This window comes from Buteo buteo, chromosome 14 (assembly GCF_964188355.1).
Source record: "Buteo buteo chromosome 14, bButBut1.hap1.1, whole genome shotgun sequence".
Lineage (NCBI taxonomy): Eukaryota > Metazoa > Chordata > Aves > Accipitriformes > Accipitridae > Buteo > Buteo buteo.
In genome coordinates, this window is record NC_134184.1 from 25,820,289 (window position 1) to 25,892,377 (window position 72,089).

Below are 72,089 nucleotides of genomic sequence, written 5' to 3' on the forward strand. Positions count from 1 at the left end.
GCCTGTGGCTGTAAAGTGATTCTCGGTCACCGGCATGAATGCAAATGTCTCATTGCAAATGCCTAAAGTTCCATGAGATGAAAAAAGCGCACCTCCAGTCTACTTGAGTTAGGTATAAGCCTTATGTGCAAAACATAGGGAATCAGTAGAAAATAGTGGGTCTTCCTTGCACTCAGAATTTCATTTGCTAAGCTTTTTCCTGAGTGCCTGATGGGGTTTCAGTATCAAATTTTGCTGTGTATTCTAGTGGATAGAGTTGTCATTCAGAAAGCAGGAAACTGGTGTTGGAAGTCCCACTCAGTGGAGGGGAGACTGATCTCACCATACAGAGGAGGAGAAGGCAGCAGTGGGAACCTAGGGTTATTGCCTCTGTTTACAGGAATGTTTTGTTTGAGTTTTTTCAACAATGGAAGTCTGGTGAAAGACGTTAAGAAGCCGAGTATGATTCTGCTGCTTCTTATAAGACTGGAGGCAGCTCCCTTTTCACCCTCTCTCTGACTCCATGACTCAGAGAGCATCTGCAGAGAAGTCCAGGAAACAAACCCAAGCACTACACCCCTGCTGACCCGCACCGTTGAGCTGTCAGCTCCCTCCTGGCTCTGTCGTGGTCCCCTGAAACCAGCTTTCTCTCCAGAATGAACCTTCAGTGCGGAGCACGAGCCTTGACCTGGTACAAGTCACTTGGCCTTATGGACAGGGACTGATATCCATCCCTTTCTTATTTATCTGTATGGGCACAGCAGCAGGGGCTCGAACTTTAGGGCAGAGACTAGAAGCCTGCCTTAGCTAAGAACACCATGTTTGCCTGCAACACCAAAACATGACTCATACAGCCTTGTGAAACTGAATATGCTTCAGTTCACCTTTTGTAGAACTGGAAAAAAACCAAGGGACTCTGTCCAAATTTACAATGAGTCTGACTTCATGCCATCCCATGGTTTTGCAAAGGAAAAGCCCAGTTGACAAAATATAGGAAAAATAAATGTACAGCCTGGCTTTCTGAGCCAGTCACTAGTATACCTATAATTAATTACTGGTTGAGATTTTAGTGTCCTGTGGCAACATTAAATCATTCATTATTTGCTTTCCTGATTTATGACTGACGGAGGTACAGTGCTATTGTACACATTTGGATTTATACTTATTTTATTATATTAATATTATTTTAATTTCAGAGCAGCTTTTCCAATGTTGTTTTGTTGGCATATGTTTCTAGCTCTCTGGGATTAGTAATTTTAGATAGGCACTATATCATACATGTCTTTTCTGAACTCACTTTAAGTTTTGATAGGGGAGAAGGGATGAAGTCAGGTATCAGAAAACAGAGATTACTCCAGATCATCTGCAGAATTTGTAAAACTCCATGTGATTATGCATTCCAAGAAAACAAAGGTTATAAAATGAGAAATGTTAAGGTAAAACAAAGGTTGGTTTCATTATATGAGGAGTGCCACAAATACTTCTTTTTGGCTCTGTCCTCATGTTCATGTGAGGTACATAACTGATGGAATCAAAGTTGAATAGGTGTAAATCAGTCCATTTTTTGTGTTAATCATTTAAATAACATGATTTAAAGCTAAACTGAATGAGTATTTTTCTATAATTATACATATATACAAGCCACATTGAAACTGTTACAATGAACAATAACAATTAATAATGACTATCTGCATATTGTAAAACTCTGCCCACAAATCTTTCAATTGGAAAAAAAACGGCTAAAAGAAGGAAAAAAAACCCCAAAAGGATTAAGAGCTTCCCAAAGTTCATTGAATGGACTCCTAAGCTTTGAAGTATGCTATTCAAAGAGGAGAGGCTTTTACACTAAAATCCACATTGTATGGGAGCTTGTGACACTGTAATTGTTTTAATTATGTATCCACAGTAACATTTTTTCACTGTAACAGGGTTTTGTGTTAATGCTCCTCAAAAGCCACATGTGCAATGTTGTTTAACTGTTTAAGGCATAACTGCATTAATTTATAATATTAAGATGCAGTTTATATAAAACTGATGTAAAGACTTTCCCTGCAACCTTATAGTGCTTTCTTCTTTCATTTGAATTTCTCTAATTATCACTACTGCTGTGTAAAATACTATCCTGAGAGTGAATCTGATAAAAAAAAATAAAAAAATCTTGAGAATAGAATTTGCTGTCGCAATGGAAACGCAGCTAGCTGTTTAGCTCAGTACACAAGTGGGAATAGAACCCAGCTTAAGCTCCCATTGATGCTTTTATACCTAAGAACTACTAGCATCGCTGTTGAACCTCGCTAAAACTTTAGTACAATGTACATGGTTAAACTCTCATCTTCTTTACAAAGTGCAATGTTCTTTTAACCATGTCAGGGGAAAAACAATAACTGGAGCTCCAGATGTACTTGCTCTTGAAGGATAAACATCCTCTTGGTAGAAATGATTGTGTACACACAAGGTAGAGATTTCTGGAGTATGAATGTTTTTGTACAGAGTCACTTTTCAGAATAGAATGAAACTCTGAAGTCCCATTACAGAATAGTTTGTAGAGAGATAATATCTCTTATAAAAACAATTGATACAGTTAGACAAAGCAGATAATCTTTCAGAGTTGTTTCCAAAGCAGAGGAGGCTTCTGTATCAAAAGACTGATTTTTCTCAATTGTATCAGGTATTATCTCTCCCTGAAAACCTTGCTTCATTCATATGCCTCAATCTTCAGGGCTGTAACAACACCCATTAGATGAAAATACTCTTATTTAGGAATGACTTTGAAATATGCACTTGTTAAATATGCACATGCATCAATTACAGTCAATGACACTCAAGCACTGCTAAATGTCAAGTACAGGTTTAAGTACTTTCCTCATCATTTCCTAAGGAATGGTTTGGGTCTTTGTACTTGTGTCTGGCTTTCTGATTCCCTTGCTGTTCCTTTAGCTGTCCGCTGTGGCATGCCAGAGCCGTGATCCCAGATGCTTGGGTTTTCCTCTTTCTCTGAAGTAGCACCTTGTACTTCTAGCCAGAGGAAAGTTACTGTATGGTGAAACAACCATGCAAACAAACAATAGTGCTTTTTTTTTTTTTTTTAAGATGAAGATTTCTGTATGGAAGAGCAATAACTTATTTTGCTCCTTTCTTGTGGTTAGGCTGTCAAACTGGATAGAACAGTGTTTTTAAATATTACCAATAGATTAAGGCAGTTCAAGTTAAGTCTCCTCACAGTGCTCATTCCCTAGTCCAACAACATAGTTTTTTTGTTGGTATTTCATATATTATGCAACACAGTGGCATTCCTCATTAACTTAAGAAGACTGAGAAGTTTACAGAGGTGCACTTATACCTGTGAGATTACAAAAGCCACTTATTTGATATATCTACCTTGCAGTTATTTACGTATCAGAAAAGAAAAGCCATTCCAAAACAAGAGAAGAGATGTGTGATAGCTTAGTGACTGATTGCAGTCTCATTGAATGCAAGTAAGTGCCTGTAACCAAAACCGCAACTGAGTTGTCTATTTTCTTTGTCTGTGCTGAGGGTAAGGCAGAAAATCAACAAGCAACTTAAATAACATTGTGTCAACTTCAATATCCTAATATACTGGTAACACAGGGAAGGCATTTTTAATATCTACACACCATATATCATATATATAATCGTTTACTTTTCCAAATTGTTTTTCTGGCATCTGCTTCTTCCAAAACCTTCCTCAGTTTACTGAGCCTGGTTTTCAAAATGTGAACACAGGCATGTTTATTCATCAGGCAAAAATGGATCTACAGTATATGCCTTGACGCGCTCCAAGGTAATTTTGACTTGGGTAACAATGAACCTGCGATGACATAGGCCCGCTGTGTTTGTCTTGCTCACCATCATCGCCTGTGTTGCTGAGCTTTTTGTGTTACTGGTGGCTAACTAAGCCCGGCTCTGCCATGTCTACATGCAATGCAATTGTCTGTCCGAGGTAGTGTGTGGTCAGAGCTCATGAAATGTAAATCTTCATAGTGGCCCTGTCAAGTCATGGAAAGGCCAGCAGCCCTTTACAAATTTTCAGTCTATTTGTAGCCTTATTAGCCATGTCTTTAAGATAGACTTTTCTATGGACTGGTATATGTCTCCATAAGGAAATTCCTAAGGAAAGGCCTGCATAGGTGGGTGCATCATCCCAAGAGCAAACAGGGCCAAGGTAAAAGCCTAAGATAGAGATTGATGTCACAAATTGTAAGTTAGAAGGAAATAGCAGTTCAGATTATATGTTACTATAAGCCTTGTGGTAGTGATGCTTTTCTAAAGTTTCTATGCACTTGGCCCTACTGTGCTTCTTTCATTGCTTATTGTAAAACACTTCTGTTCAGATAACTGCTCTATTTTTTACCAGAGGTAGGCAGTAAAATTCAACATTAAGAAATTTTATGGCCCAAGTGGCTAAAGAGCTATGGCTGATAGTATTATTGACCTAGAATTTATTTCTGAACTGGGGTCAGAAGAGATCTCCGCAGCTCCACCCAACCTTGTTTTGCTATGAGTATTACGACCATGTACTTGTACATTCATTATCATAAAGCTGGATCCAGTACTGACTTTCTGCCTTTCCTAAATAGAAGACTAAATTGAGTATTCTTCCTATTGTGCTAGGTCTCAATTCTCACAGTATTAAGCAGAAAACTTCCAGTAATATATATTTTTTTTTTAGTCAGGTTTTATACTTAATGATTTGGAAATACCCATTCAAAGAAGAAATGGGCTAGAGAAAATCTATGCTCAAGGCCTTAGGCATATAACTATTTGGACATATGTGCCATATTTTTTGTTGCTAAATTTGTCTTTTTCATGTGTGTTTATGTGTGTGCCCACATCTGAGACCGAGCCTAAGATAGGAAAGCTAAAAAAAAAAAAAAAATCCCTTCTCTCTCAGTGAATTAATTTACTGCAGAAATCAAAGCTCTTTCCTCACCAAATGGATTGGTTATTGACAGATTTGCTTTTGGCCTTCAGATACCATGGTAAGAATCAAGGTCTTCTGTGTAGATGGATTGAGCTTCACAACTCAGAAGACATGGGAAAGACAGACAGGTTTTCTGAATTCCCCTTGCTCTGAGAACTAATTAAAACCTGTCCATCTTGATGTGGCTTACTATCGTGTAAATTCTTATTGTTTGGAGAGTTAGCTGTATTGTATTTGGTGCCAAATCCTGTTCTGGGCACAGATGGGATCCATAAAATGCATAACAACTTGAAAATGGTGTACCTGATAGTGAAAATTATATGCAGTTGTGTGAAAGAAACAAGAAATAGGAATAAGTGCCTGCTGATGTTGTTTTTTGTTCTGGTTTTTTTTTGTGGATTTTTGTTATTTTCTTTCCCTGTGGTTTTGCTGTGACTATGGTTCTTAGGTGTTATAGTAGTACCTGTAGATAATAAGAAAAAATATGCTTCTCATTGACATGGTGTTGGCTTTCCAAACTTGGGTATTCTATTGCTCTTGAACTGACTTCTATTTTTGCTGTGGTGACACTTCAAAACGAACATCACATCCCTGATTTCCATAAGCACAGATGGAATTCATCAGGGAGTCATAATTCCAATTCTTTCCCTCCTCTTCTCATTTTGAATGACAAGTGTAATAATAATGAGATCAGAAGAAGACATAATCTTTAAAATTAGAGAAGGAATGGCTAAAGTGAATGGTTGTATTAGTGAACTAAGAAATTACATTTCCATCAAGACAAAATTAGACACTTTCAGAAAATGCTTGGACAAAGCTGAAAATCACATGAGCTTTTCAGAAGATTAGATGCAGCAAATGAGACAGGACATCGTCTATGCACTGCGAAAAAGATGTGCCGTGAGGCTGTGATATTTAAGACAGGGAGGAGGGGAAAGTGCAGCCTTTTCTGTCTTGGAGGAAAATGGGAATATTTTGTCTCCAGTTGTTATCACGGATGCAGAAAAATTTCAGAAAAGTCTTCTCATGAATAGATGTTTGAGGTACTGCATCTACCTCTGGCAGACACTAAGGTCTTCAGGTTTGTTTGTTCTTTATTATTACACTTTAGCACAAGTGGCAGAGCTTGTCACAGTGATAAGTACATATGAACTGAAATGAGCTACTTAGGAATCAACATCCGATTTTATATTCTTTGCTAAAGCCAGGGCTAAACAGTTTCTACTTCAGAAGCCAAGGGCTATTCAGTTTGATGTTCCTCTAACAATTATGGATGATGCTGGTTGCTTCCCTGAAGTTAGAAACACCTAAAAAAAGGCAAACAGACTCACCCTCTGGGGAGATGCCTTCAAATGCATCCTTTTTCCCATATGGACATTGTCAGCATTTACTTCAGAAGGATGGCTTAATGTAATGGGAGATAATACACTAAAATGAGGCGGGATGGAGGCCATTTGTACAGCTTCAATCTACGCTCTCTCTACCAATCTTTGGAGATCATAATCAGTGCATTACATCTGCTACTTATTGTCAATGTGAAAAGAAGGTTGGAAAGCAAAATGATGCTTTCCATGCTGTGTTTTACTTCAGGAGTAGCTCTTTCTATGCCTAAATTTGGAATGCAAATAAAATTTGAACTTCTAAAATGTCCTATTGAACTCACCGTCAGCAGTTCCTGTTTCAAACACACTGAAATGTTTACAGTCTGGATAACAGAGGGAATCCAGTCAATTAATTTAAAATAAAATGGGATTTACGTTATTTACCTACCTATTAAAAAGTAAAATTGAGCCTAAGAAGGTCATCTTGGTTTCCTCAGTTGTCAATGGGAAGACAGAAATCTTTTAAATGGTCATCCACTTTATTCTGTGAGAGTGCTTAAGGTAAGGGAGGAAACTCACACTCTGGAGCTGGTTTTGTCCATCCATCACCTCGGCTGTTTTTGTCTCTTCTGTTGTAACAAACTCCATGCATTATACATGTCTAGTTGAGACTACGAGTTGCAGCTGCTGGTCTGCTTTAGGTCTCTGGTACTGTGGTTTCCTTTCCATGCCCATGGTTTTAAGGTGTTATTGAGCTTCCTCTGTCTGTCCTCCACACTGTGGAAAACACACTTCAAGCATGTGCTTTTTGTTTAGTATTTATTTCAAATGGCGTGAAATAAAAAAATTCCAATTTTATTTTAATTAAAAAAAACCCCAAACCAACAAACACCTTCCTGTTAACAAATAATTAGAGTGACTCTGATACTATGAACAAAGAAAGAAATAGGTTCATTTTAATCATAGCAAGGTAAACGCAGCACTTCTATGTAAGAGGCAGCTGATAAATGTTGCTTTGCGTTCAGTAGTCCAGGACTATTACTGGATGAATACGGAAATACAGTACTTTATTATTCAACCTTAAGGATGCCTAGACTCAGAATCCAAAACTTTCAACATACCAGTTCTATTCGAGTCTTAATGAAATTTGAGTTCTCAGCTGTCTGGTACTCATGGATCTTTTCTTCTTTTTTTTTTTTTTCCTTTGTTTCTTTTAAAATTTTATTCCCCTGGTAATCATAAAAGCAGGGCAAGAATTACTTTCAAGGTAGAATCATTATTATTTGCATAGCATAGGCTTTCATTTAGTTAGAAATGCACATTTTTTATTACAATTCCCTTGAAAAATCAGTGGCTTAAATTGAGGAGAAACAGAAAGTCTTATGAAATTCCCAGTAGTTTTGTTAAGTCCAAAACTAAAATAAAACAAAACAAAAGAAAGATGTAAAGGTTTCATAAAACTCAAACACGTCACCACGGTATTGCCATCCCGCTGCTTAACCTATGAGGAGAATATTGCAGAACTGCACTCCATGCTGTGCCTGTGCTTTTGACCGTGTTTTCCCTCCTGTTTCATTTAAGTGTTTAGGGTTAAAACTCTGTTGGGGAAATGGATGCCTCAGGGGTCAGATACCACTCAGACAAAACTTTCATTCCTGGGTCTGCAAACCAAGAGTACTCCTAAACCCCCTCTACCGCACAGGCTCACCTGCTGAAGTGCACTGTGCTCCACACAAAAAATGAAGGCTGTGAAAGACATGTTTCCAAACAGAACACGAAAAGTCAAGTCTGCAACCAAAGGGCAATCTTCCTACTGGTTACTAAGCAGACATCTTCTCAGCCAAGTCCCTAAGCGCTAAAATGCAAGGCCATATCCCTGTCTCAGTCTTTCCCCTGGTTTCACGTCTCGAGTGATTCAGTTGGCACAGCGATAAAGGAGCATCACCCTTGCCCCAAAACGCAGGGCTGAGATAAAAAGTGAGGGAATCTTATGGGTTTCGGAGAGAGGGATTGGCAAAATGGGAGCTTTGTCTAGGAAGAGATGAGAATATGATGTGTGGAGCAGGAGGTGTTTGTCTGAGAGTGAAAGCTGTGGGAGAGGTTGTTGGCACTGCCAGGCACCTCCCCTTCATTGGGCATCTTTGTTGCGGGGCAAGGAGCACTTCTACCACACAGTTCATGCGGCTACACAAGCTATGTCTGTGTCACTCGTAAAAGAAAGCCAGGCATTGACCTGCGACTTTGAAGACAGGTAGCGTAACAACCTATTCACACGGTTTAACATTAGCATCCTCTGGAGCAAACCGGCCGTGTGCAAACTGTGCAGGCTATATCACGCCTAATACTGGGGTTCCCTGAGACTTCCATGAATGATAACAGATGTAATTATTTCAATTTTTTTGAAGTAACGTGTGGGTCTGTTGCAGCGTGGAGATGTTATAGTATGTAACTGAGGATTAGTACTCCATGTGATATAGCATATGGGTGCTTGAGAATACAGTCTTTTGAGTAGGTGTTTAACATGGTAGGGTAGAGAAGCTAACGTCAGTGTACCTTATCCCCACTGCCTTTTGGGGGTGGGATCCGATAGGAACAGCCTCCCAAGACAGTGGGGAGAAGGCTGCTCCTGTTTGGTAGGGGAATAGAAACTAGTCCCAGTGAAAAGCAGGTGGAGGATGAAAGGTCACAGCAGAAATAAAAATTCAGTGTGAGCTTCTAATATGGTGCTGTGATAAAATCATGCTAATGTGGTTGTGAGGTAATGTTTGCTGGTAGGTGAGTTTGAAAACAATGTACCCTTTATTCATATTCTCTTGCCTAGTATAAACCAAGTCCAGGCTAGACCCTTCCCACTGTATATAAACACAGATATCCATGGGTGGTATTTGAATTTCTGGAGAGCACATCATAGAAATGCTACTGTTATTTGTATATTTTCCATCCCATAAATCACTTCTTATTATCTTTTGATCAGGAACCATGAATAATAACCCCCTGAGACCAAATTCTCATTGTCTTCTTTGAAAGTAGGATTTCATCAGAGGTTTTTACTATTTGTGTAAAGCATCATTTATGCCTATGGACTATTACTACCAAAGGTAGAGAAGGTTCCAGCATTAAAACTAAAAAATGTTTTCTGATTGTTTGAACAGTTTATCAGCAAAAATTTATCATTTTACTTTACATGTTGTCTTCTCATTTTACTTCACAGGTTTTAAATCCTTTTTTTTTTTCCTGACTCCCTGATTCTGACAATAGCAGAGTTTGATTTTTGGTTTTGTTGTGGGTTTTTTTTTAATGGGGAAAGCAGGGAATTAGTAAAAAATTTTCCATCCTGAACTGACTGACCATCTGTAAATTCCACATTTATTTATTTTTGAGAATGTAAATGAGGAAAAAGAGAAAGAGAATCCCACAACTATTTCTTTCTCACAAGATATAACCATTTATCTGTCTTCTCCCGTCTGCAGCTGTAGGATAACATTTAAATGTACCTATGATATTCTTTTAGTTTAATAGCTGTTGTTAGAAAAGAGAAATGCCTCATTTTTATGCATAGCAATAAGCAATAGTCTTTGAAAGGTAAAGAATAATGTGTTAGAACCATTTGGATATCTTAGCAAGATCATGTATTTCTCTTCTTTTTCTTGTGAAGTAGAAGTTCCATGGCTTTCCTTAAGTCCAAGGGCAGAAAGATTTCACTCTCAGTGGGGTTGAGCAAACACGTCTAGAGAACAGATAAATCCAGGAAGGAGTAAATCAACTTAGTGACAAGGAAGAAATGGGAGCAGAGAGAAGTATGTCTCTTAACCTCACAGCATGGGAAAGGCATCTGTCTGAAGGACACAACAAAAATTAGTAGGATACAATCATAGGGATAAGTAAATTATTGCTTAGTGCTACAAGGTCTCTTATAACGTCACATTCTTAATTTGACAACTGAGTTATAATTTACAGCAGGAATGAATTTGCCAATGGCAGATTTGGCTTGGGAAGAGGGAATGCTTACTATATCACTACAAAATATCAAACCATCTGTTTCATATAAGGAGGCACAGATTGAGAAGAATGGATAGTTATCAATGTGAACCAATATTCTCGATCCTCATACTTTGAATCAGAATTGTGCTAGCACTGTGCATCTTAAAGTACATATACAGACACATATATATAACATACATATACTGTGCCTTTAAATCTCTTCTTCTTTGCCAGTCTCTGTATCACTCACAAATGCATACAGACACATACAAACACTCAGCTGAAAATACAGAGTCCACATGCAGTCATTTTCATATCAGAAATAGAAGAAATTCCATCTTTGAGCTTAAGGCAGGCACCAGGATCAGATGGATTTTCAGCCAAATATTATAAAATATTTAAAGACATTTTATATCTCATCTTACTGAGTACTTCTAACCATGATTCAAGAATGAAGCTCTTCCAAATTGCGTAGGATTTGTTGTTATTTCTTTATTAATAAAAAAATAGTCATTTCTGACATGTGGTTCGTAAATATCCAGTTACTGAATAAGATTTTAATATGCTTTGCGGGGAAAAAAAAATATCAAAAGCTTTGTGCCTTAATGAAAACCACGTATTGTATCTCAGGAGGTTGCCCCAACAAGCAAAATGCAAAATACCAGATTAGGGAAAGTGGTTTAATTCATCCATATCAAGGTGGCTTTACTCGCAGCTGACACACTGCCAGGAATATTCACAGGCTGATAGAGGTAGTAAATTTTAGCAAGGTTTTATATAGCCAGATATATAGGTAGGTGGAAAAACATAGTTCTTCTTGACTTAGAGATCCTCACCTACATGGAGTAAGATTATGCTGGCACCTGGCAATAGGGAAGCTAAAACCAAGGCCATCTCTGCTGAATAAGGTAAAACAAAATCAGAAACCTCTAATTCTTGGACCACTTGGCAGCTTAATACAAGTAAAATGAATTTGTCCCTGCTCACTGCAGGGGGATTGGACTAGATGACCTTTAAAGGTCCCTTCCAACCCAAATTATTCTATGATTCTATGATTAAGGATGAACTGGGAAAAGACCCTAAGACCCTGGGTCTGGGAACAAGTTTAGAAAAGAAACTGTCAGGAATTATTTGTATTTGGCTAGTTTGTAGAAACGCCAGTGAGGACTGCACTCTGATAATGTGAGGAATCCAGATATGCAGATATATGGGTATATCTAGAACTTGCAATCTGACTAGACAAGGCAAACAAGGAAATACAGGCACAGAAAGATGAAGTGACTTGTCCAAAGTTACCCTGTATGTCTTGGGGTGCCTAGTTCAGTTAACAGAACAGTGATATCCAATTTACCCGGCCTGAAAATACCCGTGAATCATCAGAGAAGTCAAGCCTTAGTCCAGCACTGCTAAAACGTTTTCATTCTAAAGGGACAGATGCTCATAGCTTTCAACAGTGGGAATTGTCTTTCAGAAATCTTCAGATCCCAGTGTGTTTTCCCACTTTGGGTACCAAGAACCAAGAACCTCCCCACAGCAGGTGGACCTTCACCCTCTCCTCCTCACCCCCTGTGCTGTTTCTCTTTCCTCTCTGCACGCACCAGCCGTGAGCCCTCACCAGCAGCTCATCTTCCAAAGAGACTAACCGAGCGTGCAAGGACTAGCCGAGGACGGGGAGGGATGGGCCAAGAGGGGGGTGCAGAAAGCCTTGCCCCGCTGCTCGTCTCACACGAGAAGAATACGAATTGCGTCCATGGTGTGTGCTCCTGGATTTTTTTTTTTGTGAACTACACTTGAGAGGGGTGGAAGAGAGCACCAGGTGCACTGACAGAGGCTGACTAAGCTGTCTACGGGATGATGTACATTGCATTTGTCTCTCATTTACCAGGAACCTAATGAAAGATTTTCCTTCCCGAACCACAACATTATCCAAGCTGCCCTTGATTTGATGTTACTGTGTTCTACCATCTAGACAAAACTGTGTCAGAAAAACATAGTGTGGCACAGAGCTTGTCAATATTTGTCACTGAAGGAGATTCAGGAAGCCTATTTTCCCCAGAGGCAAAGATTTCTGGCTGTGAGTAATTATAGCCTCTTAACATGTTCTGTCTATTCCTAAGGTATTTTTGGAAGCATATGTTCCATCTCTTCACTGCTCTCAGAGAATATTTGTGCCAAGGCTTAAAACTCCAATCAGATAATCCTGAGAAAGCTACAGTAAGATAAAATTTTGAATACCAAATCTGCAAAGCAAGTTTGGATTTGGAATGGGAAAAGTTAGTATCACCGGTTTACCTTGCACCAACTGGCACTGAATTAAAACAGACCAACTAATGTTCTGGAAAACAAGTTTCCAACACATTTGTTCTAAAACAGCAACATAAGATTAATCCCAAATGTCTTGGCTATCTTTAAAGGAAAATCTACAGATTTTTGAATCTCCTGTATTTGCAGGATCCAGCTTTTAGAAATCAAATTGTCAATATTTTATGTTTATATAAAACACTGTTAATCTCTCTCTCATCCATCTTATGACATCTTATCTTAAGATGTGTATATATATTTAGTCTGGAATAATGTACTAATTATAATTTTGACCAATACTCTCAAAGATGACTGGCAAATCCAGGTTTGCCAACACTGGAATTGCCCCCAGCTGTCCTCCCTAGTGCTCTCTGCCCTGACACATCAACTGTTTCAGTTTTTGATCTAGTATTCAAGCTTGATTTATCAGTGAAAATGGGTTTGTTTTAACATGCCATTCAGCAAACTGCAGAAACAGAGGCTTAGGCACAGGTACCTAGGCATGCAGGGTGGAAATCTCTATAAGTGTGGATGAGCCATGTTTAGTGCTTATCTGACCGAGCCCTGAAAGTTAAGCCAAATATCTTTGCTACCAATGATTTCCACAGAAGAAAAAAATGGAGATCCAAATGCTTGGTAAGGAAAAATAGTTTTTGGATGCTTTAAAGGCAAAGATGAGATTGATTTTGCTTTGTTTACCAGTAAGGAAGCAAAGCCTAATGGAGAGCGAGCTAAAATGAGTCATTCTTCTTTCTACTCTGCTTTAGTCCGTGCTCTTCACTGACAGGGACTTGCAGTAAGACGGTGTTGTCTGTTTTTGAAACTTATACACAGGGAAGTAGGGAATTAGCAGAAAAACACAGTAAAGATTCTGACAGCTTAGTCTTTTTGAATTCATTCAGATAGTTCAGGCTTTTCTTTCAACTGTTATTTTGAAATAGTGTTGAAACAATATAATATTGTTTCACCACTAGATTGCCCCTAGGACCTTGAGATTGTTACAGCCAAAAATCTCAACCATTACTTCTTTATCTATCATGAATGGTCCAGAAAGAGCATAATTGTTGACTGCAATGGGAAGTAATGGTTTCAGCATAGTACAGGAGGGCGCCCACACTGAAGTGTAGAGTAATCTTTAATTTATTATCTCTGGCCTCAAAAATATTTGAAGCACAGTATCTATGAGTTGTCAGGTGTTTCCTGTATTAAGTTAGATTCAGAAGAGATTTAAAACCTGTTGTAATTTTGGAAAAGCAAAGCTTCTTGCTCTTTAGTCTATTCCACACACCTTGGAAATGAATGCAGTTGATTCTAGTTTAGCCTGAGCAAATAGTGCAATAGGTCACTTTTTGAATTTCAGTTTCCCTGCTTACTTTTGGGGCAATTAAAACAGCTGGTTTTGGAGCTGTTCGAGTAGCAGTTGTTACCTCTTTGAATAAACTGCCTATGATGTACATAGATTGCTATTGGGTCTCAGCAGATATTATAATATCAGAAGATATTATAATGATAAATGAGACCTGATTACATTGCTTTTCAATGGCATTAATTTACATGTTTGTAGAAGTCTGTTGGGATTGGGTTTTATAGCTACTGTAATTTGTAGGCTTTTGACATTGCTTTGGGATAACTTGTCTAATTGGCTTTTTCCTCTCATCAGAATGGAGGATGTTTTGAAGCTGACATCACTGTGGACATTATGCTACAAGGGGTTTCTTTGGATTGTTATATGCAGGATTTTTTCCTCTTGTTAGTCTTTTGTACTTGTCATTGAAAGTTTTCTCTGAGCTGTAAAAGCCTTTCTCTTTACACAGTAAGAACATGATGGAAAAATGGAAAATGTGTTAAATAAAAATTCATGAAAGGACCACCTATACGGCGATCAGCTGGGGGGGGGAGGATTGCTTCCCCTGATAATTCTGAGGCAGATCATTCTAAAAAGATACATCAACCATGACAAAATGTGCTAAAAGAACAAAGTGCTCAATAATCTCTTCCTAATGCAATTTTTTCTAACAGCAATTTGTTTTCAGAAATTAACTTTTGGCACATCCGAGATTACAATAGTGATATAGTCTGAGTTAAGGAGTTTTTGAATAATTAGAAAACTAACCAACCAGTGAGTCTAATCTCGTATTTCTTGTGTGTTGAAGATTTCCATTGACTTGAAGTGGAGGATGCTTGAATATACATAGATCAGAAGTCCAGGGGTAATATTAACTTTTCCCAAATGTAAAAAAAGGGAGATACCATAGTAATCCTGCAGAGGAATTTAAAGGTAAGTGGTGTATTTATTTAAGGAAGCTTATTTAATAATGTGCTACTCATTAGGGAACATACAGCTGCTTTTCTTTTTTTGTCTGAGGAGCAAAGAGCTTGTTTCGGAAACCATGGGAAGGGAATCCTGCCTCCCTGTGCACTCCCTTTGAAAGACAGTCAGTGGGAGATTTCCTTCTTCCTGCAGGGACTGTCTGGAAGCTGAGTTCACGGTGGATATTATAGCTAGGGTTTCTTTGACAAGTTAAGATTGGATTTTTGCTCTTGTGAGTTTCTTTACATTTGCTATTCAAACTCTTTTTTTTTCTGTGCAATTTCTGTGCAGCAATTGCCTTTAATGCTGCTTCTTTTGCCCCATTTCCTGCCTGATAGAAGTATTAGCTATTGAGTGTTTGTCTCCAGCCTTATCCTGATTTACTACAGGAAATAAAACCCAGTCCTTGTCATTGCCTAAAATCTTTTTTCTTTTCTTCTTCTCCCTAAAGGTAATCAATAGAACATTGCTAAAAGGATGTCAAACTATAGGCATTCACTAGGTCCTACTGGATAAAATTCCTCTTTTGTCTGCACGTGTGTAGATCTGTTGCCACACAGATAAAAATGAAGGTAGGATTTGGTCCAAAGACAGTAAGAAATGGCAAAGGATTGCCTGCAGAAGTGAATATTGATTCAGCAAGATCAGTCACTAGAAAGCCAATGAGGGAAGTGTACTAAGAAAGCCTTTCATAATACATTTTCTTTTGTTGTCTGATCTGTGTTAGTACCAGATAGATTTTATATAACTACAGGAAACTCAGTCATTTCATATCAGCCCTTGAGAAGGGAGTTCATTGCTCTCCCAAAATTTAAATGTGGCCATCATTTCAGGCAAAAGAAGAAGAACCACAAAAGTTTAACCATACAGGTGACTTGGGTGCCTTACTTTTTTTCCAGGATATTTATTTCAGGAAATGAGGGAATATGAATATGTGTCATGTGTCCTAATAACTGAGATAACTTCTTTGCTCTAATCATATTGAATGTTTTCAAAGAAAATGCTTATTTTCAGATTTCTTCCAATATTAATTCTAACCCAGAGGGAATGGATTATTCAGTTATCCAAGGGTCACATACTAGAAAGTTAAAATGAAGTTCTGACATATTTTTAACAAAATAAAAGAGTCTGAATCTAGAGTTTACACATTCTTATTTGACATCTTCTTTGTGAGTGTCTAGTTTGCCAAAAAGGTCATGAAAGAGAACATGAGACATCCATGCATTATGCTGGTCATGTGGAATATGTGCTATATAAGTAGAGTAACATCAATTCATTGAGTCCTTTCACTTTAATGAGAGATGATTTGGTGCCTTGTGATTTTCAAAAAGCTATAATTGAAAATATAATATAGTAAGGGTATTTTCAGAACACTTGTATATATCTTTTAAATCATCACGTTGGCTGCTCCTATGCTGCTGTGTAAACTGAACTGCAGCAATGATTCAAAGGGTATAAGAGCTACTATGCACATTTTTAATCTCTAAAAATGGTTTTGGGGCTGGCTCTGAACTGGCTGGAAATATTCCCAACAAAAAATAGTCAGTGTAAACTGGCAAGTAGAATTTCCCTCAAGGTCTACTTATCCACAGTATGGCTAAATCCCTTGCCCAGTACCAGCCTCCCATTATTACCTGGTGGAAACATAGATAGATGACTTAAATAATGGTCATCTGTAAGGCAGAATGAACTTCTGGCAGTACATCTCAGCCCATCCTAGGAATTAGGAAGTACTCCTAGGGAAGCTCTCCTAGGACTTAGGTACAACACAGATCCAGCATTATTGTACAATCATAATAGGAATACTCACTTGCAGAAAACTTTTATGTCCTCAACTTTCCATTTTAGAACATCTGTAAAGACCCTCTCTATCTACTCACTATGAAGTCCGAAAAAAACCTGAAAAAATACCCAATCCACCAGTGAAAAGAAATTAAATCCATTCCTTCTTTTGGTATCTGTTTTCCCAATAGCAAAACCCTGAGTTCCTTTACTGTTTTTCACCTTCATCCATCTCCTTCCAGTGGTGTTGCTCAGAGGAGAGTCTGCAAACAGCTGTTTTTTCTCAAATAGCCACCACAAGATAGAAAACTGACACAGGACCAAACTGTCTTTCAACTTTGTTTTTCCAAGAATTTCATTCTAAAGTGGACCCTTTTCTCTGACTGAAAACAGTCCACACTGTCATGTTTATTTTCTTTTAAAAAAGCTGGATTGGTCAAGTAGTCAAAGCATCCAAAAGAGATAATTCAATCTGGGGAGCCAAATCATACAGACTGTGTTTATTTAGCCACTCCAGCAAACAGAAAGCGGCTTCCAGGAGGTAAGCTTTTCTGAAACAGCACAATTAGTGCATGAAAACTTGGCCTTGAACCATGTCTCAGGGTTAGAAGTAGTATTAACTGCTAAGTATTTATCTGCACTCTGCCTGTTTGGAATAGGAAGACAATACACCAGCTGGTTCTCCATTTGTCTATTCCCTTCCTATAACAGGGGTGTCGCAGATAGATAAATTAATAGTATAGTTAGCAAGGAGTCAAAAGCTCAGGCAATTTTAGAGAATGAACTGATGCCTAAGTTATAAAAAGGACGATGTATTAGCCATCCAAATCACTTGAGTGGAGTCTGTATTTACTAAATGAACGGAGAAAGGGGAAGACAACCCTGTACAGGCACAGTGATGTACAGCCAGCCTATACATTATAGACACTTTGCTTTAAATAAGCACTGCTCATCTGACAATCAGTCCACACCTACCTCAGGCATAAACATGAATCCTTACTGGAGTGGAGAGATAATAATAGGCATTGTAAAAAACTTAACTGGCTTTACTGGAAGACACTAAGGATTTGTTTCGGTTGGTTACGTGCAGGGATCTAGTGTCAGTTGGTATTTTTGGCCACATCATGAGGACAAGGCTTGATTCTGGCTGATAGCCTCATATGAGTGTCTCAGATACTGTAGGGCACCTCAGATGTCTATGCCTACGCAAGCATATCAAGTACACATCTAAATATAAAAAACCCCAACCTATTTCTCTATGCTTGTTTTATGTTCAAAACTCTGTATTTGGTCTCTTACTAGAAATGATTAGGTGCTTTCAGGTGCTGACTACCTACAGTTGTCTGTGAAGATGATGTCAAAATATTCAGTACTACTGTGAGTTTTTTTAGAGGGAGTCCCCCAAAAAGCATTTAGATTAATTACCAAAGGGAATTCAAGTTGCTTCAGTTAAATATCAACTATACCTTTTTTATTTTATTAATTTCTGAACTAAGATAAACCCTGCAACTATTAATAAAAATACTGATGTCCTATTAATTCAACCATGCTGGAAACCATCACTGAAAACCACTAGTGCTTAAACAAGGCACTTAAATACTGTTGTCTTTTAATGAATTTTTAGGCTCCATTTCAAAGCTCATTCTTGCTTTGTGGGATGCAAACAAACTAAACAAATATTTTTCAAAAATCAGACTCTAAAGAGGAAAATTCAGCTGTCTTACCCTATTTACCTCAATAAGGTGTGTTCGTTGCTTCTCCTGTTCCTACCTCTTTGCAATCTGTCCTTCAAGCAAAATCTTTGCTTTAATGAGGTGCAAATTTTAAAGTCTAGTGGGACAACTTAAATGCTAATATTATTAAGCATGGGCAATTTTTCCTTCTCTTCATTCAGCCTCCCCCGCAAGGATATTAAACATGAAAAGCTATGTTAATGCAATGTAAAGTAGTATAGAGTGGCTGAGAAAGTTAGGAAAAGCAAAGTGTCTATTTTCTGTACCAACATTAAGTCAGCTATACTGCAAATCCTGTCTGCTTTATAGCAACATAAACATACATATGTTTTCCATATAAAACAATTTTTTCATAGCAAAACAAAATGAAAACATAAATGCCATATACCCATAGCACACCATAATCAGTTCTGGGAACTATAGCTGTCCTTTGTCAGGTTTCAAAAAACTGAAGTTCTCTCCCATTTCCCAGGTGCATGGGCACTACTGAAATCTCCAGTAAAACTAAAAAGAACTGAATAATGATGAGGGCTGGTTAAAATGTTTTCTGGATTACCACCAACATCCTACTGGAACATTGAATTATCTGCTAACTGAAAGTTATTACCAAAGAAGATTTCAATTTTCTGCAAAAAATGAAGTATTCTGTCCCAACTGTCATGTCTAGAGTCAAAATATTCTGATGAAAAAACTAAATGTTTTTTTCAATGAAATGTGCTATAGGTGCCTCATAGAAGCTGTACATCAGAAGCATCATTTGGTTTTTCTACTTTGTGGGCAAAAATAACTAGTCAGATTGTGTTGCAGTAGTAACTGTCCTGAAATCTGCATTTCTCCCATCAAAAGGGAAAACCATATAAAGGAATCTAAACAGACACTTTAGACTATAAAGACACAGAGGCTGTAGATCATGAATATTATGGGGTTTCATGATGGGATTTTGAATAAAAATATCTAAATTTTGGGGGGTAAACTATGAAAAATATTGTTTTAAAAAATTTCGTGTTATGAAGCCCATTTCTGTCATAAAAAAGACATAATGGCTTTAAACATCTGTTTTCCTATGTCTTTTCAGAATATCAAAGAGAGGATGGGCACCCCAGTGGGAAAATGGGAGTTTCTCATTTCCAAGAAAAGAAGCTCCCATTTCCAGCTCTGTAGAGAAATGTGATAACAGACTTTAAAATCACAGTGTGTTTGTGTATAAAAACTCGTTACTGATCCAGGACTGATTCTTCTACAGCTTTGGCCTCTAGCCCAATTGCTTCAGAGAAGAAATGCCAAATCTGAGGAGAAGGAGGAAACATTTTTATGGCAATTTGATTTAACAATAACAACAACAACAACAAAAAAAGAATCAGTCTGAAGCAATTTAAGGATTAAGAATATTGAAATAAAACTTGGGTTTGATGGGACATCAGGAGCAGAACAGATGAGGCAGTAAAGATACACAAGAAATTAATTCATATAATTCTGTAAAATATTTAGTTCTGCAGTGCATATGTATTTTTCTATGTGAACATGAACATAGTCCTGTATCCAACTCTGTATTGTTTTAAGGCTACAACATCTTAACAAATTCTAAATTTTATATTTAAGTTAGCACTAGCTAGGCATTTAATCACTGGTGTGAATGAATTCATTACGGGCTGATCTAAAATATACTCTTTATAACATCCTGGCTGGAGGTGAATTTGCTTTTCCGATATTACTCCAACTAGGATTTAAGTCTACTTTAAATTTGGAAGGAAATTTCCTAACTGCAGAATTGATCATTTTATATTATTTTTGGATAAAATTAGAAAAAAAGATTGCCAAATAAAATAAAATAAAATTGATGCATTGAGAATTGTATTAAGTAAGCTCTAGGAAATGAAATAAATTCTAAGTCATCGAAAAATGGCTGATGATGGATGCTTGACATTACACCCTCTGCTTAACAGAAGATTCCCTAAAACCTAATCTGTGGAAATCCTTAATTGTGGACTGAGATAGCCCATCAATAAGGATTTCCACAGGTAGTTTTAGGAAGCAAACCATGCATGTAAGCTTAATTTTTGTAGAAATGAATAGTTTAAGGTGTTAGAGTATATTCACTTGCTGACATAAGCCAGGATGTTGTCAGAGCATTTGACCTGGCTCAGAAACACTTGCTGCATGCAGGCATGTTTATTACTCCTTTGCAGTCAGGGTGGTTAAGAAATGATTAAGAATGTTTTAATCAATGAGTAATTTTTGCTACATTGTTCAACCCTGAATTATAAAATTCATTTAATAAGTGGCAAAAATATTTTTTTCCTGAGCCAGTACCAAATGGCACTTAAAAGTACAGTATCCTAACAGGATTGTGACCTCAGAAATATCAGTGCACCAGCAAATTCGTGAAGCCTTCTGCTTCTATTCAGTACACACAAAGATGCTCAAACACAACAGTGAAGGGTGTTAAGGTCTTAATTTTTATATATAAAAAAATACACAAATGGCAGAAGAAAAATTGTATTATGTGTGCATACTCATAACCTCTGTTTTTATTAACCATTCATATATGATTTATAAAAAGAAATGTAATATACAATCAATGATCAAATTATTTCACCGATATACGTAACTGTCTTTCAAACTGTGTAAAACCCACTAGTGCTTCGTAGGTGCAATAAAGAACAGGTTATAAAGAACCAACACCTTCCAAGTAGGTGATAATGGTGTGTGGTTTTGCAGAATGAAGGTCCTGTAGCTCACATTTCCTGAATGGCTCCCATAACAAACTTGTGTATCCATTTTACTGAAAGAATAAAAAAGAAAATGCAGCCTTGCAATTGCCCCTTTTGAAGGAATTAACATTTTGAAGGTTAGTATACGTATTTTTTCACTTGTAGCCTATGCAAGGAACAGAACCTTTGAGGACCAAACCTCTTCAGAAATAGCAAATATGTCAACACTCACACAGGATCAGCACTGTTTGAAGAAGCTCACAAATCTAATCTTAGTGCGATCATTTGATCTTCACACATTGTATTTCAGGCAGTTGTACTGGATCATAGGCAAACCTCAAACTAAACTTTCCAGAAAATCAGAGGACTTCAAATATTATGAGGCATGCTTCAATCAGAAGGAAAGCTCCACACATATCAGTAGCTCACCTGAGTGGTCTGAGCCTGCCAGCTGCAGAGATTATACAGAGGAGAGCTTGGCTTTAGAGTGAGATCATCTTCACTCTCTATTGACGAAGCATGTGTGCACTATCAGGCATCGTATTGCCTGATGAGATTGTAATTCAAAGTAATTGATTTGAAAAGGAATGTAGTAGAGTGATAAAATACTAAGCCAGATTATTGATAATGCAAGTAAATAAATGAGTAAGAGTGTTGAAGTGTGATTTGTGAAATAAGGATTAGAGCTCCATTTGTGTGTGTCCTTTATCATTTAATCAGGCTCATCCTCACTATCCTGAAACTAGGTTCATATCCTTACCCCACCATTGTAGTTAATCATCCAGATGTTTTACCTATTTTATAGTGTTACAGGGCTTGGATTAATTTTATTTTAATGTATAATGGTTTCATACAGGTGAGCTGCTTTTTAGCAGATGATGTTGCTTTCACTGCACAAAATGCCTTCGAGCGTAGGGAAGAAGAGAAATTAGTACCTTGAAGGGTAGCACCGGTGCATGCAGTGCTTCTGAAAACCTGTGATACTGCTAGTGCTGCCAAGATTCAAGTTGCTCTGTATCAATAAGGATTAAGAGATTTGTGCACAGTATCACACTTATGCTTTAGAATCGCATTCAGTATCAGAAAAAAAGTATGGAACTGGTAAGAGGTTGTCTTCTTAGAATATATTTTTTCTTTTAATAGAATCATAAAATCATCGAATGGTTTGAGTCAGAAAGGACCTTTAAAGATCACCTAGTCCAACTCCCCTGACACAGACAGGGACACCTCCCACTAGACCAGGTTGCTCCAAGCCCCATCCAACCTGGCCTTGAACACTGCCAGGGATGGGGCAGCCACAGCCTCTCTGGGCAACCTGTGCCAGTGCCTCACTACTCTCACATAAAAAATTTTCTTCCTTATGTTCAGTATAAGCCTACCATCTTTCAGCTTAAAACTGTTGCCCCTTGTCCTGTCACTACAGGCCTCAGTAAAATTTCTTCATCTTTCTTATATACCTCCCTTTATGTATTGAAAGGCTGCAATATGGTCTCCCCAGAGCCGTCTTTTCTCCAGGCTGAACAACCCCAAATGTCTCAGCTTTTCTTCATAGGAGAGGTGTTCCAGCCCTCTGACCATTTTCATGGCCCTCCTCTGGACCCACTCTAACAGGTCCATGTCTTTTGCTGGGGACACCATGTCATGGTTTAACCCCAGCCCGCAGCTAATCACCACACAGCTGCTCACTCACCCCCCCACACCCAGTGGGATGGGGGAGAGAATCAGGCAAGAAAAAAAAGTAAACCTCGCGAGTTCAGATAAGAACAGTTTAATAGGATAGAAAGGAAGAAAATAATAATTGTAATAACAACAATAACAAAATGACAACAACAACAACAACAACAATAATAATAATAATAGGATTGGAAGATACAAAACAAGTGACGCACAATGCAATTGCTCACCACTCGCCGACCGATGCTCAGTTAGTTCCCAAGCAGCGATCTGCCTCCCAGGCCAACTGCCCCCAGTTTATATACTGGGCATGATTTCACATGGTATGGAATACCCCGTTGGCCAGTTTGGGTCAGCTGCCCTGGCTGTGTCCCCTCCCATCTTCTTGTGCCCCTCCAGCCTTCTTGCTGGCTGGGCATGAGAAGCTGAAAAATCCTTGACTTAGTCTAAACACTACTTAGCAACAACTGAAAACATCAGTGTGTTATCAACACTCTTCTCATACTGAACCCAAAACATAACACTATACCAGCTACTAGAAAGAAAATTTACTCTATCCCAGCTGAAACCAGAACACCCCAGAACTGGATACAGTACTCCAGGTGGGGTCTCATGAGAGCAGAGTAGAGGGAGAATGGCCTCCCTCAACCTATTGGCAGTGCTTCTTTTTATGCAGCCCACAATATGGTTGGTTTTCTGGACACACTGCAAGCTCACAGCCAGTTTTTCATCCACCATTATCCCCAAGTCATTCCTTGCAGGGCTGCTCTTAATCCATTCATCCCCCAGTCTGTACTAGTATGGGGCATTGTCCTGACCCATCTGCAGGACCTTCTGCATGGCCTTGTTGAAGTTCATGAGGTTTGCATGGGCCCACTTCTCAAGCCTGTCAAGGTCCCTCTGGATGGCATCCCTTCCCTCTAGCGAATCAGCTGCACCACTCAGCTTGGTGTCATCTGCAAACTTGCTGAGGGTGCACTCAATCCCACTGACCATATCACTGATGAAGATATTAAATAGTATTGGTCCCAGTATGGTCTCTTGAGGGACATCATTCATTACTGGTTTCCACCTGGATATTGAGCCATTGACGATAACTCTTTGGATGTGGCCATCGAGCCCTTTCCTTACTCATCTAACAGTCCATTGGTCAAACCGATTTCTCTCCAATTTAGCAGCAAGATTGTTATGGAGGGTCATATCAAAGATCTAACAGACCTCTGCGTAGATGACATCTGTAGTTCTTCTCTTGTCTACTGATGCAGTCACTCCATCATGGAATGCCACTAGATTAGTCAGGCATGATTTGCCCATGGTGAAGCCATGTTGTCTGTCTCTAATCACCTCTCTGTCTTCCATATGTTTTAACATGTCTTCTGGGAGGGTTTGCTCCGTGATATTACTAGTCACAGAGGTGAGGCTGACTGATCGGTAGTTCCCAGGGTCTTTTTTTTTACCCTTTTAAAAATTTGGTATTTCCCTTTACCCAGTCACTGGGGACTTTGTCTGACTGCCATGACTTTTCAAATATGAAGGAGAGTGGCTTGGCAACTACATCAGCCAATTCCCTCAGGACCCTGGGGTATACCTCATCAGGTCCCATGGACTTATGTATTTTCAGGTGTGGCAGGTACATCTGCCCTGATAGAAAGCAAAATTTCTCTGGCCATGGAAAGGAGAAAAAAACCTAGAGGCCGCAGGTTGGAAGTTGAACTGCCCACTGTCCACACAGTAGTGCCAAATTACAGTCACCAGGTACATGCGTCAGGAATATGGAAGTGTTGACCCTCGGCCAATGGGGACTAAAATGACCACATATGACCGCAGGTCAGATTTGACTAGGGTATAAATGGGGCTCTGCTGGAGGGCATTTTGAGCCAGTGGTCTGCAGTCGGGGACTCTTCTCTTGGGTTGGGACACAGCTCTAGGTAACTTCTTGCGGTTGAGAGCCCTTATCTTTTAAGTGAGTCATATGTGCATTTTGAGTCATCACTTCTGAACCTTAAGAATGCTTAAGTCGGCTGTGTAGTACTCATTTCCCCTTACATCATTAAGCCTGTGGTTTACTAATGTTATCCGAGTTCTAACTTTTTTTAATTGAAGAATAAAATCTAGTTTTTAACACCTGTTTGATCTGATTGTGTGTGCCTCCATGACATCAGGTCCCCAGGCGATCTTGAACCTGATCTTCTCCTACAGTCAGAAATAATATAACAACCTCCTTCTTCTAAGAAAAATAGCCTTTTAGGTCAAACTTACCTTAAATTTCATACCTGTAGTATTTCTTATTCATCTTAATGCTTCTCAAACTTTATGCTATATAAAATTTGCTAAAATTTTGTCACTCTCGAATCAGATGACTCTTAGTACCAAAGATCCCTTTAGGGATTACAGGCAGTTGGGCTTCTAGTAGTGAATTTAGTCAATGAAGTCTTACAAGCCACAGTTCTGCCATTGATTTAGATATAGACCAGAACAGGTCTTTCTTGTTTGTGTTGCCTGTGCACTCCTACATTATTAAATCCTTTAGCAGCTGCAAATGATCTGATGTTTACCGTAACACTACCTCTTTTCTTTCTTGTGAAGGTTACACCAAAAGTGGGGGTGTTATGACTCCAACAATTGCAATAAAAAGCAATAGAAGTTCTGTGAATGTATAACATGAGGAAGAAAACTGTTGGTTCTCATTAAAATCATCTTCGCGTTTTTAAAATCTGAGGGAATCAATAACATTCAAGCCCTGTGTGAGAACAGCAGAGGAAGCATTAGAACAATAGAAGAGAAGGAGAATAGAGAAGGAAGCATGTGACGTACGACTGCAAGTATCATGAATTCCTTTCATCCCTTAAAAAAAAAAAGAGAGAAAATTTGCCAGATGTAGTAAGCAAATTGGAAACTAAGAAACTTTTTTTCTAAATTGCAGCTTGCAAGACTTACTGGCTAAATTCAGTGTCAGAAGCAGAGAATAGCGTCACTCGAGTTCTCTTTTCTGGAAAGCATCCCTTTTCAAGAAAAGACTTAAACATTTGCTTAATGAGATGAAGGCAGATGCTTAAAGATAAATTTACGTGCATGCCCGAATCAGGGCCTACAAAATTATAAGGCAACAGGCTGGAAATATAAGCTGTTGAAATCCTGTCCTTTCCATCTGGAGATGGAAATAGTTGTTGTCATATGTTCCATACTAGAGAGATGGGATGTTTATGTGCTTGCTGAGAAACACAGCTATGCAAAAAAAAAAATCTTACAGATAACAGATATGCCAAATTTTGCTTTTTTTTGGTTTTGCTTCAAAGATGTCCAAGAGCAGTTTAGGAAATTAAAATACAATCCATGTGATTTTTTTTTTTTTTTGATTAAATTTGATCTGCAAATTGCTACAACATTTTGACATGCAAACACCCAGTTAGTGCTCTGGTGACAAAGTCCATACAACATGTATTCTTCTCTGCCTTGACTGAATGAAGAAAAATGGCAAGAAATACTCCATAAAAATATTGTAAATAGCACAAAGAGAGCTATTATTTGAAATTCATTTTTAGTAAATATTTTATTTTTAGAAGAATTGGTTTGCAGGAGTACTTATGCTAGCTTTCAGATGTTTGCAGGAAATGCTTCAAGTGTGATAGAAACTAGGTAGGTTTCTACCTGTCTTTGTAGGGGCATACATTAATTCCATTTAGTGCTGCTTACATTTTCTCTATGATTAATTTATTAACAATGACAGTGCATTTCTCATCATCATGCTTCTACTAAGTGTACTTACTGTATTAATAAAGAAATCTGGAATTGATAAAGATATATCAGGTGCATTTTCATTATAAGAGCCACATGTCAAGTCTGTCTGCTTCATCTTTTCCTAATTTTAATGTTAAAGGACCCTTGCCTTTTGTGTTACATACACACAATATCTGCATGGTGAAGTTAGAACCCTCTACAGTATTTTATTATATCCATGTCATAGCTTGAAGAATAATTTAAACTATCATTTTTCTACTTCTTATCCCTCCCTACCTGAGTCTTCTGAAAAAAAATCCTTGCCATTTCCCTGAAATCTGCAGGTGAAAGGTTAACTCAGAGGAATCCCATTTATTATCTATTAAATGCAATAGGGAGTTTTTGTCACTGCATTTGCCTTTTAAGAGTGTTTCCCACTATATCTTGCATTGCACTTAGGCACTTATGATCTTAAATCTTTATCACATCTCTGTGAACTCAGCTATTTTTCTTAGTGCAGAAAATTACTAATGATTTACTTAAACTGGAGACATCAGTCTTTTTCTCTTCATAATTAGTTAGGTCTAGAGAGATTTAAATGATTTCTTTTCCTTCTATTGTATTTTTCCACAGGTTTCTCATTCTCCATATTTCCTGCCTTCTCTCTACTTATTTGAGCAAGATGACACACAGACTTTTACAGAAATACAAAGTGCCCGAGAGAAGCCATTCTCTTATTTGAAGGAGGTCTGGTATTGTCTGACCTATGAGCTCACTATTGGACTTCGAGACTATCTCAGGTAATGCTATTGTTCACTGAAGCAGATCCAACTCTTGCAAATTACTAGTTGTCATATGTTTTCTCTTCCCTTTCAAGGACTGCTTCACAGGCTAAATGTCTAGTAATGAAAAGAAGAGGATAGTCTGTATTTAATAAATCTATTTTATAGCAAAACATACTGGGATCATGTGGTTTGTAGGCTTACTATTTGTGCAGAATAATAATACTGTGTGACCAAGCACATAGGTATAAAAACCTGCAGTTTTATATAAGAGTCCTGCAAGGGGCAGAGGAGAAATTCTCCCACTGTTAGGGGGGAGAAAGGGCTGGGAACTTAGTGTAGGGCAAATATAGTAAGTTGCTTATTTTTGACTTTTTTAGAGCACCCTGTGTTGAAAGAGAGGCAGTGTTTCTTCATGGCTGGTAATAAAACAGGAGAAAACTTGTCATAAATCAAGGCTGTGCAGCAGACTTGGTGAGGCATCAAGACAAAGGAGAGTAGGCGGTGAGGTTACCATGTGAAAAGTAAATAAGGACACACTGTACGCTATTTCTTTTTTTTTTCCTTTAAAAATTCTTATTAGCTTGCTACAATTTTTCTTTATCTGCCTTGACTATTGAGATCATAAGCCTTTGAAGAGGGGTTCTACTCTTTTTATATCACATAGTCTATAGTCCAGTAAGGCCATGTTGAGATCCATCAGTGCTATCAAACTAAACTTTAAATATTATAAATGCATAGCCAAGACACATCATAGTATCTTTCCGTTATATAACACGCAAATACACATATGCTTATAACATAAATTTAAAGACATAAATTTATAAATATATAAATAATGCATTTAGATGTAATTAGATGTTATGCACACACACACCTACATTCCTTATTTTTATGGCAATTAGTACGTGTGCTTTTAGTATGCATCCACATGCCAGAAAATGTCCCTTTAGTGGAGGAAAGAACAAATAAAATGGATTATTAAGAGGTTTGTCCCACTAATCACATAATTTCTCCCTACAGGCTACCAGTGATTTTTAATCTCTGTTTTTTTAGATTTCAGCTGCCACCGTGTACCGCAACTGAACTCCAGTTTTTACCTTTACACTGTCTTCTTTCAGTTTCTGCACCTGAGGGAAATTGCAGATTTCACACCGTTCTTAGCAATAAAACAATAGGAAATAAAATTACAAGATCAGTTTGTTCAGCTTTAATAAGTGTTAGATAATATATTGCAACAATCATATTCTATATTCAACAGGAAGATATCAATTATATTAATACTATTTCCCCTGGTGTGATAAAGGCATTTCATGACAGCAATTAAGTTAATCTCCTACAGCAATGAGGTTCTGTGCTATAGTAAATCCCACATGAGAGTGACCATAAGACTCCATGTCATACAATTTCATGTCACGAAGGTAGCCCACCTGGTTCCCTAGTGAATCATAGGGTTTGTTAGATTACTTTGTAAAAGCAGAAGTGGAAACTGAACCAATTGTAACTGTGTTGAAGACATGAAAGCAATGACAAACATAATTGACATAGCGATACCCACAGCCTACCAGAGGATTTAGGTTTACAGTTCCATATGCCAGTCATTACCCAGGTTCACAATAATGGCCCAGATTTATCCGTCTAATTGTAAGCCCTTACCTTAGGGTAACAAACTGTACCTATTTGGCAATACACAAGGCTACCTAACCACTGTTTTTCTGTTACTGCTTTCTCATACTTCCAATTGTGTGTGCCTCATCCCTATCTTTTACTCTTCTGGTGCGTCAGGGAGTTAAATAGATTCTTAAAATGAAGTGGGATGAAACTGAGAGCGGAGATGCATGTTCATCTCACTAGAAGTAGGAGCTCAGCTTATGATGCTCAGTGGCAACAGATACAGACAGTGGCCTCACTTGGTGGTCAAGGTGAATCCCTTTCTCTTGATGAATCATAATGGGAATTTAGGAAACCTACCTGCATCACATGCAAACCTCCACCAGTAACTAGAACCTACAGCTACAGCTGAATTCTCTCCTACCTCACAGCTTAATTCGGTTATCTGAACATGGGCATCTAGTGCCACTTGAGTTATTTCAAATTAATTTGATTGTCCCCCAGTTGCCAGTCCAGAAAGGTGTAAATCTCCTGGAGAGCTTATATTATAACCATTTCCATGTGTGGACTTTCTGGATCCTATGTGGTGTCAAGACAAAAACCACTGTCCAGTGGAAATCTGAACCTCCCATTTACCCTCAGAGGAGCACAGACTCTCATTAAAAAAGAAGAGGAAGGTAGATAATGTCAGTAGTAGGCATTTTAGGGAAAAAATGTCAAGAAAATAGAAGGAAAATTAAAAGCAAAAAAGTCTAACATGTGAAGCAATGTTTCAGAACAACTGTTCTGCTATGGCCTTTGGGGCCAGTAGCCTGTTCTTGGCGGAAGTGAGGTGAGGAAGAATGACAGTGCCCTTGCTCAGGAGGAGGAAGCCTGTGTCTCCACAGCCATGTCTCCAAAAGCCTTTCTGTCTCCTTAATCTGCCTTCTTAGCAACAGCTGTGTAAGTCACCCAGAGAGCTGGTCTCCTCAGCAGAGGAGGTAATGATGGGATTCATGATGATGATGATGGCCCACAGAAGGGGGTGTCGAAGGGGGCCTCAAGTGAAATTGTGCTGCTGTGATAGTCTCATATAGGGTGGCAACATGCCACAGGGCGGTTTCCTCAGTAGATGTTGGAGCAGCTGTCCCTGCAAGGGTAGAGGCTTCAACACAGACTGACCCTCAGGCAGCAGAGGCAGCCCTACAAGTCCCGGGCTGGAGGCACTGCCTGGGACCTGTCTCTGAGGCTGGGAGAGAGGCACCTCAGGCCTGCCGGAGGTGCGCCATCATGGAAGACCTGTGACGCCAAGTGGAGGAGGTAAGGGAAGAAATGAGCATCAGAGGAGATGAAAAAAAAATAGATAGGCTGTTCTCTGAGACTCATGGAACTCTGCCTGGGGATGGGTGAGGAGCCAGCTGAGACTTTGCACCATCCTTGGAGATCTTCAAAAACCATCTGGACGTGCTCCTGGGCAACCAGCTCTAGGTGGCCCTGCTTGAGCAGGGGGGCTGGATGAGATGAGCTTCTGACATCCCTTCCAACTTCAACCATTCTGTGATTCTGTGATAGAGCTCAGAGATACCTTATCCTGAAGATGGATTCAATATAGTCAAGTCCTTAACTTTGTGTCTTCTGCTTTTAAACAGGTATGGGATCTTACTTTATTATGCACTATAGATACAAAACAACATACATTCCTCAGTCCAATCCCTTTAGGGTACCCTTGGCTACATTTCTCATTAGGAATCCATATAAATTTCAGTTAAAAAAAAATGTCTTCAGGATTATGAGATGCTAGTTGAAATGTGGTGAGGGTAGCCATTCATTTTTTGTTTAAGGAACATTTCTACATGTAAATATTGTAAAGTTACTCTGAACACTGTCCTTTGCAGATGCAGTTATTCATGGAGCATACTGAATGTGAACAAGAGAGTCATGAATAAGTGAATCTATGACCTACAGAAACAATTCTCATATGTTCTCTATCATAAATAAATGTAGCGAGAAAGAGCAGACATGTCAGGTAAGTACAGTGAAGCTGTATTTTTCGCCAAGTCTCCATCCAGCCTCTTACTCAGTTTCTCTCTTTATCTCAAAATGATTCACAGATTTAAATAATGCATGGCAGTGATGGAAAATGTTATAAATTACCGAAGACACTGGGACAGCTAAGATAATCTGAGAAATTCAGACTGACACTTTCATCTGGTCTGCCCATGAAAGACTTAGAATCAAGAGATGGTCATCAGGCTGCTGGGGACGTGCATGGGCTGTGTATCTCACCATGTACTTCTGTAACAAACCCTGCATTTAGAGCAGAATTATTCCAAAATAATTATTGTCTTCTATTAACAATGCTTAAATGTGACCACTAATGTAGATTATCAAGAAGCCTATATTGCTTACTCTTTGCATGCGTCTGCTACTTCAGCAATTGCAGTTTGTTCTGTGTATTAAGAACATAGTTAAATGTCCAAAGCATTTTCAATTACCCTTGCCTCCTGTCTCAGTGACCGTACCTTCCACCTCTCTGACTACAGTCCCTGTTGGTTTGCTGTACTCACAGACGTTTGAAATTTTGCTGCACATACAATTTTCCTATCTCATTGCTTTGGTCATCTCCCTGCTCAGCTTTACATTATTTTCTTAGTGCTCCTTTATGGCATCAAATTAAGCTACTTGTTTCAGTTTTAGAAGCTTTCTATGACCTTTTCCATTTTCTATAATGTTCTTACTCCCATCTCTCCATCTCTTATCTCAAGTTCACTCCTCAGCTCACTGAATTTTTGAGTAAGCACCTTTTTTCTAGTGCTGAGACATGCCTCTCACTGAGAGGAGTTTCCTGTAATATCATTTTTTTTCTGGTAATGTCTACAAAAGACATGGAAAATGAGAAGGCTGTTGTTGCTGTAATACAACGTCTATCATGCTGACTAACTTTGTCTCATTGCCTTCCTCTACTCTGCCATCTGTCTGTCTGTATTTACTTGTTATCCCACCCCATTGGAGCATGGATTATTGTTTTATTCTTTGTTTGTAGACCACCTTTTGCAGTCGGGCTCTGTTTCAAAACTAGGCTTCCTAAGCACTGTAGTACCCAAGAGTAACTTGTAATGGGTCAGGAAAAAAAGGATGAATCATGCTCCAAAAGCTTGCAGTCTAAGCCTAAAACAAGAGACGGCAGATGGATACTGACAGACAGATGGTGTTGAGCAAAAAATAATACAAGCAATTACCACTAATATAAATAATACAAGCACAAGGAATACACATATAAATAATACTCACATATATGATATGTGCAAATAATAATGCTAAATAAGAAAAATAGACATAGCTGGAAGAAAAGCACACAAAGATATTATGATTTGTACTCTTCTCAGCTAGTTTCAGATTTAAAAAATTTAGATGTCTTGCCTAGGTTAGAATCTAGGTTTCCTCAGTAAATAATGTATTTTGAGGAATGTATTTATATTGCCTAAATTTGGGTCTTCAGCTTAGGTGTCCAAGTTAGAAAATTAATCTTCCTAAACTTCTTTATTACAGAAAGGAGGAGAAGTGCTTCCAGAGGGTAATTCCTGCAATATTAGGATGGGATATGCCCATCATTATGAGAATCTATATAGAAAATTCAGATATATCTTCTAACTTCAAAGTTAGATGAAGAAAATGAAGATGTACATGAATTGAAGCAGACATATGAAGCCTGTGAAATGGCTGAAAATTAAACCCAGAATTCTCAAGTCCCAACTAATCACCATAGTTCTGAAAATCCCTTACCAGGAAGTAGCAACCCAGTAATAATAAGGCAGATTTCATGGGTCTTACAGGGCAGGACCTCAAAGGCCCTGTTTTAGTTTTAAAGCAAACAGACTTTAAATAGAAATTATCCTTGAACTGCAGTCAAGCTCAGCAAATTGGTCTGTCCAGGACTTCCATCAAAAATTAATTAATCATTTCCTTGAAAATTTATCATCTATTTCCTTAGTTTCCTTCCTTCTATGATTTTTTACAACAGTCTTCAGATAATATGTTTATATATTTGGAGGGGTGCTATGTTGTGATTTGTATTTTGCCTTCTTGTAGCTGAGGTCTAAATTGTGGGTGTAGAGTACTCCAATTGATAATGCAACATACAGTCACTATTTCTGCAGTCAATATTTGGACTACTGGGTCAATGTCTTGGCAAGTACACATGTACAAGGCTCCAAATGATTAGAGAGTATATTTCATGTTACTAGATAAACAAATACCAGGAATCAAGTGGAATTAAAATGTAGCCAATTAGGCCAACAAACCACATCCCTCTTCTATTCAGATGTTTGACAATGTGAAGCAAACCAAAAAATTGTGAAAAACAGCAGCAAAGGTGCTGGACAAAGAAAAAAAAGAAAAGGAACAGGATATAAATAAAGATGTTATTAAAATACTGGCTTTCATTCTCCTGTTACCTTACTACTTCTACATTATTTACCCATTCTCATAACATCCATGTTTTACACTGTAAAATTTGACATTTTACATAGAAAAGGGAGAGAAACAATGTATTTTAGGCATTGGTAAATCAGTTACTGCATACGCTTATCTATAGTTTCTGATGTCATATACAAAGTTTTTATTGTTGGCAAGGCATTTGGCAGTGCATTCCTCCTCTGCTCCCTGAATATCTAGGAAAACTCGGTTTAGTGAGGGAGGAATATAAACACAGAAGTTAGGACAACTTGATGGTCTCTGCGGCTAAGTCAGCAAAGTGCTTTTGCCCACACAGATGATGAAGTGGGGCAGAGCAGGCTGAAATGCTGGTCATCGCAACGTCGGTGCTTGTTGTGTGCTGCACAGAGCACAGCTGGGGTCTCTCAGGGGCAGGACTTCTATCTGTCCAGAGTGCTCCATGTTGATATACTGCATGCTATCCGTGGAGGGTCATGCTTGTCAGCTCCAGAACCTATGCAATTTAAAGTAACGGATTTACAGCTGTGCTTTAAAGTGGGACTTTTTCTCAGTTGGAAAGCAGGAGCTTAACTTATTGATGTGAAAGTCTCTATAGATACCGTAGGGTACGTAGATATCTGACTAAGCGTGGCTTATGGCGAAAAATAGTATCCTACAGAATGACAAACTCGCAGAGAGCCAAGGCAAAGATATTATCAGTGTTGATCTCCAAACCTCTATCATTTTGGATGCGGACTACAGACTTTTGGAGGAACTGAGGAGAAAAATCAGCTATTATCCCAAAGGCTAAAATGCAGGATACTCAAAAATGTTTGTGTGCTCAACAGCATTCTGAAGTGGTTTGAAATGATTCAGATACCAAATCTCTGAACGCTGGGCAACCCAAGTGACATAATATCACTACTTATTGTCATTTTATAGAGAGTTCTACATATGAACTTCTATTGATATGTGCTAACATATTTAGGTATAGCTGTTATGTTGCTGAAGGCTATATGTGAACAGATATAACACTGAAAAAAGCTGCATGAATAATAACTTTTTAAGAATTTCCCACAATGTTCAGAAATGTTTAATTCATTTCATATTACATGCAAGAAATTCTGTCTTCATTCAGTTTTTATTTTACAAAGAAGTGTAATGGTTCCCTTTTTGTTTCAGGCTTCTATTTCTAACCTTGGCATAGGCTTGTAGTTGAAATAATTCTATTTTAATGTTTAATAAAAGACCTCAATCCCCCATATTAGTATTTTTTCCCCAGAAGTGATTGGGAACCATTAATAAGTTTCCAAAAGGTTTTCTATGCTCTGTGGATATGTAAAATCTTGGTAAAATAACCTGAAAAAAATAGCATAATGTCCTGTACTGATCTGAGGTGAAAATCAACACTAAGGTTTTCATTTCCAGAAAGCCTAGGGGCAAAACTGGCTTAAGATTTTTTTCTTTCCCAACCTTTCTACATAGCTTACCCTTTTTTCACATGTAGTCTACTACTCTCTTAGTTGTCCTGGCAAAAATGGCTATGGGGCTGACCTAAGAAATACTCAGAAGTTTGGATTAAAAATATAAATATAAAACACAAATGCAAATATATTTAATAGTGTTTCTTTTAATGTGGATTAACTCCTGAAGCTTCCTCACAGCATGTCCATACAAACAGTTATGTGGCAATACAGCTAAGGGATCAGTGCTGGAATAGAAATGAGAAGAGGAGGAGAAGAAACAGTGATTCATTAAGTTCACATTAAAATCAAGAAAAAGGCAAATGTAACTGTGCCCCAAGGTGGTAGGCAAAGAGGAATGTATTAGGTTTACATAATATAGAGGGTTTTTACACATCTGCTCACATCATCTTGTATTAGCACTGTAGGCTTCCCTCAGCAAAGATTGCCTTTGCAAAGTGTCTAGTTTTGAGGGCTGCAGAATATAATTTTTTTGCCGACCAGAAAGAACTTCTTGAGTTCTGTTTTCAGTATTATTCTGATACAATTTAACAAGAAATTTCACCATTTGCTATCTGAATCTATGGTTACAAGGCAGAAGGTAAGGAGACATTACTGGCATGTAGGAATAGATTCCTCAATTGCTACGGATGCTATTTCTGCTTGCAATTGTTAGTTTCTCATTTTCAATTTTTATTTTTGAAGAAACTTTATATATTAATATATATATTAAAATATATACTATATATATCAAAAAAAGTCTCATTTTTGTGTGATGCAAATGGGTGCCTGAATTCAGTGTTGACTGTATCACTTTCAGAGATTTAAATGAAAGTTCCAATGAGGTGAACTGCACCATCTGTGGTGACAAAAAAGAAAAACATGCAAGAACCCTGATACACGTTTGTAGATCTGTTGATTTTCAGAAACCTATATTTCTCAGCTCAAAATACAAACTCAGTGCCCAGACTAAATTATGTTAGTTCAAGAGATTATTATGTTGCATGGTCTTTTTCAATGCTCAGCTTTAAAAGGACATAGTTTTTATAATTTAATGGACTTAAGCAGTGCAATGATATATAGAACTACTGTGCGGATAATTCATACTTTCCATCAGCTTTTAAATGTTGGAGAATTTCTGTATTTTTTAAGGAGTAGTGTTTATAAACAGGAATATTTTTTTCAGAACTTGGAGCCACAATGATTAAAGTAATGCTTTATTAAATGTACATTTGTGAAATATACAATATGAAACAACATTTTAAGGTTAGGCACCTAAAGACATAGTGCAGGCATTTGAATCAGTGACTTAACCTTAGTATTGCTGAGCAGCTCTGTCTTTCATTGATTGCTTTCTTGGAAAAATACCCTGCTGCCACCTCAGCCCTGGATTTCACTGTGGTACGTCATTGTCTTCTTAGTATTCATTGATGCTGAATGTACTAATCTGAGGAAAGAATAGGTATAGCCTAAAATGATTGCAGATGTGGATGGCAGCAAAATTAGCTGCCAATTTTCTAGACAAGATGTAGCATTTTTTCTGAAGAAAAGAAAAATCCTACATACAGATTCTCACTCCCCTAGGATGCCCTTGTACTCCAATGCATGATCCATTACCAGAATTTTTAAAGACACATGTCCTCCTCTCACGAAGTCACTGAGCTGTAGCAGTAAAGAATGACACAATCGCAGATAGACAGATAAATAACGCAGTCTAACACTGAATAGGGTTTGACCACTTGGGGGATAAAATGATTTCTGTTTTGTTTCATGACTGTGGGTTAGACTCCGTGACTAATGAATATACTGCTATGTCTCATCAGCCGTAGCAGAGCATCAGAAGTCCATCTTTATGGAATAAAGTTTTCTGTGCTGGAGCAAAGGGATTTTTATGGAAGCATGCCTGACTGTTAGTGACTCTTTTTTACCGAAGCAGTGGCAGGAAAAGCTGGAGCTCTGTTCTCGATGATCATCAGAACTGAATGTACACAATTTCTTACTACAAATTCAATACAAGAATCGTGGATGAAATGTTGATTGTGAAGTTCCTACATCACATTGAGTGCAGCTAGTCACTCAGGCAAATATTTTATCACCTTCTATTGTCACAGCATCAATACAGCCCCTCCCCCCAAATAAACAACATCGAAAACCTCAAAGCTCACCTGGCCCCAAACCTGTGAAGTACAAAGAACAATCTATGGCACTGGAATACATACTCAGGAATTGAATCTGCAGATTTTTCCAGTGGTGCACAATGACTCACAGATTTTGGATAAATATGCTTCCACTGCTACAAGGACCAATTTTTTCCCATATAAACCAACTGTATTCCTTCAGGTAAGAAGTGAGTATAGCATTACCAGTCTGGAACATGCCTTGTTTGCCAGCCACAAAGTGCTCCCACCTTATTCACCATGGCAACATTGACACAGCTCTCTATCCCTCTATTTCCACGATAAAGGACTGGTAGGTAGTGCTCCACAGTCTTATGCCAGGCTTCTGACTCTATCACAGATTTCCAAATATTCTAATGGCTAAAATTTGTGTAAAAGCCTCTAAAACATCACAGCCTATCATCTGGGGGGAAAAAACCCCCAAACAACAACACACACAGGAAACAAGCCAAAACACAAACCAAGCTGGAGGCAAAATACCCCGTCATAAAACCATGGAAAAATAAACAGCGGTCTGAGAAAGCAGAACCAATTAAAGCTCTCCTCCACCATTACAGATAATTTTAAAGCTTGTTCTCCAAATCACAGGCTTCTTTTAAGGTTTTTTTCTGTACCTATGGCCCTTTTCAAAGCTTTTTTCCTCCTAAGCACAGCCCTTGTCAAAACTTCCACCAATCACAAATCTTTGAAGTGAGAGTTATTTCCCAAACAGTGAGCTCTTCAAAGTTCCCCCCATACAGACACAACTTTAAGTGTAGAGGAAAAAGGCTACAGGTAGCACTTTAAAATTCACCAGAGTTAATTACAAGCTCTAGACACATTTTCAAATCTTACATTGTAGTCAAAGTTACCCTGTTAGTCTCAGGCTTCTTGGTTGGGTCTGAGCACTTCTAAAAGCTCTGTCCATCACTTTAAGGACCTTAGAAACGTAATATACATGAACCGCTTTTGAAGTGTCTCCTTCAGGCCCCTAAATCACTTTGATGCTTTTGAAATTTTTCTCATTCATCTGTTTGAATACAAGACTAGCAAAAAAAGTTCAAAAATCATAGGGACTTGTGTCCATGACTAACTACATTATGTGAGCAATGAACTGTTGTAGAAATTAAGGATTTGCTTGTGATAACAAGACAAACACCCAGCAGTTACTTTGCCCCACATTTTTCTCTATTTTTATGACAACTTTGTATTACTGACCTTAGTATATGCATTCCTAAGCGCTTTATTAGTTTAGTATTCAAACATAATGTGCTACTAACTTGATTTTTGTTGTGTACAGCACCACTGATTTTTACTCTGAAAGCCAGGCTACATTTTGCAGTTTCTAAGTATGAAGTCAGTAGGTAGTTATAGACATGCAATCTTGGAAAAACAACAAAAAAAATTGTCTTTCAGAAGCATAGGTATAAAAAAGATGAGTTTATTTCCACTTTAGATACCCCAGCAATATCACTAATTTGCTGAATCTGTGGGCATTACCTTGCAAAATGCTTCAGTAGGGGAGCCAGTGCTCTTGTACCTTACCAGCAAATTCCTAGTATTCATTTAGATTTTCCTTACTAGGTCACTTCATTAAAAAAAGATTAAAGTCTACTCCAGCTAGAGGCATGAATTCCCACTTCTGTTTCCAGAAAAGGCTGGTATCAGTGCAATTCTGAAAATTTTTTTGTTATAAAAGCAATGTTAAACACACTCATTAGGAGACTGAACGTCTCTTCTGGGTCTGCAGTGGGTCACAAAACTCCAACATTTGTTTGTAGCCCTGGAAGTTAATGTAAGGGAGCTTTCCCAAAGAGTGTTGCTTTAAAGATGCAGGAGTTGAGGCAAGCCCAAAGGTAAACACAACATAAACCCACAACACTGACATCTGCTCCAGCATTTTCCTTACAACTTACTGCCAAATTCATAACTTCCCACACACGTCATTTCTTTGAAAAAAGATTCACAGAGACCAGCAATCTGAGATAGATGTTCCCTGAAACACTTTTGAGGGAGAGAGGATTCCCTCAAGTGAACATCATTCTGCTGGGAGGAAAAACCCCCTTGGGATATCCAGGAGATGAACAGCTTCATCTGCGGAGCAGGACCAGGAAAGGACTGCCTCTGCCCATTCTTCACAATAATCCAATAATTAGAACTGAATTAAAACTTTAAAGAAGAGTGGGTAACATTTAAATCCTCCTCTAGTTAAATGATGGGGTTTAAAACAGTGACAGTGGGAAGGCTTACATGTAAAAATTGTCCAGTAGAGAACAGTTTTCACTCCTGATTTGCACACGTGAAGTGCACTGATCTTGTGCAGAAAAGCATGGGGGAGGATTAGCCGTGGTATGAACACACATTAAAACACATCTCTGTGTTTGGTAGAAAACATCTATTTCATTAACGTCAGTGGGTTTTAAGTGCAAACTAGCTAAAAGCACCTTGGCACCAGAAGATGGCTTTGTATCACAGCTTTATGCCACAGCAATAATTTACGTGCCCTGGGGGTCTCACCAGCAGAAACACTGGAACTGACAGACTTAAGACCTCAACAGCAACTAGGCAAAAGCAATTGCGAATATTCCTGATTGCCTAAAGGTTGAACTTTGGCAACTAAAAAGGCTTTCAGGTGCCAGATTCCACTTGCTAAGTCCTGTTCTGATTTCTGATTCTGGTCAGCTGGACCATGCCGACTTTCATGATATTTTTACTCAAAAAACTAAGTGTATTCATTTGGCTGTGCATGTTGCAAGAGCACTAAAAGACTGCTAAAGTACATGCTCACCATGGGCCTGATCAAAGCCCTCTGAGATCAATGGGAATATTTCCTTTGACTTCAATGGGCTTTTGATAAGATTCCAAATTACCCAGTGGAAAGTTAACCTCCGAAGAACGGTCCTGATGTTAGCAAACCCATGGGCACTGCACTCAAAAGGAAGTGGCTCCGCACCTGGGTGATACACTGCATCTCGCGCTAAAGCCAATGCAAGTGCAGCCTCTCGTTCTGATATTTCGTAAATCACCACAGTGGTGATAGAGGAAACATATTTTGATTGACAGATTCAATACTAGCTGGTACTTGAAACAGCTTGTGGCCACGTCAGGATCTGGCAGGAAGCCAGACCCCATTCACAATAATGGGACATCATACAAATATCAACAGGGCTGCATCCAAACCAGCTGTTATTATTAATTTCATGTCTTTTAAGAGGAAGAGAGGATTTCAGCCATTTGAAAGGATTTTTAAAATGGATAATTATACTGTTTGGTGATATTTAATTTCTGTTTACCCCTGAATGCTACTAAAGTTGTAGCTAGTGCTCCTATATGAGTTGGATTTAGATATACAATTGCTGTCTAATTTAGCTGAATCACCTGAAATCTCTCCTGCATTTGTGTTACAGGAGGTGATTTTTGTGAAGAAACTTGAAGGCAACTGAATGTTGACAAAAATAAAAAACATAAAGTTGGAGTTTAGACCACTGTGCTCTGATATAAGAGCCTGCAGACAGTTTAGAAAATACAAAGAGAAAAAAAAAAAATATTTGCTGTTGTTTTGGAAAAGGTTCAACAGTTGGAGATCAGAAGTGAACAGACAATTCACAGTAAATCGTCTCAGCTCCAAGGAAGTTTCCAGGGTCTTCATTCCATTTTGCCTTAAGAGCTAGCTTGAGAGTAGACGTGCTACTCTTTTATGTTACACTACTTTCTTTCTTTTTATTAGAGAGAATTTCCAATAAATAGAGACTTCAAGTTCAGCTATATCTTTAGTCTGTAACAGCTGCAAGTTTTCTAGTTGCTCTATGGAAAAGGCCTAGTCTTTATACTGGAAGGCTTTATTAAATAGAGTGAATAGAAACTTAAGTGATAGTGGAAGAATGAAGAAAAAAATAAATTGTAAGATTAGGTGGATTAATCAGGTAAAAGGGATAGATGTGTGGTCAAATTTACAACCAATATAAAGTTTCATAGCTCTTTTAAGTGACTCACACATGACATTTACATGTGGAACAATTTGTCCACTCTTTCTTCGATATTGTTTGTATTCTTTTATTAATATACTCATGTGTGCATATATATGTATACATACCTATATACAAATGTATTTTTATATAAAACATATAAAGTACATATATTAAAGTTAGAGGAACACTATAAAATGTGTGTTCTTAAGCCTGATGTGGAGGGGTTATTTTGACTGACAGAATTCAGAAGAAAACTACAAACATAGGAGTGGACAGATGTATGCAGGGCATTTTTCAAACATGGTGCAAGTCATGAAAGGGTTTGGTTATGATATGGAAGTTGTAGGAGAAGGGGAAGGAGAGTATCAAAGGAGACTTCTGGTTCTGGATGACAGAGGGTGGTAGCATGAAAACCTTAAAGGAAAGCTTTAGACAGTTCAGAAACGGGAGATTATGCGTCTGGTTTAGTCATCCAGGTTTTGAGAGATTAGTGAGCTGCCTAAGATGAGATATATGACTTTGAAAGAATACAGGTCTTTTTGAAGGGTTTGTTTAGGATACACTAGTGGAAACCCCTGCAAGAAGATACAGCACTCAGAAAGTAAAGGACAACAGGCAAGAAGAGAGCCCTCAGATTCCAAAGAGAGGTAGCAGAAAAAATTTACCACTTGCAAAAAACCCCACCATTGGTCACATCCATACTGTGAAAATAGGTCTCACAAATACAGTGGTTTTTAGTTTTAATTGTAGTTGCCACTGTGGCTCATATGTTCACTGCCCTAGAAAGTTTATTTCTTACATTATAAAGTCATCATCTAGACAAATCATCTGCTGAATTTTTGTCCTTGACAGGTTTGAGTACTATATTTAAGTCCTAATCTTGTTATCTCAGTCTCTATCTTCCTGGTTTTGCTTGCTGTTTTATCTTCAGATTTCAAATAACAAAGTCAAAGCCTGGGCTTCTGCAAAAACTATACTGAAAAATGAGCTCTGCAGACATACATTTGAAAATGTATGTATCTCCAAATTAAAGCTGCAGGTTTCTTTACAGCTCTACCTTAGCAAATATCCAACCTGCATATGAAATATATTTGTGCTTTCTGTGCTTTTAAAGTTGTTGCTAGCTTGACTGAATGTGCAGCTGGTAGTGATCTACAGTTTTTGTTTATCCTGCTGAGTGAAAATGAGGGAGGATGTATTTGCAGACTCATTCAGATAAAATTCTAAAATGCTGCCTCATGCATTTTATTCTCCTGAAATGCTGTCTCATTCAGTCAAATTTCTCAAAGGTTCATTTTGGTAACAATAATGCTTAATAAACCCAGTACCCGAACTTTCCATGTCTAAAAATTGCTGCCTGTCAGAGGTTAGTTTCTGTGGATCCTTAGCTGTAAGAACTTTCTTAAGACAGGATTAGGAAAATACAGGCTCAAGGGCCAGTAATTTTAGGTGGCAAATAACAGTTATCCATGCTCAGTTATGATGAACTGAATATTTAAGAGTTCAAATATCTTTGTAGAATCACTTTTGCTTTCACCCACCCTTTGATGAACCAGAATACCACTTAAAAGAAAAATCTTATGCAACAACTACCTCTCTGTGCTAGTTTATGAAACTGTCTTTGTCTCAACCCACGAGTTTTCTTACTTTTACTCTTCTGATTTCTCCCCCATCCCAACACAGGGGGAGTGAACAAGCAGCTGTGTGATGCTTAGTTGCCTGCTGGGGTTAAACCATGACAGTCCTTTTTGGTGCTCAACGTGGGGCTCCAAGAGTTCAAGATAATGACAGATTTGATTGGAATGTGCTAGATCGAATTTATAGCTGTTATTGCTGTTTAGCTATTAATCGGCAGGCGCCTGTGCTTGCCGTGGGGCTTGCTTGCCTTACTGTATATTAGAGTGTAGTGCTCATTAGTGGCTGCTTTTTGCTTTCGCTGCTCGCTATACTGCTGATCATCTTACTTTGCTGTGCCTGGGAACGTTTTGATAACAGCAGTGGCGATGGGCCTGGGCTGGCAGATGGCCAGGGCATCGCTGCCGTTCCTGTGCTGCTGTCCTGGACAGGCTGGAACTCCAGTGTGAACTCGAGTCGAAGGGACTGTGACTGGTGGATGAGTCCACGTGGGAGCAGGACACCCCAAAGCGTCATGGTTATGTGCGTGCAGGTGTATCTCTGAAGGCATTCTGGCCCATTGATAAGGCCGTGCTGGAACAGGTACACCCCTAAGGGACTGCAGTCTGGGGATAAGTCCAAGCTGGAGCACAGGCAAAGGGAGGAGTTCATTGCAATGTTAAACCCTATAACCTGGCCCAAAGGGACCAGGGGTGGAAATTGTAATGGAAATATCTTTAAATTGTTTAACCCATGATTTGAGTTTCATGTTCTAGGAATTACTATAGCAGAAGACACCCGCACCAATCAAGGACAAGCCTTACAAGAAGCAATGCAAGTGCAACAGTGGCTTGACATGAGCTGGTTTTGGTGCCCAGTAACCATGCAACACACCACCTCTCCTGTCCTGAGTGACCACCATAACAGATGAAACCCAAAGTAATGGACTAAATGAACATTTTGTGGACATTTCTGGACATTTATGGACATTTTGCAGACATTTCCATAGACTAAGGGAATGATATCTTTGTATTATATCAACACATGGGAAGGGTGGTGGTGGGTAATGAGAATGTATTGGATAGTGTGAGACCTGAGCATGACATAAATGCTATAGAAAAAGGGGTGGAAAATGTGCTGCTTTTGGCTGGGATAGAGTTAATTTTCATCATAGTAGCTGGTATGGGGCTATGTTTTGGATTTGTGCTGAAAACAGTGTCAATAACACAGGGATGTTTTCATCCCTGCTGGGCAGTGCTTACCCAGAGCCAAGGGCTTTTCTTCTCCCCCCACCCCACCAGCGAGCAGGCTGGGGGGGGCACAAGGAGTTGGGAGGGGACACAGCCGGGACAGCTGACCCCAACTGACCCAAGGGATATCCCACACCATACGACATCATGCTCAGCATGTAAAGCTGGGGAAGAAGAAGTAAGGGGGGACATTTGGAGTGATGGCGTTTGTCTTCCCAAGTCACCGTCAGGCGTGATGGAGCCCTGCTGTCCTGGAGATGGCTGAACGTCTGCCTGCCCATGGGAAGTGAGGAATGAATTCCTGGTTTTGCATTGCTTGCGTGTGCAGCTTTTGCTTTACCTCTTAAACTGTCTTTATCTCAGCCCACGAGTTTTCTCACTTTCACCCTTCTGATTCTCTCCCCCATCCCCCTGTGAGGGAGGTGAGCAAGTGGCTGTGGGGGGCTTAGTTGCCAGCTGGGGTTAAGCCACGATACTCTTTAATTATTATGTTCTAGAATCTCACTGATTATTCTCTATAACTTTTGGATCCTGAATGTTTCTGAAATGTATTTTATTAAAACTTTTTAATATCACATTTATAAAAGGAAACATTACTTCTATTTAAAATATATGGAATGCAATATAAATTGTTGCTATACACCAGTCTTTCTGTATGGTATCGATGCCTATCATTATCTTGTATTTGCCACTAATTCTTGGTAGTATAAATATATCCCAGTTCTTCCTTTTTGATAGTGTCTTGTTGCTTTTGGTTTGGTTTGTTGTTTTTTGTTGTTTTTTTTTTCCTGTGTTACAGTAGCTTTTCTTCTGTCTGTGATCTACCAAGATACAGTATTCTATGTTTTTTGTAATATGGGAGATACTGTTTTATCTATGTGCAGTCCTGTCTTTTTGTTCAACATCTCCTTGAAAAGGACAATTATTTTCTTGAATCAACACTTCAACAACTGTTGGGAGTGGTTTGTTTGGTTTTTTTGTGGGTTTGTTGAGGCTTTTTTTTTTGGTTGCTTGTGTGTTTTTATCTTTTCTTGAAGCCACAGATAAGCGTTTCTCATCTATTGGACTTTTTACACCGTATGGATAAAATCTGATATTGTATGCCTTAATGTGTGATGCTCTTCCTCTTTGCTTTAACAGCTACTGATGCTCCTGAGTCTATTTATCTGTTTACATGATTTATCTTTGAATGTGCTAAGTCTTAAAAAAAAATGATACGGGAGGAAGGAGGTAAGTGTACCTATTTATTTGCACGAAGTGGAAAAAAATGTTTTATTTCTGCTGCCTTGTTCACCAGCTTTCTCTTGCACTGCATATACATTTTTTACTTTTGGGCTTTGAGATCTCTACCATTTGTATTTATTAAAGATAGTCTTGTGGCTTAGAGTAATTAGTAATAATGACTCTGTGTCTGTCACTTCAGAAAAGTACTATGCCTTTCCCACATAAGCCATTGTTTTCTCAAATGCTGGGTATCTATAATGTGAGGCAGTCCATCTCCATATCAATAGCAACTTTTTTTTTTTTTTTTCTTGAATCTTTTCTTTTATACACTTTTCCTTCAGAGCACACTTGTAAATCACTCAAGTAATAGTCTATTTCTTTGGACTGAATTTGTTACTATTCAAGTCCTCTGGTTATTACCAGTAGTTCTTCAGCTCATCTCAGATCTTAAGGATTTTCTGCTCAGTAGACTAAATGTGCAAGAAATTATAAATCATTTTTTATTTCAGAGACTGCATTGCTAAAGTTATATGTTCTTTCTAATTCTCTTGGTCTTATGACATAGTTATCTTCATTTTCTTCCATGTTTTACTTTCCATTTCTCATTTAAATTTTTCATGTACCATATTCGTTCTGAAACCAATGCATTCATTCAATGTCTATTTCTGCTTGTCATATGACTGTATCATTTAATAAACCACTTGGATAGAGATACCCAGCTGGAGTCCTCCTAAGTATAATGGGAAATGTTGCTGTTGGCTTACCCTTACTGATTGTAGACAATTCAGTTTGATCCGTTTCATTCATCCAAAAAATAAGTTACTGGAAGCCATACTTTAATGAAGGGATTAGACCTTTGCCTTTGCCATGTCCATGATTATGCCATCTACATTAAAATGTATGGAGATTTTCAGCTGTAAATTACCATTTTCTTACGTCCAACTTTTCTGCAGTAGTATTAGGGTTTTATGTGCTTATGATTTTATAAGAACTGGTTGAGAGAATTTTCCTGTAAGTTTTTGGATGAGAATTTCTCTTTCATAAAAATTGAAATGTTTGAGAAGACTGCACTGTTTGGGACAAATATTGTTTTAGAAAAAGTCCTACGTAACTGCAGGACTAAAATAATTTGTTGTAATTTTATAATTTCAAATTTCTTTTTTAGCTTTGGATGACTTGTCCCTTCCACCCTGCCCCCCCCCCCCCCCAATTTCTTTTCTCTTTCTTATTTTTTTTTTTAATTTCATTTTATTTTCCCTATTTTATTTCTATGGGAAAAACAGACAACGATATACTCAAATGTCACATGCTTCCCTGTATCTTCTCCCACCACATAAGAATGAATTGTTTCAGATCAGTTCCATTTCATGTGGATCAGCGTGACTGAAAGTGTTTGAGCTCAGCCTTTTGGGTAAAGTAGTAAATCTGCATGACTGGAAGCTATACTTGGCAAAGATTGGTAGGCATTAGGTTGATGTTCTTCATGATTTCGAGGTATTACTGTGAAAGGCTTTCTCTAAATCAACCTTTACAGGGTCCTGTCTCAGGACTGCATAAATGCAATTAGCAGATCTCAGTGTGAAGCTACTCATGATAACGGGGCAGCTTACACGGGCAGAAAATGATAAGGATTGATGAAGTTATCTTGTGACCCTGCAAAGAAAATGGGAAAGAGTGCCAGATGGCCAAGAGGAAGATATAAGGAGTCTGCTTTGCTTAAGACTAACAAGTGATCCAGAGGGTAATGTTACCTTAAGGCATAATCAAGCATTCAGGAGGCAGATGGTGGAAAGAGTATGGAGTCAAGACAGTTCTAATTAGTCCAGCACCATATGGAGTTGTTTCTTTTCTAGAAGCTCAACCTTTCAGACAGGCCTGTGGGTTTACCTGCTGGACATGCCAGAGACCTTTGGAAGTGTTTAATGACTACCAAGCAACTCACTTGCCCAGATTTTCATCCCAGAAATAAGTGGATGATGGTAAGTATGTGAAACCTGATGCTTAAATCTCCAGTATGAAACTGAGATGTAGCTGGACTGTACACAAGAACCAAGAAATTAGAAGAATTCCTAAGTTTGGTATGGTCAGAGTCTATCAGGTGTCCCTGAAATATTACTCCGTTTTGTTTTCATTCATAAAAACTCAGCTTCTTACTTCCAGCCACCAGGTAGGAGGAAGCACTGCAGTTCTGCTGCTGTGATGTATGTAGGCTGTACTCCCACTTTGCATTTTCTTTTGGGCACCGTGATCACCACCTTTATTATTACTCCTGAAAAGTAGAAGACATCTTCTGCATCTTGTTTGTTTTTATCTGTCCTTGTATCCTTTTGTTATTTTGTTCATCAACTCCACAAATCAAAATCCTACACCATCTGTACCTGCTGGGAAAGACAGTGGGGTTTAATCCTAGGAAAATAAGAAAGAGAAAGCAACTAGAGAGCATATCTACAGTTTATGGCGGATTGCAGTGCAGCCAAGTAGAGCCAGTAAGATATGTGGAATCAGGACCTTCCAAATCACATCTGGAAACAGCATGACCACAGCAGGCTGATTCATTTGAATGGAATCTTCTTCAATGTCTTTACAAGGAACCTATCCTCTTCTGTATTTATCAAGAAAAAATGAGAATAAAAAAAATAGGTTTATATTTTTTTTTCATACTACCCACAGCCATGAGAAACATTGGAAACATGTAGATTTTCTTCATAAAACTTTTAAATCTTGCAGCAACTGATGTGTAAGTCCCAACATGCCACAAAATGTTTCTTCTCATCACTAGCAAGTGAGCGAGTGCATTTGTCAAACCTTGTCTTCTAAGTGAAGACATAAATACAGAATCCACATTAGCTAGTATTCTAATGCCAGAAAACACAGTATTTGCCTTAATCCTTACATGTTTAGAACCTCAGTGTCTTTCTGGATAACTTTTTAGCTGACTCCTAATACTTTTGCACAAAACAAGACAGACTGCCTTCTTACTATCACCAATAACCCATTGCTTATTTTTTTTTCCTTATTTTTATATTTTAAAGATTAATTTTGGTTTTTCCACATCCTATAGTGAAAAACAATGTCCTCACCATCCTATTCTCATGATTTCCTAATATATTCATTACATGTAATCTAAATGTTTATAAACCACTCATTTTAAAGACAGGAAATTATTTTTAGTGGAGTCTTAGTCAATCCTTTTCAATTTCAACCTTCTTTCCATACTATAAGACATCAAACTCACTAGAAAAAAATGCGTAGCTTTTGTTTCTGACAGTTATCAACTGGCACCCAGAATCTGAGGCAGTCTTTAGGTCATACATCCTACAAAGACAACACCTATGAGCTCAGGGTGACATTATTTTCTTTTGTTTCTTCTGTTACCAAATTCAGAGTTTAAGGAGCAAGCTAGGCTTTATTGTTTTCATCTCCAAGTCCAAAGCTTCACAATCCCCTAACACTCTGTCTTTATTCAACTGCTCTGTAAAGCTGTTGAGAGAGGTAATGACTAACAAGAGCTGAAGTGCCAGTGTTATGCAGGTGACACAGTACCAGCATAATATAAAACCTAAACCCCAGTGTTTCTCAGAAATCACAGTACTTATCTGAAATCAATACTTGGCTGAAGAGCAATTAAAAGGCAGAACTAAAGAAAAGTTAAAATGATGGTCTTAAGAGAAGAATTTGTCCTTTATCGGTCTATACATGATGAAGTTGACTTGCAGCTTTAATATATTTGTCCATTATTTAGAATTTGATCTGGCCACTGTGACATCTGTATTGACAAACTTTTTAATGGAATTAACTGGAAGGGACTAATCTCAATAATGTTAGCCATTTTAAGTTAGGTGTGTACCTAAGCCAATTGTCTAGGCTCCATGTATAGTCGGCAGGGAGAGAGAGTCACCTCCAAAGTACGACCGACGCCATTCACAGCTTGCTCAGCACAGCAGTTCAGATTCTATACCTGATTTGTCTTTTCCATTGCATTGTCTCTTCCTCTCACTTAAATATCTGTTTGACTGGTTAAAAATATTGTGCTTCTCAACATAGATGTTAAGTACCTAACCAACCACACCATAGAAATAATTTTTTTTTCTTTTCCCCTCATGCACAACACTTCTGGTTCAGCCGACCACAGATTCTAGCTGCTATCTTTATGGATTTAGTTATTCATAATCCTCATTATCTAGCTGTCTCTTCAATATGTCATCATCATTAACAAAAATCCTCAGTCTGTATCTGAAGATGAGGGCCCTTGTACTTATACAATGCCAAATACTTTGCTCCTGCTTATTACTAGGTGAGCAGTATCTGGTAGCAGCTCATCTTTCATTATGATGGACAGGAGTGAAGTGTTCTGGGACACAACAATTATAGCCTTGTAAGGTGGAGAAGAAAACAAACTCAGAAAATCTGTCACTGCTGGAGCTAGTTGAAAGTTTTTCTCTCAAGATGGGCAGGAAGGGGTTGAATATAAAAAGCCTGAGGAAAAGAAATTGAGGGGTGGTGCAGAGAGGACGTGGAGAAGCTGCGTGCATATGTCCATGTTGTTGCCAAATGAAGAGTTTACAGTACCTAAAACCAATCCCAACACCTCAGATAAATCATTTCTTTCATCCATTAATGCTTGAGATGCATTTTATTTTATCCTATTATTCTTTTCTTTTCAGATAACCAATCACTGCAAATTTCATTGGTATTTCCATTTTCCTGGATTCTGTTGTATAAATAATATTTTACTGTATTTTTTTTGTTTGTGCATTTTCTTGTTTTTAAATTAATTATTCATTAAGCATTAATTTTGGGAGTGCGATTACTTTTAACATAAACTACAATACTTAATCATATTTTTCATCATAATTACTAAGAGTAATGATAGTATGTAATTCTGAATGTTAAATCGGGAAAACATTTTACTTCACACACCTAATATTTCACATACTTAAAATGATTACTTAGGCCAGGTTTTATATATAGATTTTTTTAAAAATTATTTTTCAATAGCACACTTCTGGGATTGTTCTCCTGCCTTTTCTTTTGGATTCCAACAGTAAAAAGAATTCCCTTGCAAAGAACATAAGTTTTGAAAAGTTAATAAAAGAGATTTGGGGAAAAAAAGGGAAAAAAAAAGGGTTATTTTCCAGGAGTACACTAATTTACCATCAGGAGAAGTTTGTCTGAGTTTATTGACTCCATCATTAACCCAAATTATCTTGTCTAACAATTTAGTCATCTCAGTTGCCTTTAAGCTAAAATCCTTCTTTTTAAAATCAGATTCTTAGTCTGTGCATTATGCCTTGCATTTGATCATCCTCAAATACCAATGAAAACATAAATGCACGGGATCATGGAATATAAGCTCACTTTTTTACCTGGCAACTTAAGGAGGTTAATAGGTGAAATGATTTTGACATCAGTTTTTAGTTGCACCAGCTCTGCTTTATCAGGCAGAGGGGACAATGATGTGGTGGATCTCCATTGCCATGGATGATGCCCAGGGCAACAATTGCAGGGGCAATACAACTGATTTCCTGGTGTGTGCTGAGGTTCCTTTGTGGAGGTTTTGTTAAACCTGCTGGGAATGCCTACTTCTTCTGTAAGTAATCATTTTCTGAAACATTTATCTGTCTGTATGTGCTAACACTTATTCATAAACTAAACCTGACTGCCAACCTTGCAGAAAGGAATTGTTACACAAAAAAATGAAATGTTTGATCTATGGTAATGTGGCTTGTGTAGAAAACTATTTTTTTTTTTTTTTTTTCTGAGCGCATGAAGAGAAAGATGTTGATAAACTGTAGGGAGTTGGGTGGAGGGTTGTCACTACGGTACAGGTTGGAGCACTTGTCCTGCAAGGAGAGGGCAAGGGACAGGGACTCGTGCAGTCTGGAGATGAGATCGCTGCAGGGGCACCTCACAGCGGTCTTCCAGTCGAAGGAAAGGGAAACTTCTCAAAAGCATGAGCAAAGAAACAGTGGTGTATGCTACCTCGTGTGTAGGTAGTGTATACTGCCTTCTAATCTGTGTTTTCTGGGTTTTACAAAAGACTTCAACAGGTCCAAATTCAGTGATTTCAATGCTAAAAGTAAATGATTATATTATTATTAGGAGAAATGTTAGTGTTTGGATTTGGCATAGGGAGGAAAAAAAGAGAAGGGCTTAAAAACCATGTAAACCAGGGAAAATAAACTCTGATGCTGAAAATATACTGAACAGTAAAGCATTCAGTTTTGTCAGTCAATGAGATGTAAAATGTTCTAGGAATGTTGCTGCTTGCTGTCCCTACATAAGATTAATGCAAACTTACTTTAAGAGTACAATTTATTTTTAATCAATGGCTTAATCATGTGAGTTTTCCCACAGTGGAGTTTTCCATCCGCAGTTACCAAATTGTCTGCCAACAGTGTTGTCCACTTTTCCACTGCAGTTTCAGTTTCTCCATGAGATCACAAGAAAAACTCATTTCAGGGGTATTAAAAGTACACAGTTAGAAAGTAGGTCTGGGTAAATGGTTTGGAAAAAATCCAAATCTTATCATGCATGAAAAGCACAGAGCACAGAAATAATGCAAGAAAATAATTTCTCATGCTATTTTAGCCATACTGTGTGTCCAGATTTATCTAAGTACCAAACACAAATGTCTTAGGTGATTGATCATTGCTTCATGAAGCTTCTAGTTTGGATTTGGCTTGCCCTCATGCAACTGTGCAATGACACAAAATGTCATATGTGATGGATATGGCTTTGCAAAAAACACTAAACCCACAGAAATAGCATTAAAGCTTTTTCTCCTCATGATTTTGACTCATTTGACATCTGTTCTGAACCTTGTTGAAAATAACAGAAAATCCATGAAGGATCTCATGTTTGGAGGGAGATTTTGTGAAAAAGCAGCTTTATCAGGAATCATCTTCCTTTGTCTTTCCATCCCTCATTTTTCTGAACACATATCTAACCTATAAGCCAATTTGAGATCTAATGGTCTTCTTGAATGAGATATACCAAGGTATAACTTTCAAAGCTCTTGGGACCAAAATCTTGTGCCTTGCTTAAAGCCCAAGGAAAGTAACATTACATGGGAATATAAGAGATTAAATCCTTAGTTCAGTTCAGATCTCCTGTGTGGCACTGCCACTGAGTCACATTCATGGCTGCTTTCTATTTAGCATCACTGCAGCTTGGCTTACAGTGCTGCAAGAGCATTTCTGTTCCCATCACCGTGCTGTGCTGGCACATGGGCTCCTTTCCAGACTTGCAAAGTTCTGCCTTTGAGGTCCATTGCTAATTCCGGAAGGCTATGGTTTATACTATGTCACAACATTTGTCTGTGTGAATTCTCTTGCACAGTTGAGTCACAATATTTCTGTTGCTTTTGAGGAAAATTATTCCTACACTTAATGGGACTGAAGATTTCTAACTCGGAGAGTGTGCCAAAAATTGCCTCTAAAATGTGCTTGAAAATGCTTATGTAACAAGACATGTTTCCATTGTTATTTCCATCTTTTACTCATGTAATCTACTGTGAAAATTAGATGAGAGGTCATTCCAGGACCATTTCCTGGACTTCAGTCCTAAACTACACCCCTTAAAGGAAGATCGTGAGTGCACATTACAAAGAAAATCGTCAATAGTTAATGAGTTGGGTAGGAACAGGTTACATCACTAATAAGTCCCTAATAATTCACTTACAGAAATTGTAGCACTTGATGTAAGCCATACTTTAACTCCTTCAGTATGGAATCCCACCCTTCAAAACACACTGAGTTGTAATTTAAGACAAACAGCTATTCTTTTTCAAACATATTAAATGATTATATGTATATTACCTTATACATACATTTTATATCTATTTTACTCAGAAAACGCTTAGACACTCTGGTGATAAGCAATATACCAAGCCACAGACTCCTTACTTCAGTATTAGTAGAGTTGGTAAGAAAACAGAAATTACTCTCTAATGAGAAATTCCTACATTTTGAATAATTGCAACTTCCCATCAGAGCAAAAGTCAATGTTTCCAGGTATTTTATGGAGTCAAAGGTCTTAAATATTTTGTTTTGGAAAAACTGATGTAACATTTCAAAATATTTTGTTCAGGTGACATTAGACGATTGCAATATACTTTAAAATTTTAATTGTAATTAATATATGTAACATATTAGATAAAACAATGGAAATTAAAATATCTTATTTTTACTTTCAGCCATATCGAATCTCTTCCCTCAGAAATGTCAAAGAAACAAACATTGCTGTCAAATATTTTTATATTCTAAGAGCATTATTTTTTAATTGAACCAATTCATTTAAAATGTTTTAATCAACTTGATCTCTTTATTTTCCTTTACTTTTTTCCTATTAATTGCTAAAGCTAGCCAATCACATACTAATCCTCATAAAAGTGTTTTTAGTATGCATAACAAGTATGGATGGTATTCAGGCAAGTGGAAAATGAAAACAGGAGAAAATACTATTCAACATCACTTAGTTTATCTTCCCCAATATAAGTGCAATCCTTGCATCTATCAGGAACGAGGTTTGTAGCAGAGAGGGCAATGGTTTAATGTATTTTACAAGGCATTACTGGTACCTGTCTGGAATACTATACACAGTTCTGGTCATGTTCAAGAAATATGAGTTCAGACTGATTACTAATATGATCAAGGGTTTGGAAAACCTTTTAGTGTTGGAGAAGACTTCAACCTAATAAAATGGAAGTGGAAAGAAGATCTATTTTAGCTAAAGAATAAATTGCAACAGAATAAAAGGATATACATTGTCAATTAATAACTTTTGTTCATAAATTACAAGAAGGTTCTTATTATCTGAATATTTCACTATTGCAACCATGAGTCATTAGAACACAGGTGAATGAGAACATATATTTAAGTTGTAGCTTCCTAAATTTGGGATGAAATTGTCACATAGTTGCTTACAATAGGAGGCATTAGAACTAAATATTCCATGGGCTGCTGAGAGGTGTTTCAATAAGGACTCTGAGTTCTTTTTAAGCTTTCTGCAAGTTTTCTTTACATGCAGACTAGGACAGAAGGGGCATTTCTGAAAGGGAGGGAAAGAGCTGCAGTGTACCTGCAACCATTAGCTTAAAAGCACTCCCAGATCCAGTAATACAGAGATAGCCATTAAATGCTTTTCCAGTTCTATATGCTATGTTCTCATGTTGCTAAAGGATGGCATTTCCAAGCATGCCAACTGAGGACTATTTTAAATGAACTCTTTAAGCAGCAGTGTGGTGAGAGGGCAGTCTGCTGTGTTGTTAACAGCTCTGTTGTTAAAAGGTAAGGTTATATTTCTAATTGTGACTTTAATGGCCACTTCTTACTCTGTGTTTCTGCTCCCTGTGTGCTCTCCACTTATATGTGCTACTTTAATGACTACAGCAAATTTCTACCATGACCATTAGCACAGTAGAACAAATGCAGTGATGGAATGTCTACTAAATTATTTTTTGATTCATGTACCACCAGCAAATTTCTTACATGTTTTCTTATTACTGAGTCCTATCATTCAGCCAGAAAGCATAATTTCCAGCTTCCAACTTGCATTTATTTTATCTCAGAAATTCTACTGATCTGTCCAACATGCCAGTTGCCAAAGTGGTAGGCAAGAAAGCAGGCAGTGTGAGGCTACTTCTCAAAGTCATAGATCTTTACTTTTTATTATTATTGTTCTGCTTGATTAGGAGTTAAGTTGAGAATCGAGAAAATGGAAAGTAACACCATTTTTTCTTTTTACCCTCAGAGTAAAAAATCAAGGGGCATTTCTTGGTGTTATTTTTATGTTTGGTTTTTCTTTCATTATTGTAGTTACTGTTTTTTAGATTATTTGCTTTCATTGAGTTATTCTTTGCCTCTCAATGTGCTCACACTGAATTCAGATTCATATCCTGTACGGATGGAAAGAACCATTATGATTATCTATTCCAACCACCTGTGTAACAGGCCATAAAATCTGAACCAATAATTCATACATCAAGTTCATATCTTCTGCTTGAGGGACAATATATCTTTTAGAAAGACATCCAGTTTTGATTTAAAGTCTTGATTCTCTCTGACTAATGTTTACACCTTTCTAAGCCATCCAGCAGGCCTGGAAACATGCTGTAGGGAAATGGTATCTTGAGGTTCTCCCTCCATTGACTTTCATGTTAAAATTGATCATTTAAAATTGACTTTTACAGTATTTTTTCCAGTACTCAAAAAAAACCCCAAAACAACAAACCCCCAAAGAAAATAATATTTAATAATATTTTCTCCTCTCTGTAGGCATAACTTCAACAAATATTCAATGAAGGACATGACTTGCAAAATAAAATCTCTTGCAGGAACTTCACATTAGTAAAAAAATGGTAAGGAGTCAGTGGTAATGTCTGCACAAAACAGAATATATATCATATTTTAAATAATCGGTTCCTATTGGACTTTCTGGGGAAAAAAAAAAAAAAAAAAAAAAAAAAAGAAAACAACCCCAAAAGCCTTTACCTTAAAGTTCCAGCTGTTACAGAAACAAAGGGAAACCTGGTCAGAAAGCCCACCTTGATCTTTGTCCTGCTTCCATTGGTTGCTAAATCTCATGAAGTAGATAAACACTTCCATCAGTCATGCTAAATCTTCCTACAAGATTGTACTTACATAGTTTTTGTGACTAATCAAAGGAAATGTCTGCAAATTTTGTGAAAGTGAACTTTTTCTGGTGTTTGCTAAAAGGCATGGCAGAGACTTATGAGTAATTTCTGTTCTTCAGAGATAAAATAATTAACATTAAATATAAACAAACATACAAACAAAACCTAAAAGAAACTAAATCAAGTTGAGAAAAATTCAGTTTGCCTCATGATGAACCTTATTTTGGAAAGCATACTTCTTTTCGGATCAAAGGAAGAACAAAGTTTGCTTTCCTTCAGAATGAAATAAAAGCTTTTACATTCAAGAGTTTTACTAAAGCTCTTTTGAAGAAAGAATCATTTTTTGTGTCTAACTACAAATCTAATGAGATATTATATACCCATTTTCTTTACCTATCTAGGAAAAGGGGACATTAAGGGAGCGATTAGTCGTAGAAAATGTTGCTAGAAGAAACTCTGAGAGGTCATCCAGCCTATTCCTCAGTCCAAAGCAGGATTAGCTACCAGTACGTCACTCCTGATTGATAATTCCTCAGTCTGATCTTAAATGCCTCCAAAGACAGGGTGTTTACGAGATCCTTAGGAAATCTATCCTAATGCCTCACTGTCCTTACTGTTACAGATTGTTTTCTGTATATCTGAACTCAAGTTCAGTTCCTACAATTGCTTCTCTGTTTGTGCTACCTCTAACTTGCTGGGCACACTGCTGGCCACAGCATTTCAACTAGAGCTTGAGCAGTGCTGAGTAAGTGGAAGGATTACTGGATGTGTTTTGCAGAGGATGCTCTGCTTGTACATAGCAGTCTGATATTTGCTTTCTTTGTAACAACATGACACAGTTGACTCATGCTCAGTTAGCAATCCTCTATAATTCCCAGATCATCCCCATTTGGCCAGTTGTTTCCCAACTTATATTTGAGCAGCTGATGGTTCCAACATAAGTGGAGTACTTTTCCCTTGCCCTTTAATCTTGTTATACTGGATCAAACTCAGATCATCAGCTGTTGTATTCGGTGTTCCTTAGTGATAGCTGCTTGAAGAAATATTGCTGGACATGGATTGATTTTCTGTGGGAGATTATTTGCTGACACCAAGTCTGCACAGCATTGTATCTGTATCATCTTATTCCTTTTCTTCCAAGGAGTCTAGCTTCTAAAGCAGCAAGTTCCATAGATTTGCTGTGTAATGAATGGTGTATATTTTTTTAATTCACATTATTAAGCCATGAAAATGGTGAAAAAGGTGTTTTTCTTTTTTCTTTACTGGTATGTATCTACAACTTACTTTGATAGTTAACAGAAAGACATGAACAGACCTGGAGGATCTGACAATCATACTACTGCTCATAAGCTCTTTTAAATCATAAGAAGAGATACAATTACAGGACTAGGATCCTTGTCAGGAGGTGTGTGTTATTACTTTTAGTCATAGTGCATTTCCTTCTGCTTCAAAACTATTGATACTCATGGACACAGACTCTGAGTGAAAGATTCCAAATGTCACTGTCACATACACCTGGGGTCATTGCAACAGAATTGTGTGCAGCACAGTCCAAGGGGTTTATTTGTACACCATACTGAATATTTTACTGGGCTACACCAAGATATTCATATGGCATAAGGAAAAAATAAATTATTACAGTGCATATATGACCAATTAAAGTTTTTAACTTAGCCAGCTAGTTCTCAACATAACTTTGATATCAATATGTGTTTTACATGATACTGTGAAGAATTCAATGATTGTGCTAACCAGGACTCTATTTAAAAAAAAAAAAAAAAAAAAGATGATGCCTAGTAAATTTGAACTACTTTGTTTTCCAGCATCTGTACAATTTTATATTTTATATATTTTATATTTATTTTTATATTTTATATCCATTCACATAACTAGTTTTAGCATTACAGTAAGTGTAGATAAAATCTTTGGAAGTTTATAGGTGATCCACCGGAATCCCGGGAGCTTTTATATAATAATAATAATAATAATAATAATAATAATAATAATAATAGTTGTTGTTGTTGTTGTTATCATTATTATATTATTATTTACCACCTGCCAAAAATGTCAAGGTGCATCAGTAAACTTAGTACAAGATCAAACCTTTGTGATATGAAGAAAATGTGACTGTGAAGCAGGAGGATTAAGTGTTCTGTCAAGGATGGTGCTGCAGTTCTGAATTATTTACAAAACATGGAATTCAAAATAGTAAAATTCTGGTTTCAGAGTCACAGTTTGTAAACTGCACATCTGAGAAATACACTTTTTGATGCTTCCCAACTTTGGGGCCAAAGTTAAACACAAGTCATTTCTCCAGTCATGAATACTTCTATTGATTTTGGACTCTGAGTAAAAGAAAACTCAGCTGAGGTCACAAAGTTTCTAGTGTGGCAGCCACAGTGCAAGTGATTAAAACCCTGTCTCTCACCTTAAGCATTCCAATTCAGTCTTGTGAAGTTTAACACCTCACCTCAAGTCTCAGCCAAGTCTCAAGGGACTTTGAATTGACATCGCAAACACACCTCCAAGTTTAACAAAGAAGCCGAAAAAGACAAACAAGGAAAAGAAATACTTATATGCCAGGAGGAGCTATTCCACAGAGATTCAATCCAAAGGAAAGCTGGAAGAAAACACTGAAAAAGCACATTTTTTCCCCTTTCAAGGGCTGTAACTAGTCCCTGCTCCTACCATAGGAGGGCTCAAGAGTGTCCAGATAAAACACTCTCATCTTTTACCTTAATGAACTCTGAACTGACAAGTCTTTTATGACAAATTCAGTGTTCTAGCAGTAGCTTCAAAACTATATGAGATTTGGAGCCCCATTTAAAGCCATATCTGGTCTGTCTCGCCTCTGTGACAAGTTCTCTCAGTTCTCATCTGGGTCACTAAATGGAGATCCCATGATAGGGAAAACTGACATCCCATTCATCTTGCTTTGCATGAGTGCTTTGCCTGTCAGAAGAGCCACATAACAATGTTAGTTTTATATACTCTCAAGAAATGCAGCCCCAAACTGGCTGCCAAAAACCAAGCAGGAACAGTGCAGACATGAGAATATAGCAAGATGAGGAAACAAATTGAAAATTTAGATGACTACAAATAAAAAACAAAAGGGCGGATGTCATGCTTCCTTTTTTAACCAGAAAGATGAATTGCCTTCTTTTTCCTACATGCTAGTCAAAACCAGGTGTATGAAAAATGTCATAGAGTTTCAGGTCAGAAAGGATGATCTGATCATTTAATTCATCCTCCCCCCAGGGTCTTATATCTATTCCAGAACTCTTAAATCGTGCTCAGTGACCTTGGTTAAGATTAGGCATCCCTTTCAGCACACCAGAAAAATTGATATAGGTCTCCATTTTAGATAAATGTAGAAGAAAGTAAAACACACCAAGAACAGATCTGACCACTTCTGTGCAGAGGGATGAAAAATTCTTTCAGACCCCAGCATACATGTGGCTGAAAGTAGTGGGGGGTGTGATTTGACTACAATTTTTCTTTATACAAAATAGTATGTGTTAGGGATGTGTTGAGGAGAGTGCTTTTTTTCTCCCCAAAGCCCTTCAAAAAAAGGAAGTCAACCATAGTTTTCAGAAAGCCACACATTTCAGAGACAGAAGAAGCCACCAGGCACTGTGCAAAGTTCAAGCTCAACAGAATAAGAACTAAGCTAAAAGTGGTTGTCAGTGGGAAATCATCATTACAGGGGGATGTCACAAGTGGCACTCAACAGGTTTTGAAGCTCATGTTTGCTTTTTTTTTTCCTTTCAATTTGAAATAAATATATAATTAATTCTAAAATGTGTGAATGACACAATCATGTTGTGGAGTGGTAAATCATGTTGAGCATAAGGCAGCTATACAGAGTCATTGCAAGAATTTGCTAAGAAAGGCCCACTAAATGTGTATATATGCCTAAGAACACTTCATTTTCAATAATGATCTTGACATGGTAAATGTGTTTATTTAGGAAATGGGAATGCATTCCAGGTGAACAGGGAAAGTGGTTACTTTGAAAATGACTAAGGAATTTTAATACAAAGGCAACTCAGAGGAGGTCTCAAAGGCAGAAAGACCATTATGGTCTTTGGGTGTATAAATTGTAGGGGACCTACTTCTGTGAGCAGGAGTAACACAACAATGTGTCTCTTTCAGTGTTGTTTGGTATGTGTAATCTTAATGGTAATAAGTAAAGTTTTGCTGAGGTTCTTCTTGAAAGAACCATTCAAAGCTTTGAAAGGCTGAAAAAATTATGCCTGAAGAGCAGAAAAAAAATATTTACTTTGAAAAGAGCTCAATCCGTTTAGTTTATCAAAAAGAAAATGGAGGAGTTGTTTGATTACAGTGTTTACATTGTGTCTTTTAACAAAACCATTGTACTAAATTATCAAAAGAATGAACAAATATTTTTGCTGTGTCATCATACTGAAACTGCACAACCATTTGGAAGATAAGCTTTTAGTCAAATTATGGGAACAAACAGGTTAGGAAAAACATCAGTTTGTGATATACAGCATGTTAAACAAATTATTGTGAACCCTCTACCTTTAAGTTCTATGCATGTATCCATGAAAAAGAAACTAGCTAAGAAGATAGTGGAAAACTCATCATTTTTGCAACATTCAGTTATAGACATTTTAACTCTTGTGGTGGTAAAGAGGGAAAAGGAGAGGTGAGAGCAAGAAAGAAAATATTTTTTTGCTATTAATCAAGATGGACTACATTTTCACTTGAAGGCCATAGAATTCTTTCTCTTGTTGCATTATGATTATGAAAAGAAGGAGAATTGATTTTATTTGCATTTGCCTGAAGTATTTAATAGGTACTAAAATAAAACACTTCAGATTTTTGGCTACTTTGGCAAGATTTGACAGCATTTCAGCCTAGATAAAGTGAATGGTTTACTGTGGAACATTTAGAAGACCTCATGCAACCCTCAATAAAAAATGTGTTGCTTTAACTAGTGTCTAAATGATATGCAAGTCAAATTAAAGTTGGCATTTGTCATCTATACAAGTAAAGAGACTCATGCACAAAATTGAAGAAAAAAAAGAAGAAATTTGTCATCACAAAGTCTTTTATTTGCCGCTTCATCTTTATATAGCATATGAGGAAAGAAGGGCAGAACCGCTTAAACCCCAATAAGTCTGAAACTAAGAAACAGATTATAAGCCAAATCTAGTCAACTGTAAATGCTTATTAAAGATGAGTTTAAAAGGAATAGTAAAGTTACTAGGCTCAAAGATAATCTATAAAAGAAGACTAATTGAAAGGGGTAGATGAATGTCAGGCTTCACTTTGCAAGCAAAATAAATACAGACACAGACTTCAAATTCAAAAATTTATGTTTGCAACATTTTGCTATATTTTCTACTGAGATTTACTCTTACTTACATCTCATTGCAATTTTTTCTAATCCTTTGACCATCATAATACTGACATCTATATAGGAAATTGTATACAACAGTTTCCTTCTTTCATATGAACAGACATATTATATTTTCACTCTAGTTGTGTAAAGCGCAGAGGAAAAATTTTATGGTTGTTCCACAGAACCTCATATACCAAAATAAAATACATAAATAAAACCAGCCTTGCCCACTTCTCTTGAAAACAGTGGAAAGGAATTCCAAAACACAGCGTCTGAGACATACTTAGGGTTAGATGCCAATACAGGTCTAAGTATAGTCTTTCAGTAATCTCATTACAAGCTTCATAAATAGAGTGGGTAGGGGCCAGTCATCAATATATAAAATACTAAAGTGTTCTAAGATTTTCATATCTAGTCAAAGTATGTGGAACTCCCAAGAGACTGTTGGTTTCAGGCCCATATATTTAGAAGGATGTGGCATCTTCTAGAGAACTCAGTATGAAGTCTGCTGCAGAAATTCTTGATTTCCTTTCATGTTTTCCAGTTGTCGTTATAATGGTGATATCACAGTGTTGTGTAAGTCAAAAGGACAGCATTACTGTTACAGCTAGTGTCATCAAATATTAACAGTGGCTCATTTACAGTTAGATATTTAATACTATCCAAATATTCCAAGTGTTTTTCTGTACTGGTCTGGATTTTGGGTCTAAAATAAATTTTTTATGTTGTGAGGACTTCACAACACAATTATAAGATGGGTTTTTCTATTTTTACTCAGTATACTTCTAAGCATGCCATTTTTTCTGCACATTTAATTTAGGTAATACTACAGTGTTTGTAAAGAAACATCACTTTAACTCATTCACTGCAAAGAAAAGCTTGCACATCTAATAGTCTTGAAGAGAAAGAAAGAAAAAAATCTTTCAAACCCCACAGGTTTCTGTAACAATCCTGCTATAGAAGCACTCAGAAGAACTGCAGGTGCAACCTGATAGCTTCAATGCAAAAACATTTTAGAAACTCTACCAGAAAAATGTGGCAAGTATTGGGATTATAGGACCTAATATCTCCATCACTGTCATCATCATCATCATCATCACATACATTTGTATAAACATTTTCAGGACAATGAACCTTTGCCCACTTTAAAGATGTTAGAAATTTGTATTATGTATCACATTGTATGCGTAGTAGGCATACATTATACAATAGTAAATAACAGTGGGATGATTAAGTCAATAAACTTTTTAAAGGATGTGAGAAATTGAGGTAAAAAAAATAAACAGCTAAAATATGAGTGAGTTGTTTATTTGCTTGGCTTTTGGAGGCATTGGCAAGAGGAATAGTAACTTTCCTGTTAGTTTTGCTGCAACTGTCATGAAAATGAATTTGTGTGTTTGTTTAAATGTTTACCAAGGGCATGGACAATGACAAACAGGATTCTCTTAGTTATGTTAACATTACGAATGATGGTAGTTGTTAATGTAAGGCCCAAATTAATTGCACTGAAGCCTGAAAGTCAAAACTTATTGCAAGTGGGAGTGAAGACAGTATTTTATGTCCAATACACAATGGTTCATTCTTGAATTTTACCCATAGATTTGTTTTCATTTCATCTAATTTCATTTTTTGTCCTTGCTTTATATTAGTCATTCTGCAGTGGCAAAAGTGCAGGAAGGTGGTAGATAGGCTTGTGTATAAGAGATTTTCCCTGATATGGCATCTTATGGTAATATGTTGACCTGCAACTCCATAGCAATAATTCTGCTGAATGTTAAAGAAATTGCTTTCAAAGCTATAATGCCTCTAGGCACTTTGATCAACGCCTGTGCTTCCTTCGTCTGTCTCTCAAAGGGGCCCTCAGCTCTTAAGAGCTACAGCTGGTCCCTCTCTGCATGATATGTATATGTATACATCATACAAAAGTAGCGTAGGAACATAATACGGTTGAACCATGCAGTTCATAATGCTTACTGAATGCTTCCACAGTTTTTAGGTGCACACTGTGCAATCTTTTTGCCTCATGTCTTCTAGGCTGTTTTCCTTAGGGTTAGCTATGATATTCCAATGTCTCAGCAGTTTCCAAAAGCTGACATTATTTATGGTATTTTAAACACCCTTCCCAAAATACTTTGTCCATTTCTTTAAATACAGAATACATCTTACTGACTCTACACAATTTCAGTCTGAACTGGAGATGAATGATGAATTTAAGGTTTTATGTTTTCCATTGAGGGTTTAAAAAGGAGCTTCATGCCACTGGGATATGGGCATTCCCACTTTTCAGGTAGTATTCAGTGTTTTTTGCTTTTGACAATAGTTTTGGAATTATGTTCCAGAAAAATCTTTTAAATATTATGGCTCCCTTAAACCTCATATACTTGTCTTGAGATAAATTAATGTAGAGTTTTACAGAGGAGAGTAAGTAACAATTGCTACTTACAGCTAACCTCCTTAATTCTCTAAGATATTTTTCAGAATGATTTTCAGTGGGCATGTGGAGAGAACATGATGATGTAAGTATGGTTATGTTAGCAAAGATTACCCAGAAGACTGTAATTCTTTTATGGCTTCACTGTCAGTTAATAATATGGCATGCTGATAAAATATTTTTACCACAACATCCTAGACTGTATTTCATATATATGAAAGTTTGAAGCTTACAGGAAAATATGAATTTATTGGTTACGCAATCTACCACTGTGACAATTCTGGAAAGAGTAGTCTTTTATATCTGCAGAATAGGTACAGAACAAGCAGTGCATCTGCAGACTTCTTGCCAATGTTCCTTAGTCTTGACCTCAGGTGGCTACTTCTTGAAATGAGAATGAATCTCTGCTCTTTCAGCATTTTTTTTCCTTTGCCGAGACTGCTGTTGAAGTGCCAGTTACTTTCTAAAGTATGCAGTGTCTTCAGAAAACTGTAATTTTAAAATATATCTGAGACTCTTAGGCCAAAACTGTCCAATGTACAAAGCCAGTAAGGGAAAACAAGCAAAGGAATTGCACCAGGTATGAACACTGCTCATTACCTTTTTAGTAGATTTTAGCTCTTTAACCTTGGTAAAAACATGGAGGCATACCATACAATCTTTCTGTTTCTGAATAATGTACACTTTAAGTTTTCCATTATAACATCTTATAAGTCAAACTCACTTGAAAGGATAATAAATCAAATATTAGGACACAATACAGCTATAGGCAGACATCCTGCAACCACCCAGGCAAACTTTGTCATGCAAGTCCAAACGAGTCAAATGAGATTTATCTCACACCCAGGCAGGTGACTGGATTTGTTCTTTGAGCAAAGAAAAACAACAAATTCCTTGGCTTCCTGCATCCTGTTTACTTTCTCAAGTTTCAGCATAGGATTTATTTACATGTTGCATGTTATATATTTACTTATTAACTTTGGCTTATGCAGTTTGATGAGTTAAACTTGTTTTGTGAACAAAAAGCACAGCAATGCAAAAAAAAAAAAAAAAAAAAAAAGAAAAGCAGTGCTTTCCTGGAAATGGATAAATACCTGCCTGCCGATGGGAAGTAACAGCAACAGATATGAAGCCTTGGCAGCAGACAAAACCAAAGAGCAAGATTCACTGGGAGAAACTGCACCAACAGCACATACTAAAAACTGCAAAAGGAAGCGGCCACTGCTAGTAGTGGGTGAGTCTCTGCTGAAAGGCACTGAGGCACCTGTCTGCCAGCCTGATAGACAGTCAGGGGAGGCCGGCTGCTTACTGGGAGCCAAGATCTGGGACGTCACAGAGAGACTGTCGCAACTGGTTAAAACCACATATTACTAACCCCTACTTCTTCTCCACGTGGTCATCAATGACACAGTAAAGCAAAACCTGGGCAAGATCAAGCAGGACTTCAGAGTCCTGGGGGCACAAGTGAAAGACATAGCTTCTAACAGCTTGGCCCAGAGATTTATGTGGGTTGAGCCTTTGGAAGAGGCTTCAGACCAGCCCTTCCTCCACTGCTGGTGGGTCGACACATGAGCTGTTGTATCTACTTGCTCCTGTGATCTGGGGTCCAGCTACGCCAGTAGCTTCATATCTGTTGCTGGTTGGTACAGACAAGGAAGGGGAGTGAAGTGATATCTTGTTCCCATGGGTCACCAGAAACCATGGCACCTCCTTCTCCAAGGTGCTGTCTGTTTGCTGTTGAAGCTCTTTGCCTGGTAGTCCTTGGAGGTCACTGCCATGGGGCCTTAGTATTTCTTCTTGCAAAGTCTTGAATACTACTCTCTCATTCACCCTCCTTGATAGAGTGTAGCCTGCTGACTTCCTCCTGCACCTCCTGCACCCTCTGCCTGAGTGACCCCACCAGAGCACACCTTGTGCACATGGAGCTTCCACCCTCCTCCACACAGGAGGCAAAGGTGAAGCGTTCGCAGCCCTCCTCCTGGACAGCAGATTCCATGATAGGAATCCCTGTCTGGGTGGCCGCCTCTGGGCTAGCCTGGCTAGGAAGGTGATTCCTGTTGGCTGCAGAGCACAGCCCTCACCTGGTCTCTACCACCATGCTTCCAACAACCTCAAAGCACTGCCTAATAAGCCCTTCTAATTCCCTGGAGACCTCAAGCTGCTGGGTAAGCTTGCACAGCCAGCAGCGACCTGGGATGATCGTACTGCTGCACAAACTGCTGAGGCCACCCCGAACCCATGCTGCTCCCTGTTTGTACACCCTGTTGTTTGTGGTGCTCCCTTGGAGCTGGTTATCTGTGGCTTCCCACGGTTTGAAACGGCCGTGGGGACAGCCAGCACGGCCCAACTCCTGCCTGCACCTCTTGTGAGACTTGGCTGGTGCCTCCACATGCACAGCCCAAGGGTGCTGGGGGCCCAGAAACCCCCTCAGGTACCTGCCAGGGACCCCACAGGCTTCACGCTCCTCTCAGCATGTGGCTACTGCTGGTACTGCTAGTACTGTCAGCTTCCCGTGATTTGGCCTTCTCTTTTTGCACCTTCTGAGTGTAAAAGCTAACAACAGAAGCTGCACTCCAGATAACAGGTTAGGCTGCTTGCTGTCTATCACCTCTGCGAGATGTCTGCAGAAAATACCAGCAAACGAAATAATGGAACTGTATCTCCATTTCAGTGCCATGTTAAGATCTATAACAATTATCCTTATCATTTTTTTCTTCTCCTGAATCCTAGCCAAAGGCAACCATGCTGTTCTGCAGGCATGTGGAATGAAGGATTATGTGACACCATCTTTTCCAGAATACTTACAGCCAATATACAACTGATAAAACTGACCTGATGAGAGAAAATTTATTTTTTATTTTAGCTTCCATCTCTTAAAGCTTTACTGGATTTATTAAACATTTTTATTATCAAATTGGCTAGTATTATTGGTTGATAATTCATAATCTCTCTTCTGCTCTTCATGTTTTTATGGTTCAGTTTTAGAATCTTCTTCATGCATCTGTTAGCTTTTTCTTAATTTCATAACTTCTGATACATTTTAATAGCTGTGCCTCTAGGTACAGATCATTATGTACATTCTTTGTCTATTAAGTATGAGTTTAAAAACATCTATGTTCATATGATTTCATTATCTTGAAAATAACTCATTTTAATAACTTTCCGAAATAGGTTACATATATCTACCTACGCAAAATAGTTTGTTCTGAACTTAAAACTAGACATGATTGTTATTAATGAGATCCTCAACAGTTATACCTGGATGGGAAAAGTCAGCGTACAGCTTTATCTCTCTTACGTTATGTATCTAAATTTCCAATATTTGCTTTTGATTACTTAATGCTCTTACATCCAAACTCAGATGCTTATCATTAGATACCTAAAGCCACACTAAACATTAAGCTGTAGGTAATAACTGTGAAAACAAAACACCTTTGTTAATGGATTTCAGCTACATACTAGCTCTTATTTTGTCATTTCTTTTGTCAAAATTCTGTCTATGTGTGGGAAGCCTGTTCTGGATAAAATCTTCTACTGTTTTGCTTGCTTTCCCATAAGTACTTACCTTTTGGCTTTGGGTCAAATCCTGGTTCCATTGACTCTGTGGGAGTAGAGCTAATGATGACATCAATGGGACCTAGATTTGGTATCTTCTTCATTTATACTGTGTCTGATCAGCTCTGTTCAACAGAAACATGTTCTGCATCAAATGAGAGGCCTTGCTAATTCTATCTGAACAATATTGTACCTTGTAAAACCTTATCAGAAAGTGGATGCTCCCCAGCAACATATGAGTCTGTTAGAAATCCTCACCAGAGTTTTCCATCTGGAGCATACATAGGCCACATTAAGGCTCAGTTGTGCAATATCTTGTATACTGAATCTCAGTAATTTCACGGAAATCAAAAGGAACATCAATGGAAGTATTTATTACTTTCACTGGGACAGAAAATTGCTTCAGCTACAGCATATGCAGCCAAAGTAAACCTTGATTTTCCATATAACGTGTTGATTGGTGTCAAGTTTAATTCAGAACATCCTGCTCGGATCTGACATAGTCTGATAGAACAAGATTCCAAATTCTAGTCTTGTGGAAGTAAATGGGAATAATCCCATTGACATCAATACAACCATGATTCAGCAGAGACAAGGTCTTGTGTCAGTTATGTTATCATAATGACACATAATTTTAATATCGTTCTCTGGATGTTACTGTGCAGTGAATAGTGCACAATTACCCAGAAGAACTGGTATCAGAACTAAGAAAGCATATTTTTCTACTTCTGTGAGTATTTGGAAAAATTATTGTCATGAACATCTGCGTATTTCCAAAAAAAAAATGGAGAGTTCAGAGGGTCCATAGCATCATTCTCTGCAGACTGGTAATACACTAATCTATTGTACAGTATGTATAATTACAAAGTATTACTATTTAACAGTAGAAAAACGAGTCAAACAGGTTGATACTATACTGATATTTCACAGTTGCCTTGGTTTTGGGGAAAATAAACTGTTGCAAAGGAAGAATGGATGCCATTCATTTCATTTAATTTTAGGCATCATTAAGTCATATAAATCTAAGCTGGTAATCAGAGGGCCTTTATACACAGTCAGTGGAGGTATACTGACATCTCTGAGGGCAATTTTAGGTACTCGCTTTAGAAGGGAATGCAGGCACCTATTTCTCTTCTGAAAAAGGGAAATGAGATGACTAGCATAGGCATAGATAATTACTTTTTAGATGTCTGAAGATATGTGAGATGAATCCCATTCTATGAAGTTAATTAAAACACCTTACAAAGTATGAGGCTGTCAAATTACTGTTTTCATACACATTTCCTCATCATCTTGTCTTCTAAGGGCTTGTCTTCACTCCTGAGAAGAAGACAAGCAAACAAACAAAAAGTTGTGTTTATTATACCCTCAGGGAAACTAGCATGAGTAAGATGAGAATACCCTTAACACAAGGCATTCTACTTTTACTCTGAAGTAAACTTGTCCAAATCAGTTTCAGGTAGAGTAAAAGGCTGACCTTAATGTGTTTACACATCTCTAAACTTCCCATCCTTTCTGCATCAGAGAGGGCTGACAGCTTCTTTATGCTTGTGAGACTCTTTATTATTACCCCTTTCATTTTGATATTCACTACCCCCTGCAGTAGGACAATTTCCTTTTGATTATACCTTTCAAAATGTCTGTGTGAATGTGGGATTCAAATAGATTTCCTAGGCAATTCACCCCTATCGCTCCTGTGAATATTTACCAGATTTCCGGGAAATGCCTTTACTGGGAGTGATTGGTTTATGGCAGTACCGAGAGCTATCTCATTGGCATGTTCACTGTGGGGCCAGTCTCAGGCTCTGTTCTTGGGCCTTTAGCTAACCTCACTGTATTCATACTGATGCATTATGGCTCTGCTAGTCAAACTGGTTTCTTTTAATGATTTAATTTTATAAATTTATAGATTCTGAGGCCTGAGGTGACAATTACGGTGCTCTAATGTGACTGCCTAGCATAGGATGAGAATCCAAACTGAAGCTTGGTGATTTTGTGTGGGCAGCCCCCTCCCTTTTCCCTTCCCAAAAGTCATTTGACTTCACAGGCCCTAGAGACTGTCATCTTTGATTTCATAATAAAGCAAGATGTTATGAAGTTCTGCATTTCAGAAAATTCACAATTTAGTGGTATATGTTCTGCTAAGGTACATAAACAACTTCTCCCTAGTATCGTGATAGGAACATTTATTTCAATACATCCTAAACTCTAAAATAACAAAATTTCTCTGATTCAGCACTTGAGTTTTCTAAGTTCTAATGTGCAATTTTATTTATGGCAACCGAGATGATGAGGCTCCATCTGCTTAAATAAACATCCCTACTACCTAAATTACTAAAGAATAATCCTTGAAGGGACGTAATACCAATTGTGTCTTTACTTATTGGTTGTCTTATTATAAATCAGAATATGTTATAAAAAATTCAGTCTATGTAGAGAATTTATGTTCTTTCAACCAAAGGTGTTGTCCTCTTCTTGCAGCTTAGAAATAAGTAGCACAAACACCATGATTTTTACACCAAATCTTGGTCAGCTATAACAAATTCTGAGTAAGTGTCTCATTTTAGTGGAAATCCTCTATGTTTACACTGGCAAATAATTGAAAACAGAGCTTGACTATGTATTTCTCTGCCTATTTTATGAATCTCCTTAATGAAAGCTATACTGAGTTTATGTACTTGTCCACCTACTTTATGATTCTCCTTAATTAATGTTATAGAACTTTAAAAAATATTCATAGTTGTTCTTTTTATTTTTTCCATTAAAAATAAGCTTAAAGTTAAATCAAGTAAAGGAGAAACAAAGAATCACAAATCCCTGCAAAAATTAAATACAGAGAGAAACTCCAAAATATCACAATGCAATTTGCCACCAGCACTAATTAGAGCTATCAAAACAGTTCAATATCACAGTTATAAGAAAAAAACACCAATAAAAGTGTGTATTCTTGCCAGTGTCATAATTATAATTCTGCCACCTTCTGGAACCATTATGAGAAAAGTACTCGAGTCACCAGACAGTTCTGTCATAGTAGGAAAAAAGACAGTTTTCACTGTGTCCCATAACTTGCTATGCAACTCATGTCATTATGCACTTCTTAATCAAATCTGGATTGGAAGATCATTCAAGTCTACCTGTCATTTTAAATCAAAATTTTCAACCTTGGGATGCAACTGATAGTAGTATCGTTGTCATTCTTTCAATCAAGAAGATATATCAGTAAAAAAAATATTTTTGCAAAATGTACCCAGATGTTAAATTGCAAATGGTTGGTCCCTTTTGTATGGCAAGAAGTTAAATCATTTTTATTTTCTAACAGTGCCCAGGATTAAAACCAAAACAAAACACAACAAAACAAAACAAAACAAAGCAAAACATAATGAATTGGTCTGTAACTATCACATAAAGCAGCAGCCAAATTAAATAATTTCTATTGTCCAAACACTTATACAAAAAGAAAGTGTTTTATTGTCATTTTCAACTGGTGAATTCAAATATAGACCATTTGCATGGTGTCAAGATAAAGTAATATATCAGGAGAATTCTTTATTTTTATGAAATATTAGTATATAAATTTCTGATGTCTCCTTGGGGCCAGTGTCTTACTCTCCTTCAACTACAGAACACCTATGAAGTAGTCAGAGAAAATATTGTGGTTTTATTTATGACTCATTCTTTTCCTGCCATATTTCAGCTGGGTTCAGACATATGTAAATGAAGAGTCTGCAAGAGAACAATGTAGGCAATGTTGAAAAAATAGTGTTACAGTAAATGATTAAAAAATGAAAACTGGTCTTTGAAAAACAAAAAGAAAAAAAGAGAAAATTAAACAATAAGGAGATTAAACAGGGCAGCTTAATATTGTACAACAACAGATGGAAGCTTTTGCCTACAACATGAAGGAAATAAGGTAGTAAACCAATAATACCTTTAATATGTATCTGCATTTACTTATCATGCTACATGAAGCCAGCTTTATTGCTGATGGCCTAGGGATAAACATCTATGTTCTCAGAGCCAATATTACCTTTAGCATTTGTATAAGGATTGAATTATGTGCGAAACTAGAAAGGTTGGGGATTGCTGGGCATCTGCTTATTTGGCCTTGAGTGTTTTTTTATTATTGACTTTTATTTGCTGATATTATTTTTAACTTTCTTTAATTAGCTCTTTGACAATATAACAGAGGTGTTTTAATTCCCCTTTTGTCTCTAGAAGAGATAAACATAGTAAGGCAGAGAATAGAGCTAATAACAGTAGCTTTGCAGCCTGTTTTCTGTATTTGTGAAGCAGAATCCAAATATTTCTGAGATAACGGCTGAAGAATAATATTTATGTGTGCGTATGTGTGAGCGTGTGTGCTTGTGAGAGAGAGAGAGGAAATTACAAGATAAATCATTGCATGACACATACTAGCTGAGGTAGTCTTGTTTATGTGTATGTGTCCATGTAGCTGGAATATTGGGATTGTTTGGAACATATAGAAAATAGCAGCAGAAAAACCTTTCTTGCTTTCTCCACAGTGCTGTGTTTCTATCTACCATTGTCAAATGCAAAATTGAAGTCAACAGTTTGCTTATATGTAACTTCTAACACAGTATTCCCTAGTACATTAAATCCTTCATGGGTGAAGACTTCAAATCATACTTCATTGACTGTACCTCTTAAGCTGACAGGTCACACAGAGAAGCACATTAAGGAAAGAAAAAAGCATCAGGATCAAAACCCTCTGGTTATCTCTGTGCAATCACTCAGTATTCAGAAATCAAGTTTTTACACCATCAAAAAACCCATGTTGGTGGCTTAAAAAACTCAGATTTAAGAAATGCTGAATGCTGACAACTTTGATTTACCTTTGTCTTCCTACTTGGGAGGAGGATTTTTTTTTTCTCCTGAAAACTCAGCAACTATAATCTTGATAGAGGAGACCAAAAGTATCTGTGGGGAGAGAGGAGCATCACAGCTGTGAAGGGAAAAAAAAAAAAAGTGTGAGAGGAATTCTAAGGAAAACAAGAGATCTAACTAGACACTTGCAAAGGAAAGATTGTGCTAAGTGGGGGAGAGGAGCTGCTGCAAAGATATTTTGGAAATGTTTCGGGGAATGACAATTAATGGGGAGAAAAGCGTAATGCTAACCCATTGGAATTGTTCCAAAGCTGCTT